The sequence below is a fragment of the Desmodus rotundus genome, chromosome 1 (assembly GCF_022682495.2).
Source record: "Desmodus rotundus isolate HL8 chromosome 1, HLdesRot8A.1, whole genome shotgun sequence".
In the NCBI taxonomy this organism is placed as follows: domain Eukaryota; kingdom Metazoa; phylum Chordata; class Mammalia; order Chiroptera; family Phyllostomidae; genus Desmodus; species Desmodus rotundus.
The window spans coordinates 28,285,107-28,344,401 of record NC_071387.1 but is presented as its reverse complement, the minus strand read 5'-3'; the positions used below and the strand labels follow the sequence as shown (position 1 = coordinate 28,344,401).

The window sequence follows — 59,295 nt, the reverse complement described above, 5'->3', positions numbered from 1 at the left end:
CAGGGACTGGGGAGGTTAGTTTTATATAGGGAATTACGAAAAGGCTTCATTGGGCAGGTGACTCAGACCGTGAGGGACAAGTTAGAAGTTTTAAGGGAAGATGTGCAGAAAATATGCCCTTCCTCATCTAAGGACAGAGTGGTTGCTGTGAGGCCACTACCTGAACAAAGACTACATCTTCCAGTGTCCTTTGTACCCAGGGATGGCCACGTGACTACTGGTGAATGCGAGCAGGAGCTGATGGGATGTGAGCATTCAGGAGCAAGGCAGTAAGAAAAGGCTGTGCCTTCTTCACCATCCTTGTCCCCTTCTGCCAGCCAGAAGCAAAGACTCTGAAGCCCCTGGGAATGGCAGAGCCACAGATGAGAGGAGCTGGGCCCCTGAATCAATGTAAGAAACCACGTGCCAAGCAAGCAGCAGCCATACTGGACTTTATGTGAGATTAAGTGTCTAGTGTATTGGAGTTTGTTACAGCCACGAGCATCACCAACTACTGCAGCAGAGAAGGGAAGATGGGTGTTCCAGGCAGAGGGAACAACGTGGCTAAGGCACAGCGGTGTGACAGAGCGCGGTGTGTCTCAGGGAACGGCGAAGAGCTGAGGGTGGCTGGCGCGCTGGCCGCGCGGAGGCAGTACCGAGATTCAGAAAGCTTACGCTGGTGACCACAGGAAGGAGGATCATGTACAGGGATTATTTCCAGGGGCCCTGGTGTTGCTGGCACTGCTCTCAAAGGAAGAATGGAAGTTGTGAATGGTTTCCTGTAAAATTTGTCTCTCGCGTCCCTGTGGAGGAAATTGAAAACAGACACAGAAAGCCCTGTTAAATCTTTTAACCATTAATTCAATTGACACAGTGTTGTTAATGCTCAACTCACACTTGAAAAACCCATGGGCGTCTTGGGGGAAATGAATTACCTAATTGACAGAGTACCACATTTAATAAAAACACTCTGAGTCAGATTCTTCCCCAGCACCCACAATCCCAGCATGCCGAAGACTGGAGAGGGCCTGAGATACAGGAGGCCAATCCCTACGACGAGGGTGGACAGCAGAGCCCAGGAAGCAGGACTGACTTGCCCCAGGTCACACGGCACGGAAGGGAGGTCTCCTCCCCTGCTCTGCTCTGTGCCTCCTTCCAGCCCTCGGATTTCCAGGGATTTCAGTGGGAGCCAAACTTCTTGCTGCTACAGTGTGAGAGCTTGAACAGCTTTACGTGCCCTTGCCCAGAAGATGTCAGGTTCCTCTTCACAGTGATTCACTTCTCACCCCATCCCTGCAAGATCTCCCCCTCCTGTCCCCTTGCACACACACTTTGAGATAGAACAAGAGGGGGGATGTGAATGTTTCTTTAATCCCAGAGAACATCTGCACTGAATAACTGCCCAAGAGGCAGCAATACACAGAGGTTAAGACTAGAGACTGGAATCAAACAGCCTGAGTTCAAATCCTGTGTCTCCATTTACAAGCTGTGTGACCTTGAGCAAAGTGCTTTGTCTCTCTGGGCCTTGGTTTCTTCATTTATAAAATGGGGATAATAATAGTACCTCAAACAGTTGTTGCTGACATAGGACCCTGTGTTAGCAGCAGAAGGCCTACAGTCTCTGTCCTCAGAAGGCAGCAGTGTGGCTTAAACATGTATTTTTACAATTAACAAATAAATGTGACCAAAATGTGAAGTGCATTAAAAATGAATAATCTGGCAGATTGTTCTCTGCTAAGAATAAAAAGGAAAAAACGTCCATTGAATTGGACTTCAAACTCTCCCTTCTTTCATTTCATGAACTCCCCACATGCTGAGGGACCCCTCTGCAGGCTCCCAGGGCTGAAGTGGCCTCCCAGGCACCTGAGGGGGCAGCGAGAGTCCCCCTTCAGTTGGTTCTGGGGAAACGGCGTCAGGGTTCCATCAACACGAACCATGCGCTGCAGGGCAGAGGACAGAGAAGCGACTGTGGGGTCAGAGGACCGTGAGTCCCCATTCCACCACTCACTAGCGGGGGCATCCTAGGCATGACCCCCTGCTGCCGAGTATCCGTACCTGAAGATGGGAAAATGTCACATGCTGGGGCTGTGATGAGGTTCACCCCGAGATAATGAATGGGGTGACACTGTGCAAACTGCAGAGGGCAAAAACATAACCAGGAGGGGTGATAGCATTGTCGTTATTAAACACTACCTTGGCCTTAATTGCCTGAGAAATGAGGTCAGGGCAAGACAGGCTTCCAGCGGTCTCTGCCTCCTAACCTTAGGAGGGAGCCATGGATGATGAAAACCATAATCGCTCCTGCATCCACACTGACTCAAGACGATAATGATAATTGCCCTTTAAACACCCCTGAGCTTCAAAGGACCTGCCTGATAATTCTCAAAAGGAAAAGGCAAATGGCCATTAAAAGTGGAAAAAAGTGTTTAGTTTAATCTAGTAGTTAAAGAAATGCAAAATAAAACAAGGCACCTTTTTTTGGCCTATCAAATTAATTTAAAAATTTTTTTAAAAACAACATACCAAACTCTCATCCCCACAGCTGGTGGGGATGTTCATTGGCTCTTTCTGGAAAGTAATTCATGAAAAGGTAACGTGCAGCCTGACTAGACTCTTTGACCCTGCAGCCCCGCTTTTACACACCTATTCTGAGCAGGTGACAGAAGGCCTTATGCACAAAGTTGCCCACGGCAGTACTATTTAGAGAAGGTTTGGATGTCTACATATCCAGTAAGTAGGAATTAAAAATATAATTTCAGTATATCCGTACAAATGTATTATATTAAAAAGAGCTCTTAACGACATGGGTAAGTACATATATTTAATATCAAATGAAGAAAGTAGGATGTAAAATTATAGATCCAAATGAATCTCAGCCACGTAAAGAAAAACATGTGGCCCCAGCCCATGGGATTCAGTGGGTTAGAGCATTGTCCAGTAAACGGAAAGGTCGTGGGTTTGATTCCCAGTCAGGGCACACACCTAGGTTGCGGGTTTGGTCCCCAGCCAGGGTGCATATGAAAAGCAACCAGCTGACGTTTCTTACATGGATTTTGTCGCTTCTCTCTCTCCCTTCCCCTGTCTCTAAAATCAATAAGTATGTCCTTGGGAGAGGATTAAAGAGAAAAAACATTTAGCCCAAAACACTGCAAAATGATGTTCCCAAATGTGAACAGTATTGGCCTCTGGGTGGATGGACTGTGATTTCTTTAAAAAACACCTTTTTGTACAGTGCAAATTTAATAAAATGAAGATGCATGCTTTGATAATCACAAAATGTGGGAATGAAAAAGTAACCAATGTCTTAGGACCAACTGGAGGTGGAACCCAGGTCTTCGTTTCTGGGTACCACTCTCCAACACAAACGGTCCGAAACGAACACGCTAATCAGCAGACTCACGTACGTATCCCAACTTGAACACTAGAGGGGTTTGCCCAGAGTCGCATGGCTTGCGGCTGAGGGTCCACAGTGCTCTGATTTTTTGTTAAGGCTGGGCCAGTTTTTAGTTAATACTCATTTTTTTAAAATTTAGGCTAACAGGTTTAAAGTTTTTTTGACTGCGTAAGAAATATATTTTATATCACAACCCCATTACATGTAAATATATACAACTGAAACAAATTTTACCCTTCCTACCCACAAAGCATGTTGATAACGTCTACTCTAGTCTGTTCTTTAAAATGCCGCTTAGGAACCACTAAATTGGTTCCACAAGGCTCTGGCGTGCCATGGGCCGCAGCTGGAAAGAGACTGGTGGTCAAGAAGAGCTGGGCCTCCCTTCTCACATGTCCTGGTCTGGGTTGACAAATGTACACAGGACACCTGGGCCACAATGGGTACTCTCTCAGCCAAGGCTGGGTTGCAGAGGAACAAGTATGGGTGTTGGAAGGGGAAGCTCATGCCTTGTAGCAATCAAGAAATAGGCAGGAGCCCCTAAAGTTGGGATCAGGCAGGTCCAGCCGAGAAGAGCTGAGACCCAGGGCATCTGAGGGCTCCTGGGAGCCCCCCTTGGCCTGATGACCTCTTAGCTCTTTCTAAGAACCAGGATAGAGCTGCAATGGTAACCTGGGAGGGTGATGACAAACTTGCCTTTGGAATATTAAACTTCTCCCAATCACACCTTGGCACTATGATATATAGTCCTCATTTCCACAACTTTGTCTGGTTCTATTTGCCCTAGAATAAGAGGGCCTTTCTTTCTCCAACAATTAGTTCAGATCCACTCCTTCCCTGCACACCTGCCTCGGTGCAGAATCACTTGACTTTGCAGGGTGGGTGCTGCCTGTAGGAAGGATGTGGGTGGGATTCAGTGGTTCCCACGGCCTGGCTCGTCAGAAGTGCCTGGCTCTCTGTGCTGGAAGCTGGTCAACGGGGGCCCCCAAGGAAGACCACTGTTACGGACTGAATGTTTGGGCCCTCCCCAAAAATCCGCATGCAGAAACCCCACCTAGACGGGATGGTGTCTGGGAAGTAATTATGCTTCAATGAGGCCATGAGGGGCGGGCCCCCGAGACGGGATCCATGCCGCTATAGGAAGAGACAGGGGAGAGCGTGCTCTTCTCTGGTCTCTACCACGTTGAGGATACCCAACAAGGCAGCAGTCTGCAGCCAGCAGGGGAACCCACGCCAGAACTCGCCCTGCTGGCACCCTGATCTTGGACCTCCAGCCTCCACACTCAGAAATGGATTTCTGTTGTTTGCAAGCCACCAGTCTGTGGTGCTTTGTTAGGGAGCCCAAAGTGACTGAGATGACCACTAACAGCTGTCATTTCTGCATCTCTAGATGGACTCCTGTTTAGTATAGGATTCAGACTGTTACAGAAATAGAGCAGGGGGCTGATGAATTTGAGAGAAAGTGAATGAAAGGCTCCAGTCCACACAGACTTCAAGGAAGAGTGGACTTACAATGTCACATTGTCACTCTGATGGTGCCGGTGAAGCTCCTAAGATTTTCAAACCAGCCCTGTCTGTCCTCCTTATGTGACCATAGGCCAAGGAAGGCACGGCCCTGAGGGCAGAGGGCAGGTCTGGAAGCATCGGAGGTTACCATCCACCACGCCCAGGTCAGGCTCTGGGGGCACCCAGCTCCTCCCCTTCCTCCCAAGGCGCTTCCACCATCCTCATTGGCTCTACATCTGGAACTTTTTCTGTCCTTCTTCCTCCACTGGCTTAAGCGTGGCTTCCCCCACCCCCCACCCTCCCCTTGGCTCACATATCTGGCCTCTGAAGACCAGAGGAGGAGGGTCCTTAAACCCCTGGGCCACAGGGTGCCTGAGCCAAATGTATGCAAAGTGGCTTATGAATGATAAAGTGCTACCTGAATATTTATTTGCTGTTGGTGCTAGAAGTCTGTCCAGTAGTTCTGTGCGTACCTGGCACTATGTGGAAAGAACCAGTCATGCTCTCTGACGTAATGTCGTGCTGTGGAACAGAGCCTGAGGAATACAACCACAGAAGAGAAAGGAAAGAGGCAGAGATGTCCACGACAGTGGTATTTACAACGGCAAAATCCCAGGCGAGGTGGTATAGTTCAACAAATGGGGAGCTGTTAGGCCAAGTGGGAAAGAGCCCCAGATAGGCAGGTAGTACACATTGTTGTTGGAGGGAGGGACAGTAAACCCCGCCCTCACTGGGCGAGGAGCAGAGGGCAAAGGAGTGTGAGTAGCCCGATGTCCCTGAAACGTGACTCGACACCTGTTCGCAAAGTGGATGTGATGCTTTTCGCGTTTTTTTTGTTTGTTTGTTTGCTTGTTTGTGTTTTGCACATGTGTGGGAGGCATTGCTAATCTTTAGCTTTAAAGCTGATAAAATAGAAATTTAACATTAGACAAAAAGGCAGGATGCCAATAATACCAATGCTGACTGACGGGTCTCTGTGTGCCAGGGGATGTGCTTAGCGTTTTGTTCTGGAGGCAGTGCCATCGTCCCCACCCTCTAGATGGGAAAGCCCGGCTCAGGGAGGTGCCTGACCTGCCCGGGGAAACACAGGGAGCAGTGGGGGTGCTGCAAGTCAACCTGCCGGCCCACGTGACCCCAGGGCACACCTTTCCAGTGCCTCTGCTTCCCCTGTGCTCTGGAGGGCAACCCCAGCCCTGCGGGTGGGAACTACCGGAGGGAATCTTTTAGCTGAATCTAACCTTATGGGAAGAGAGATTTGGAAGAGGAACAGGCCACACTGGGAGGCAGCGAGAAGCATGCATGTGGGGCCAGCCTCTGCCAGATATGCCAGAGATAAAATTAGACCCCCGAAGGTCCTTTAAGCTCTGAGCTGTGTGAAACAGGGGGGGAAAAAAAAGAGAGAGATTGAGAACAATACCTTGCCTGCGTTCAGTTCAGAAATTGCTGCCAGAATCTGCTGCCTGGACCCATCTGTCTTAATACCCAGCTCCTTTAGGTCGCCGTCGGTGAGGGTGAGGAATGCCTCCATATCCACCTGGGGAGGAAGAAGGGGGATTCGCTACCATCTGCCTGGTGCCACATCTCTCCTTCCAGCTACAGCAGAAATATCATGATGATGAGCTATTAGTACTTATTAGCAGTGAAATTAGTTACAACCTACTCTTTCCAATTCCTGACTGAATGCTGAAAGTTTAGTTGAAAACATCAGTAAGAACTAACTCTCCTGAGCTCTAGCCGTGGGATTTTTCCAGGAGAGTGTACTGTGGAAAGAACCTGAAAAAGAAACAAGTGGGAAAAAAAAAGCCCCCGAGGCAGTGATCTGGGTAGCTACGGTCCAGTTCTGCAGGACTTGTAACAATGCTGGCTACTACACAGACGATGGAGGTGTTCGAGATACTCACCACGGTTCCCCCCCGGGGACGAGAGAGATGCAGACTGTGGAAAGACAGAGTGAGAAAATAAACAAGCAGAAGCAATGAGGAAAGAAGTGCTGCGGAGAACAAAGGTGGAGAAGAGCTCAGAATAAGGGCGTCCCAAAGCCATACAACCTCTGGTTTCCACCGGAGAAACCCTAACATTTCTGTCACCCCTGCCCGTGCCTCAGCTCCAGGAGATACAGCTTCCACCCCATCTTTCCTTCTCTTTTTTAACAGTCACTTTACTTTCCTGGGTTAAAAAAAATCTTGACCCAGCTTTGCGTCACTGAGACAGGGTCTGCTGTCTCAGCCAGTCCCAAGCTCTCTGTGCGATGCAGGCCTCTCCCTCCTCTCTGACAACCAGCTCCTCTGGGACTTGACCGCTCGCAAGGCGCTGAGCGGCTGAGCAAGAGAGTGGTGTGGTTTGGGCTGAAACCAGCTGGTCCCTGGCCCTGCAGGACACTCCCCTTCCTCACCATCCCAGACCTGTGGCGGGGAACCCACATCCTGTCCCCACAGCCAGCTCTTCGGAAGGCACGGAATACATCAAACAAAAGTAGACAGCCATCTGCAAACAGGAAAGGTTTTCTTGATGACGAGGAAATCACCGCTCCAATTTAAAACTCCAGAGAGGCAGGGTGGACAGACGGGTTAGGGCAGAAAAGCAAACCGAGGGAGAAAGCCACAGCACCCCAGTGTGTTTCCTGAAGCAAAACACAAACTCCTCAACTGCATCTCAAGCTTGTTGGGGGCAATGACTGGGTCTCGTGATTGCTACTGCACGCGCCACAGTTTCATGCAGTACTAAACCGGGCACCAGAATGTTCTAAACCGGGGACTACACCCTGGTGGCTCGTGGGCCGCAGAACGGGAAAACTTTTAACGGTGCACTGAGGTATCATTTGCCTACCACACAATTCTCCCATTTAAAGTGTGCAACTCAAAGACTTTTGGTGTGTAGCTGTGTAACTATCTCCACGCTCAATTTCAGAGCATTTTCATCCCTGTTAGAAATCCCTCCCTTCTCTCCCCCCACCCTGTATTCCCTGGCCACCCCTAATCTTCCCGTCTGTACTGTCTGCCTGTCCTGGACATTTCATGTAAACGGAACCATACAACACATAGCCTTTTGTGACCGGCTCCTTTCACTTGTCATCACGCTTTCAAGGTCCGTTCGTGTCGTGGCACGTGGCTGAGCTTCATTCCTTTTTGAGGACCGCGTTATATTCCATCGGATAGAGACAGCACATTCTATTTACCCACTCATCAACTAATGGGCATTTGGGTTGCTTCCACTTTTTGGCCACGATGAATAGACGCTGCTGTGGACACTCGTGTACAAGTTTTGTGTGGACCTACGTTTTCCTCTCTCGTGGGTGTAGACCTAGGGGTGGGCCTCCTGGGTTATACAGTAACTCTTATGTTTAATGTTTTGAGAAACTGCTAAACTGCAGAACAGCACTATTTCAAATCTGCGATTGTGACAGCTTTTAAGTAAATAGGAATTCTCTCAGATTAACACAGACTCTCCTCCAGACACTTAACTCAGCTTCACTGGGACCTGCACACCGGAGATCCCGTCGGTCGGTCCCCATGCACACGTGTGTGCAGGACAGACACACGCTCTGAGAGAGAGCAGTGCTCCATGTTACAAAATTCTGTTCAACGCAACAAGCCATAAGGGCCCCCGAATTTCACTGTCACGGGCTGAACTAAAGGTGCTGAACAGGAATTCTAGTCCCTCAGGGGTCACAGTGAAAACGACCAGTCTAGGCTGGCAGAATGAAAACAAGCAGAAGCCATAAGGAAAGACAACATTCAGACAATTTTTTAACCAACAAGGTTTAAATTGAAATTCAAAAAGAACATCCTTACCTCTTGCTCCTCAAAAATGGGCTGATATTTCTCAAGTGACAATTTCTTAAGGATTCCAGTCAGTTCATCTTCAAGAGGGAAAGATGTAAAAAAAAAAAAACAACAACACAACACCACTTTAGAATTTGATAAAATGTATAAAAAGAGTGATCTTCAAACTTTCATAAAGCACAGAAAGCAGATGTAAGCTGCACTCTTGGGTGTGGAGCTGGAGGCCTCATCGCCCTGCTTAGGGCAGGCCGTGGGCATCAGCCAAAGTGGGGCTGTGACGGGAGAAGACGGGGGTGTTCACGGCCAGGCCGAGTCTCCAACAGCTGCAACCACCAAGGTCTCGGAGTTCCAGCTGCTGGGACTGAAACTCTGCCCTCTGTCCGAGAACCGTTTGTAATTATGATGTATTGGCTGCTGGTCTCTGCACCTGGAGTCAATGCTAATGCCAGCGAATCCTCAGCTGGCCAGAGAAAGAACTTAGAACAGGCAGGTGGGCTTGAGCCCAGGCTCGGAGTTTGGATCACGTGTGCAGAGGCTGTGGGCTTCCAGAAGGAAGGTTGCATCTCAGTGGGGCAGAGGGGCAGGTGCCAGAGGAAAACGGAGTATTCTGGGTACCAAGATATTGGAGTAGGAAGAGTGAAGAAAGGAAGCAAGACCAGCATCTGAGGGTTTAGAAAAATATTTATTCACACATTCAGTAAGTATCTACCAGATTGGGCCTTAGGGACTCAATAGAGACCAAAATAGATGTTAGCAGGCTGACAGAGGAAGAACGGAGCCGCACGGGGGAGGTGACATGGGGCAGGAGGGTGCTTAACAGTGGCCACCAATGTGCCCACGATACGCTGGGAATGCCAGCTTGGAAAGGTTCCTGCAGGGAGGAGCTCAGTGCGGTGGGGAAGACACAACAAAGAGGTGACAGCCGATACACATGGCTCACCATCAGGCACCTATACGTGGATGACCACTTTGCTCTCTACAGCAGCCCCCAGAGGCAGACCTTATTACTGACCCGATTTACAGATGAGAAATTGAGGCACAGAAAGACTGGGTGCCGTATCTTGTGTGGGTCATACTGCTAGCCTACAGCACAGCAGGGATACAAACCCAAGGTGTAGCTACCAGGCCTGCACTCCACACCCCACTCGGCCACTTCTCCCACTGGTGATGAGTGAAGGGCACAAACGGGAACCTGGGACAGAGACCCAGGCAGAGGGACCAGAGAGGTCTTTGGAGAAGAGCTGCTACTGAGCGAGGATGTGTGAGATGAACTAAGTCCCAGCCCAGACATACCCCAGCACAGTTTCACGATGCCAAACCTTTGCTCGTGCTGCTTCCCCCGACACGCAGTCTCTCCCCACAGCGGTGTGCTGGTAAATGGTTAACAACGGCGTTTGGGGGGAGTGTACTCATGTATGCAGGTACTTAAGTTTACCACAGAGTTTACTGATACAAAGAATGTGTAGCACGCAATTTGCACGTAGTACCAAACCATACAAAACTCTTCATTTTAAATCCATACAGCGAATGTCTCCATTGCATCTCAGGCATCCCACGGAATTCTGTCACAGATTTTTGCCCTACTCTTGTACCGATGGCCAAGGAGGGTAGTTCCAACGCGAAGGCTGGCTGTTCCTTTTATGTGAACGTGGAAGATGAAATGAAACAATGAACGCGTATGTTCTAACTTCACGTGAGCAACTTCGCTGAATTAGATAATGGTTTTCAAATCCTGGGAGAACATTTTCTCAACTGTCTGTGCTGTTCACAATGTAACGGCATGGACATGACACTTTTAAGTTGAACCTGCATGATTAACTTTGTCTCTACCACTGTCCAGACTGCATCTAGATGATCCATAAAACAATAAACCAAGTCCTGACCGGTGGCATTTGCTGATTTCCACGGTGTAAAATACCCCATCACAGCGGACCAGTGTAATGCTCCTGAACGCAGAAGTGGACACAGACGCACAGGAGTGACCATGGTCATGTAATGTTTCCACCACACACACGAGACATGCAAATAATCTCAAGAGCATAGATATTGGTAAGTGCACTAAAAAAACAGCAAATAATTGTGTTTTAAATACCTCACACCTTTATACTTAATATAATTATACATTCACATAATTTGTTTTTGTTTTTCCTTTTTTGTGTTCTTTTATATACATTTTGTTGTTGTAATTTTATTTTCAAAGCTGTGTTTAATCACCAGCTCATACATTTAACGCACAGCTCCGGCCCACCACGGCCTCATCTCTTCCCAGCCTGGGGCCTGGCCCGAAGGCCTGCTCCCGGGAGGCCCGACACGGCACTCCGCGCTCTGCTGGCCACATCTTGTGTTAGTCATGTCATGTGATTCCTTTGAATGCATCTGGTGCCCCAGCCTGACCACGAGCTTTCCTACCACCCAGCACAGGTCATAGGAACCAGTGGCTGCCCCAGAAGCCTTCCTGTTACGAATGTGAGGCTGAGAAGGCAACTTCGTCACAGGCCTCACTGCTTCCAACAGGAACCCAGAGAGAGGGACGCAGGTGGAAAGACGGGCAGGGCATCGTGACTGGGGCCACACGTTTCCCACAAAAACAGAAAGAATATCTGCTCGAGGTTGGAGCGCAGCTGCTCTCCTGCGACAATCTAATGCCCTACAGGTCCTCCTCGCTTTTCATCCCACCTGGGGCTCTGCAAACCTTTTAAATAATGAATGAAAAGAGTAGGCATGGGCCATGCACACAGATATCCACCGTCTCAACTCTTTTCTGGAAAAAGATGAGGTACAAATACCTAAGTGAACCTTTAGGGGTTTCAACTCCTGAAAGCCCCGAGGTGGGAGAATTCACGAGAGGGGAACTTAAAAACTCCACAGGGAAAGCACAGCCAGGGAGGGATGGGGTTGCTAGTGAATCTCTGAAGCTCTCATAAATGATTGCACTGGGTATCACAAAGCAATAAAGCAGCCCCCAAATAAAGCCACTGCCAATGGCAGCACGCATTTATCAACTCAGGATTCCAACTTCTCCCACGCTGGGCAGAGCCTGCTCGGCGCTCCCTCCCAGCAGCTGCAGTGAGGTGCCCGCAAATGCACCAGAGAAGGCCACACGCACAGTGACATTCCCCTCCCCTCTCTGATTTATACTCCTAGACTTGCACCTGCCTGGGCCCCATCTCTCATGAAAGCTCCGCCCCCTCCTTCCCCCATCCCCACTCCCAGGGGCCACCAGAGGACAGTCTTAAAACGTGACCTTCTTCTTTTCATCTCCCTTCATCTTTCCTGGGGCCTCACTGCGAGGCCTCCGCTCCCACCCTGCCGTACTCGCCATCTCCCTTTCCTCAGCATCCCCTGGGAGAGGCTTGTCACTCACACACGCAGGTTCCAAAGTTCTCCAGGGGGGCAGCAGACATCTACAGCTTTTCTTGCCCCACATCCACCCTCCTCTTCCTCCTCTCTGGAAGAAGCACTTCAATTTCCCTCTGAGAAGCCACTTCCTCTCACTTCCAATCCATACCATGTGGGCAGGGCACACCCCAACCCTGGCTCCAAAGACAGACATGTGACCTGGGCCTGGCCAATCAGCACATTCCACCCCCATGGACACAGAGAGCGTCCAGGATGGGCAAACGACAGAAGTTGTTATAAATCAGCCATGGCAGGCCAATGACCTCTACCCCTGGGATTTTGCTGGACCTACTGAGCATTCAGCTCTCCTTCTGCTGGGGTTGCTAAGTTAGTAGGAAGAAGAAGTAAGCCTAACGTTGCTGGGGCACATGCCTGCCACCCCCCCGAGAAAGCCCACCTGAGATATGGACAGAAACACTCCCAAAGCACCTGGACAGACATGCCTGAAGCACAGCCTGGACATGTCCATTATATGAACCAACAAATGATCTTCCTTTTGCTTTTGTTTAAACCAGTTTCACTTCCGGCCAAGGAGGAGGCATAGGTAGATACACTTTGCTCCCTCACACAACCAAAAGCAGGAAAACAACAAATTTTAAGACAAAGAATAACTACAACTGCCAGAAAATCAAACTGTATGGAAGTCCAACAATCAAGGAGTTAGAGAAGAAACATTCATCCAGAGTGGTAGAAGGGGTAGAGACGGGCAGTTGGGGCAGAGAGGACTCTCGGCAAGGTGGCGGCTGGGGGACTGGGGCAGGCGGGGCAGTGGCTGGTGGAGCTGGCGGTCCCACATTTGTGTGCAGATAAATCGGGAGGAAAAACTGGGGAGTGAGACAGATGGCACAACCCAAGGTTCCAATGTGGGGAAATAAAGCCTCAAAATATCTAACTGGAAAAACCTGTGGGGGTAGCGACACCAGCAGGAGGAACTCCCAGCCTCACAGGAGTGTTTATTGGAGAGACCCACAGGGTCCTAGAACGTACACAAACCCACTCACCTGGGAATCAGCACCAAAAGGGCCCAATTTGCTTGTGGGTAGCTGGGGAAGTGACTGAAAACCGGCAGAGAGCGGAGCAAGTGTGTTCCCCCTTGGACCCCTCCCCCCACATACAGCATCACAATGCAGCGACATGGGTTGCCCAACCCTGGCAAATACCTAAGGCTCTGCCCCTTACAACCTAACAGGTGTGCCAAGACAAAGAAATATGGCCCAAATCTTTGAAAGAACAGATCAAAGCTCCAAAAATAGAACTAAGCAATGAAGAGATACCCAACCTATCAGATGCACAGTTCAAAACACTGGTAATCAGGATGCTCAGAGAAATGGTTGAGTATGGTCACAAAATAGAGGCAAAAGTGTAGGTTACGAAAAGTGAAATAAAGGAAAATATACAGGGAACCAACAATGACAGCAAGGAAACTGGGACTCAAATCAACAATTTGGAGCAGAAAGGAGAACTAAACATTCAACTAGAACAGAACGAAGAAACAAGAATTAAAAAAAAATGAGGAAAGGCTTAGGTACCTCCGAGACAACTTCAAATGTTCCAACGTACAAATTACAGGGCTGTCAGAAGGAGAAGAGGAAGAGCAAGAAATTGAAAACTTATTTGAACAAATAATGAAGGAGAAGTTCCCCAATCTGGCAAAGGAAATAGACTTCTAGGAAGTCCAGGAAGCTCAGAAAGTCCCAAAGAAGTTGGACCCAAGGAAGCACACACCAAGACACATCATAATTACATTACCCAAGATTAAAGATAAGGAGATAATCTTAAAACCACCAGCAAGAGAAAAGGAGACAGCTACCTACAAAGGAGTTCCCATAAGACTGTCAGCTGATTTCTCAAAAGAAACCTTGCAGGCAAGAAGGGGCTGGAAAGAAGTATTCCAAGTAATGAAAGGCAAGGACCTACATCCAAGATGACTCTATCCAGCAAAGTTATCATTTAGAATGGAAGGGCAGATCAAGTGCTTCCCAGATAAGGTCAAGTTAAAGGAGTTCATCATCACCAAGCCCTTATTATATGAAATGTTAAAGGGACTTATATAAGAAAAAGATGATCACCAAAACTATGAACAGTAAAATAACAACAAACTCACAACTATCAACAGCTGAACCTAAAAAAAAACAAAAACAAAAGCAAACTAAGCAAACAACTAGAACAGAAATGGAGATCGCATGGAGGGCTATATCAGTGGGGAGAGGGAACGGGGAGAACGGGGGAAAAGGCACAGGGAATAAGAAGCATAAATGGTCGGTACAAAATAGACGGGGGCAGGTAAAGAATAGTATGGGAAATGGAGAAGCCAAAGAACTTATACGTAGGACTCGTGGCCATGACCTAAGGTGGGGGAATGCTGGTGGGATAGGGGGGTACAGGGCAGAGGGGAATAAAGGGGAGAAAAAAATGGGACAACTGTAATAGCATAATCAATAAAATATATTTAAAAAAATAAACAAGTTTGAGTGGAGATTCCATCACTTGCAACCGAATGAATCCTGATTTACACAAGGTTCAGGAAAAGGCACCTAACTGCTGTTGGGGAAACATTTCCGCAGGTGTGTGTCTGTGGATATAAATGAAATTGGCCTACGTACGACAGCTTACCATATCTTAATCATAGTGAAGACAACCATACAAGGTCGCATCAGGGAAGCGGAGGGGCCGGTGCTGCTGTTTGATTGTAACAAATAAACCAGACCTAGGGTGGTTATAGCGATTAAAGGCACCTGCCAGGTGACCGTGGTGAAGAGGAAAGGGTGGGGTTTCACGACCTCAGGGGACTCACCCTCATCAGTGATGGTGCCACTGCTGGAGCCCCCACTGCTCTTGGACTGCCGGTGGGAGGAGGAAGAGGACACCGAGGACTCCGCTGCATGGCCTTTGGGTGAAGGGGAGGGCGTGAGGGTGGGGGACGTGCTTTTGGAGGTAGTGGAAGTTCCAGAGGGAGGCCTTTTGCTTGTCTCCAGTTTCTGCACAAAAGAATAAGACAAATACACAGCTAGCAGCTGGAAGATAGAAGTGATTAAAGCAGACGCCCCCAATAGGGAACCCTCAACAAGACATCTAACCAGGAGTATGAAATCTGTTTTAAAAACACACAAGCACACACATCCAAAGCAGAAACAGCTTTATCAGAACAGTTACAAGAGAATCCTCCCCTGGAGCCGAGCAGGGGGTGGGATGGAAAAAACAGCCCATGAAGTCAGGGAATGCAGGGACTAGTCCTGCCCCCACTAGCACTGCATCCTTGGCCAAGTCCCCTTACCTCTCGGTTAACCTGGCGTGGAGATGGAAGTGGGGATTACACACCAAGTCCCTTTCTGCTCTTGATGTTCCTTCACCCAAACCAGCTGCTTCCAACCTCTCACCCAAGGACATATTTCCCCTTGGTTTGTGTGTGTGTATGTGTCATTTAGTTAAAATTTTTTTTTATTTGGAAATACTCTGAGATTTACGGAAGAATGAAAAAGAACAGAGAGTGCCGGTAGCTTCCCCTGATGTTAGCATCTTACAGAACCAGAGTACAATTACCGAAACCAAGAGATTAGCATTGGGACATCCTGTTAGCTAAACTTCAGAGTGGACTCAGAACTCGCTGTGTGTTCCACGAACACCCTTGTTCCGATTCAGGATGCAGTCCAGGTTCCCACGTGGCCCCGACTGGTCGGTCCGACTCTCCTCCAATCTGAGACAGCTCCACAGCTCTGCCTTGTTTTTCATGCCCTTAACGTTTTTGTTGTGAAGAGTCCTGGTCAGGCGTTTGTAGACTGTCCCTCAAATTGGGCTTCTCTTATGTTTTCTCATAGTTCAATTTGCTTATGGGTCTTGGGGTCAGCGACCACAGAGGTGAGGTGTGGTTTTCTGCCCATCATCCCAGGAGGCACGAAGTGTCGGTGTCTTGTTACCGATGATGTCAGCCTTCATCACATAGTTAAGGTGGTGTCTGTTGGGTGAGGGTACTGTTTTTCCCTTTATAATAAAGAAATATTTGGGGGAAGATAGTTTGAACTAAATATCTTGTATTTCCTTAAAGTTTAACCCACTAATGTTTTGGGTGGCTGTGGTATGGAACAATTACTAATGAGGTGTTCCAATGACGATTTGCTATTTCCCTTATTCTTTCCACATTTACTATTTGGAATTTTTCTGTAAGGAAGAGTGGTTCCTTCTGCCTCATTTATTTAGCTACTTATTCATATCAGTAAGGGCTCATGGATATTTATTCTGATCTTGGATCACAATCCAATACTATTGTTATTTATAGTTGCTCAACATTTTCCGGCTTTGGCCACTGAGACCTTTCAGGCTGGCTCCTGTGTCCTTTAAACATGCCCATCTTTTTCTTTTTAAAAGCATTTCCTTACTTTCTGACTCCACAAAATGCTTCAGGCTCCCCCTGTATTTTTCACTGACCCACTACTGGAATAAACCACTTCTCCGAGGCCCTGGTCCTTTTTGTTGGAGAATGGAATTTAGAAAACAAAATCTGGGAACTAGATTGCTCATCGCTGCTGGGATGTCACTGCTTCTAGATCCTGTCAGTAGACAGAGCAAGGAAACATATGAAACACACTGGCCTGCGCATACACACATAGCCATGTTTCTTTATCCACCTGTGTGTATGTACGCATGTGTACTTATGTGTGTAAGCATGTGTTCATAATGATTCCACACTGAAACTTCTGACTTCAGTCCAATATCCACAGGGTTTGTTCTAGCATTTCCCCTTTAACTCAGTCTCTGACAGTTAAAACCTGGGCTTATTATGTTTACTTTGTTCAACCTTATGTTCATGTAAAGTACATAGATATGCAAAAAGTATATATATGCAAAGCGATTTTGGAATTTAAGCTACATGCCCGTAAGAAACAAACTTTTCACGTAGAATACAGTGCTTACGTATGGTTTTTGTCTTTGCCTTGGCCTCACCAAATCCACTTGACATGTGGCTTTTCTTCCCCGCCTCCTACAGTGCGGTTTGTCGTTCATTCGTAATACAGTTAGATCTGCTGTCACCGTCCGAATTTCATCTTTGGTTCCCGGTGGATTTTTTTTTAATTTGCATACCGTAGAAATGACTCTGTTGTGTACAACTCTACAGGTTTTTACAAGTGCACAGAGTTGCGTACCCATCAACAGTACCATACTGAACAGTTCCATCCCCCCCACCCCGAAGTCCCCTTGCTGTCCCTGATTAGTCAATCCTTCCCCACAACCCAATCCACAAAAATAACTCATCTATTTTCCATCCCTACAGTTTTGTCTTTTCCAGAATGTCATATGAATGGAGTGATACAATGTGTAGACTTCTGGGTCCAGATCAATATAATGCCTTTTCAAACTCACTTGAGTCGCTGCATGCTATCAGTAGTGCGTTCCTTCCTGTGGCTGAGAAGTACTCTGTGCACGGGTGTACCACAGGCAGTTTATCTGTGTGTCTGATGATGATATGCTCCCATTTGGGGTGATTATGAAAAAACTCATATAAACATTCAACAACAGATTTTTATACAAACAGAAGTTTTTTAAAAATTCACTTGGGTAAATGCCTAGGAGTGAGATAGCCAGCTCACATGCTAAGTATATGTTTAGTTTTATACGAAACTGCCAAACTTTTCCAAGCTGGCTGTACCATTTTGCACTCCTACCAGCAATGAATGAAAGTCTCAGTAGCTCCACATTCTCATCAACACTTGCATCTTTAATTTTTTGTTTAATTTTAGCCATTCTCATAGGTGTATAGTTCTGCCTCCCTGAGATTTTAATTTGTATTTCCCTAACACCTAATGATGTTCAACATTTTCTCATGTTTATTGCCATGTGCATGCCTTTGAGGAAGTACCCATTCAGATACTTGGCCCATTTTTTAAATTTGTTGTTAATTTCTTATTGCTGAGTTTTGAGAGTTGTTTATTTTGTAGTTTACATGGTATGAATAGGTGTATTCATTTTGACATTTGTGCTGTTTAGTGTTTTCTGAACTTCCTAGATCTGTGGTTTGGCATCTATATCATCAATTTGGGGAACTTCTCAGCCATTACTTAAAAAAACACTCCTTCTGCCCCACCGTTCTCTCTCCCCCTTTTCCTTCAGGGATGCCAAGCATCCATGTGTGAGAGCGTTTGCTGTGATCCCACCACTTTTGGATGCTCTGTTGTTGTTGTTGTTGTTCTTGATTTTGCTTTAACTTCTCTTTGTGTTTCAATTTGGGTAATTTCTATTGCCCAGTCTTCAAGTTCACTGACTCTTTCTTTGACTCTGCCAAGTCCACCTAGGAGCCCATCAAAGGCATTTCCTCATCTCTGTTACATTTCATTGACGTCCAGCATTTCCACTTGATTCTTTCTTGTAGTTTTCATCTCTCTGCTGAAATAGTTACTCATATAATTTTGCATGTGGTTCAAATTTTCCATGGGAGCCTTTAACACATGAATGGTAGTTTTTTGACTCCCTGTCAGATAATTCCAACACCTGAGTCATATCTAAGTGAGAGTCTTCTGATGATTGCTTTGTTTCTTGGGAGTGCAGTTTTTCTTGCTTTTTCATATGTCTTACAATTTTTGCTAAAAATCGAACACCTTAGAGGTACGATAGGCCCTGACTGGTGTGGCAGTTGGTTGGGGGAGAAAGTGCAGGAGGCAACCAATTGATGTTTCTCTCACACACTGATGTTTTCTCCCTCTCTTTCTCCCTCCCTCCCCTTCTCTCTCTCTCTAAAAAGAAAAAGAAAAAAGAAAAAAAGGTATGATAGTAGAAACTAAGAGCTTATGCCTGGAAACGGGCACACCTCTCCTGTGTAAGCCCCTCTTTCTAACTAACTAAATTACAGAGTGGAAAAAGAAGTCCCTTTCTTAGGTTTTAAAAGACGGTGTCAATTAGCTGCCTATATTATTAATAAATTTCCCTCTTCTTTTCCTATAGAGACATTCAATAATAAAGGTTCTGATTAAGCAGGAAATAGTTAGTATATCCCTATAAAACAGATGTACCCCAACCAAAAAGCAAAGAAACATGATACTCTGAACCTGTGGGCAGCATTATTGGGAAGGGGCAGGTGAATATAAGATTTGGGGTGTTCTGAAATATCCAACCTATTCTCCATGTCCTCAGTGAAGGGGACTGATTGCATTAGCAGCCTCATCTCCACTCCCCCCTGGACTCACACCCTTTGCTACGTGCCTCTCTGTGCTCTGACACTGGGTGCATTTATTTGCTTACACAACTTGAGGGTTTTTCAACACATGGCTTTAGCCATTCCCACGAGAACACGTCCAAGCTTGTGGGCACACATGGCCCAGTTATCCTGGTCACTACAGCCACGAGCCAGACATGCAAGTGATCCCCCCAAACCAGAGGAACTGGTTAAGTCCAGAGTACATGGCTGGCCCACCGATTCATGAGCTGAAGAAATGCTTTTTGTTTTCCACCACCGAGCTTTGGGGGTGGGAACAGGAAACTGATAGACTCCTTTAGGCTTCCAGAGGTCTGGGAAGTGTGGAAAAATGCTCTGACCACCCCACCATTCTGTGCCTCCCAAGGCTCACTTCACGCTGATTCACAAACATGCTGGAAGTCACGCCTTGTGAACATGCCACTATCACAGTACAGCTTGTTTTAAGCAAAGTACAAAAACCAGATTTAGGAGGCTCATATTTTGAATACTAATTTCTAACTCTTCCTAAGGGAATCTTTGGAAAGCACTTCGTGTCTCCATTTTCTGGAGCCATTGACAGAAAGCCCACTCCTGATGTCCTCTGAGTAAGGCAGTGGTTTCTGAAAGCCCTGAGCTGGGCGGGCTGCAGCATTCTCGGGGGAAAAGCAGGCTCCGCAGACCCTGCCTTGAGAGTTTCATGCAGTTATCCTGCGTGGAGCCCAGAAACCAGAGGGTGACAGCCTATCATTACGTTAAGGGTGTTAGTAGATCATTGAACTGGATCGTTTCCCCAGTTTATTGTTTCCTAAATGCATCTTTTGACACAGTTTCCTTTTATCAGAATATATTCTTTCTAGATTATATGTGACAGGTGAATTCAAGTGAGACAATAATTAACATAACTTATAACTTAGATTTCTACCTATGTCCAACACCAATTAAAGGAAGCTAGTAATCTCTAACACATCTAAGAAGATCATCAAAATAGAAACAGAAAATTTTAGGCAATAGAGGACAACTATATTAAAGCCCAGACTAGCAAATTTACTTTAACGAGTAGCTCTGAGTTTCCTAGCAGCAAAGGCAAAAAGAAAAATACAGTAATTATATAAATATTACTATTTGAGGGAAAGAAAATGCATCCAAGTATCAGTAGAGACACTTTTTCTAGAGCCAAATTCTAAAAGGAACTTAATTGCACAGATCCAGACCGTTTTACACAAGTAATTTGCAATATAGTGGAAAATATGCTAATGCACACAGAGAGAGAGAGACACTTTCTCTGCAGCTATACTGTAAAAGGAACCTAATTACATAGGACCAATGGCAAAAGGGACTTTGAACAACAAAAAGTTGGTAACCAAGGTGGCTGGGCAGAAAATAAAGACTATTTCTCACTCATCATTAAAACATCAATCTCTGGAGGCACGCCTGGGCCAAGGTCCAAGAGTGAGGCTCTCAGGTGACCTAACCGCTCTCAGGGAAAGAGCTTAAGATCTAGAAAATATGATAAAGAATGGGGTTGTGCCTGGGCATGGGGTCCTCTCAGAGGAGGCAATGAGCTTCCCGGTGCCACTGAGGGGCGGGGCACACGGAGGGCCACCTGGGGAGGAGCCAGTTCACACCCACACGCTGCGGGCTCCCTCCAGTGATGAGCTGAGGAGGTAGGAGGGGCACTGTAAAGACAGGAAAAGACTTCTCACTCCAGGGAGGCATTCAGGGCTTCCTGTCCCTCACAAACTCCACAGACACCAACAGTGTGCTGACAGCCTTTGGGCTGCACTACTGGAGGAATGGAGTCACACCAGGGAGCTGAGGCCCCGGCTCTGTCCTGCCTACCGACCTTCCTTCCTCCCGCTCCTCCCTTCTGCCACACCCTGGCCTCTGGAGGGCTGTGAATGTGGTCCCTTTACCCTGGAAGAGCCTCATACCCTGCTCCTTCCATCTGGCTCCTCCTCCTTCAGCTCCCCATTTAGATGTCACTGGTGCCCTAAAGCATGGCAGGGCATCCTCCCTTTTCCACGACAACCCCTGCCACACTAAGGTGAGACTGTCTGTGCCATAGGACACCCTGGGAGTGGTCACAAAACCTCAATTCACCGCAGGATCCCCACTGCTGGCAGGGCCAGGCTCAGAGCAGAAGCTCCAGGGGGTGTGCACCATGAAGGAACAAGGTAGTGCTAGTAACGTCGGCACAGCTGGCACTCACACAGGCTCCCCAGGGGCCAGGACCCCCTCCTAAATGCTAAAGTGTGCGGCTGAGTGTTGAACCCTGTCAGCCTGCCCCTGAACCTACACCCTGAACCCTTTCGCCCTAATCAGTAAACAAATTATGTGCAACGTGAGGCTGGATGAGGCACCTGCTGGTGCCCTGAGATCAGGCGGGAGGTGACCATGTGTGCTGGGGGCCATGTGATTTCGGCAACTGCCTGTATCACCCAGCCCTTCTCAGGAAACCCAGGAGCAGCTGCTGAAAGGGGCCTGTTCCACGACTGTGGCACCGCCCCCGTGCCCAGCTGTCAGGATGGAAGCTGTGAGTGGAACAGGAGGAGACAGACAGAGAACGAGCACCTTGCCGCTGGGACCACCACCACCTGCAGGGGAGACCGGATGCTCAGAAGGACTGGACCCGGGTGCTGGCCCAACAGGACTTGACCGATGGCTGGGCTTCTGCTCAGACAGTCCAGCTGCTTTCTTCCTCTGGGCGGCAATCTGGGACAGGACACTGTCTATGCTGCCACCTGGGGAAAGAGGAACGGGAGTGGCAGCCACTGGCCCAGAGGACTGCAGCATGGGTGCGACAGGCTTCCTGTGCTGACCTCAATGTGCCACAACCACTCTGCCCATGACCCCTCCCCATGGGATTGTGGGTCATGGCCGGCCACGAGAGGACTCTGCACGAGAACTAGAATGTGGCCGGGACACAGTGGCCGTCACATGATGAAGGCATCATGGTATGAGGTGGTGAAAGGTGCAGAGCCGGCAAGGTCAGCTTGTCCTCGCTTTTCCTGGCACCACGGCCAGCTCAGCCAGCCTCCAGCCAGCGCAGATGCCAGCCTGCCCTGCCCTGAATTCCTGCCGCGGCCCCCTGGGCAGCACCTTCCACCTGTGCGGCCACACCAGGGCTCCTCCCTCGACCTCCGTCTCCACCTCCACCATTACATCCCCAGCTCCTCCCACAGGTGTGTCAATAACTTCCTCACTCCGTAACACTCAGAGATGCCAGCTTCTCTGACTTGAGCCCTGACTGGCACATTCCCTCTCCCCGTTTCCCCAAATCTCCTGGCAGCCTTGAATTATTCCAAAAGAAAAGGGCGAGAACACTGGTAACTAACACTTCCAGGGCATTCACCAGGTGCCGGGCACTGCAGTGAGATTTCACATGGATGAACAGAGCCATTCTAGAGGGCAAAATCTATCAAAAGCCTTAAAAACAGGCAAACCCACTGACCTCACCACCCTGATTTGAGGGAACTCATGTTAAGCAAATCTCTGACTGCCCATGCAGATGACAGAGGTGTGAAGGCGTTCCTTAGTGCGGTTAGCATCTATGAGAGCAAAAATCTAGGAAAGCCTCAGTGTCCGGGAAGAGGGAACTAGTTATATCAAAGTGGGACTCCTCCCATGAACGGGCTGCTCTCGGGTTACTAAAAAGATGCTGTAGACACAGGGGTATGGAGGTGAAAAGGCGTTCCCAACATGGTGATGTGCACAAAGAGGAAAAAGGCTGCAAAGCAGTCCGTACTCATAAGTCAGCTTGCTGACTGGGTCCTGGCTCTCTACCTCACCGCTGTGTGACCTTGACCGAGTTATTTAACTTTCCTGAGCCCCAGTGCCCTCATCTGTAAAATGGAGAATATACCCTTGCAGGCTGCTGGGGCCTGAAGGAGACAATCCATGTAATGGGTCTGATACCAGGCCTGGCACGTACTAGTTCTATAAATTATTCCACCTTAATAATGTAATATGAATGAAAGAACTTTGTAAAGACATATACCAAACTGTTAATTATGATCTCTAGCCGGGGAGATTATACCTTATTAGTATTGCTACTATTATCGTCTTTTGGTTCATCTGGTCTTAGGGCTTTTCTACAAGACACAGGCAGTCCGTAGGCAATGGGACAGAGCAGGGGCGCAAAGAGCTGGCTTTGGTTAATCCTGCGTGTCCTTGGAGAGGACGGAGAAGTTTGCTGTAGGTCAAAATAACTGGCTTGGGTCCTAGTTATCACCTCCTTGCTATATGTCCCTGGGCGGGTCTCTTGCCCACTCTGAGCTTCAGTTTCCTCACCTGCTCAATGAAAAGGCGGGATGAGAGGCTAAGGTTTTACCTCCAAGGATTTTATACACCATGAAAACACCATGAAAATTCCTCCTAATTTCCTGTAACGTTTTCCAAGAAAATAAAGCATCATAGACTTTAATTCTTCTGTCTTTACTCCTGCCCCTCAAAAAAGGCAGAGGAGAAATTCAGAATTGTGAATTCACTGAAAAATCCTTTGGCCACATCAAGACGACAAGGTATGTGTGGTTGTTTCTGGGACTTTCTGCACAGTGGGCACAGGGCCGGTTCACACGCTCAATGCCAAGGGGTCTTCCCACCTCCCCTAAGTGGCTGTGCCCGGGTACCCACCTGAGCGGTTGTGCAGCTCCCCGCCGTGCCTACTCACGCCCCCTACCCCACTGGAGCCACCTGAGGAATGAGGCGAGTGGTTGAAGTTTCCCGAATTGGCTGGAGAGACTGGACTTCTGGAGAGAGATGGAAATTTAACCGGCCTGACAGCAGTCTGCAAGAATAAGGCAGGTGTCATGGCAATGGTCTGCGGGAAGGGACCTGGAGTTCCACAGGCCCACCACAGCCAACGCCTGTATTCGCCCTACACACCCTTGCTGACCAGTGCTCAGCCTGCTAGGAACCCCCTAAGGGATGGGAGCTCACTTCCAGCTGCTGACAACCTGACCATTAGCTCAGCCTGAGCCCCCGTGACGTCAATTCCCACAGGTCACCCTGCTGCCAGGATCACTCAACTCCTCCCAGATGGCTGGCTGAAGGCCAACCAGCCCTGCCCATTCTGAGCACCTCCAGGGGCCAGGATCTTGACCTCCCTGTAGAGATTCGATACTGTGATGGCCCAGGGAGGCAGCAGCAAGCGCGGGGGTCAGCCCCACTATATCTCAAGAGATGGAAGTGCTGAGCTTCTCTAATCACTGAGCGCACGGCGGCAGGTCACATCCAAATTCCTCGTCTTTGGCTTTCCCATTTACGGTTTCCAGGACATAGGCAGTCCACACACGTGGAGATAACTTCCTGCCTCAAGAAGGATGCCTCTGAACGTTACAGAGACACCAAGGGCCACAAAGACAAAAACCACAGTGGTCCGAAGGACAGAAGTCACACGCCTTCTGGGTTCAAGAAAACACCAGTAGCATACCTAGTTGCCCCCTACTGTTTGCTCTCAGTCATGGACCTAAGCAATCATGTAGTGTGGAACTTGACTAAAAACCAAGAATCTGGTGTTTGGTCTCAGGCCTGCCCCACCCAGGCAATCTTCAGTGAATCACTTCCCCTCTCTGGGCCCCGGGTCCTCATCTACTGAAGGGAAGGCTGAATTAGCACCAGCCTTCAAATGCTTCCTTGGAGCTCCAGGGTTCCAGAGAGAGCACAGAGAAGAGAGCGATCCTGCCTTCATTCCCTTCACACTGACACTGTAATCTGTTTACAGATCAAGTTCCTTATCAGATTTCATTAGACAAAAGGTATCACTCATTAGACAAAAATAAAAAAGCTTTAACCCTTCTGCACCAGTGGGTCCGAGGACCTTCTGGCTGTGACACATCACGATTTCAGTGAGCAGTGAATGGCGCATCTGACTGTCAGCTGGCTGACTTACAGTGTCTGTGCCCCCGCTACCCATGGGGTGGCTCCTGCTGGCTCTCTGGGGCAGCACAGTCTTCATGGGGTCTGCTTTCCCATTGTGACAAGTCCGGGACCGGTCGGAGCTCCACAGCTCGAAGCTGGAGGGGGGTAGGAAAGGGGGTATGACGGCCTTCAGCTTGTCACTTGGAAGTCTGGTGAAGGGGGCTCCGTTTCGAAGCTGAAAAAGACAGGCTGTGGGTTAGTCAAAGGCCTTGGAGAGGCCCCAGCTCTGAGAGAAAGACTCCAGGTTTTTTCTGCTTCTCCGAGAATGGCACTATCCACCCCTCCCTGAAGCCGGAAACCCACATGGACCCTCAGCTCCCCTCTCAGCAAGCAAGCACTGCCCACATCTGCTCTGGGCCAGCTCCTGGCTTCCCCTGGACCCATCCACAGCAGCAAGATCAGAACAGGGCCAGGGTGGTGGAGAGCCCAGGTGAAGCCAAGTGATGTCAGGGGGGCAGCGAGGGGGGCAGGGGAGCCAGAAGAGCACAGGGGAGGCTCTTCCTGCTGCAGGTGAAGAGAGCAGCAAGGAGGAAGGGCACCTGAGCTGAGCCTGATGGCCTGAGCCTGAGCCTGAGCCTGAGCTGGCCTGGTGAGGATGGGGAAAAGGATACTGCAGGTGGAGGGAACAGAATGTGGAAAGGCCTGGAGAAAAGCAGGACACACGTGCAGAACTGCAAGGGGACTTGTGTGACCATAGCTGGGTGTTTCGGGGGGAAGGAGCAGGGGGTGAGGGATGGGGAGGCTCAGGCCAGCTCTGCGTGAGCCCAGCCAACACTCCCTTCTCCATCCCCCAACACTCATCCTACCCGCCAGCCACACCTCCCACTGCTGACATTTTTAACTGTCACTGAATTTTAAACTTTGAAAATGTGATTTGGGGTCAGTAGAAAATCCGCAGGATGAGGACTGGTGGACTGCCCAGGAAAAGCAGTCACACGGTCCACACTAACTTTAATTAAGAAAAGACGCTGAACTTAGCGCCAGATGGTACTTTGCAGGGAAGGGCATCCCACAGCTAAACCTGCCTCGGAGCTGGGCATCTCCGCAAGGATGGCTGCAAACGCCCACTCAGCAGGTCTCCCTGGCCAGCTTCCATCTGCCCAGGGGCAGGCGGGCACACTGCTGCCCTCTACAGGGCATGAGGAGGCAGGACAGTAGAGCTCCAAGGCAGAGAGAGGGTGGGCATCCTGGGATCCCACCACCGCTGCTCTGGGCTTTTCTGAGAGTCTGTGAACTCGTGCTGCCCCTCTGGACCTCAGCCATTGCATCCAGCAGCGCGGGCTTGTCCTGGAAGATGACTAACGACACTCGCAGCTCAAACCCACCACAGACGGGCATTTTGACTCCTTCAAGTGAGCTTCTGAACTGTCGCACACTTTCTGGAGGGCAGTGACCTTCCCGCGCTTTGACCCAGGAATGCCTAGACAGTTATCCTGAGGGAACAGTCAGGCCGCCCGGCAGGGGAGGGCGGGGGCTGCGGCATCAGCACGTTCATCGGACATGGGAACTGTCAAAAAAACAAAACCAGGAGCCCCAGAGTCCAGAGGAGACCTGTCACAGCCGCTAGACGGGACGTGGGCAGAGAGTGTTCAGCAATGTACACAAGATGGTCGTGAAACACTGTTCATGAATGGGGCTCACCACAACCCGGGGACGACAACAGTGCCCACTCTGCACGGCTGTCGGAGAGGTTAAGTGGGTGGGTGTGTAAGTGCACGAACAGTGGCCAGTACTTGGTAAGTGCTGCGTTAAGTATTGGCTGTTATTACACAGAGCATTGTATTGTAGTCCCAGATGCTAAAAATGACAGGGAAAATGCTCGAACAATATACAACACAGAATGTCAATCAGGAGTACACGTGTAATCAAGGGCAATTTTATTTTTCTTCTTTATGTTTTACTGCACCTCCCAAAATTTCAATAACAGCCTTTCTGTCACCCTACTGACAGTTCTTATTACTATTTAATATTGTCAAATATCAGGTGCTACAAGCTCCCATGGTCACCGTGTGGAGACAGCAATTTACACCTTGTGCACCACGGGGAGGAGCAGGCCTATCAGGTCAGGATCCGCCCCCGCTGGGCGTGGCCTGGGGCGACTCAGGCTTTCTAAGGGAGCTTCTCTGCTCCCTTCTCCTTTCCAATACTGCCCTCTCCTGGCCAGCCTCCAGACTAGGGTCTCAGAGTTAGGTGGACTTGAGTCCCACCCCAACCAGGAGGCTCTCATTTCAGAGCAGAGGCACCTGAGGCCCAGAGAGGTGAGGGAACACAGACGAGGCCCCACGGCAGATAACGGAGCTCACTGTGAGGCAGGCACTGAGCTCAGATCTTCCCGTGGGTGACTGCATTTAAAAACCACCACCATGAGACGCAGCATCCCTAAGCCCGAGACTGCTGGCTGTCCCCCAGGATCCGTCCTCCACATCCTCCTTAGATACCCCTATGTAACTGCGCACCCAACCCCCTGGAGCAAAGACTTCGTTTCCCAACCCCCTTGTGCAGTGTGATGTGGCCATGTGACTCAATTCTGGCCAATGTGATATAAACATATGTGTGTGTTTCCAGGAAAATTCTTGAAAGACACCTGGCATGTACCCACCCGTGGCCACTTCTTCTTTCCTGCTGGCTGAAACGAGGCAGCCTTGCCCAGGGGTCTGGAAGCCACCTCGGACCCAGAAGTGACCTTGGTAATAGAAGCCATGCCTAGGAGACCAGCAGGTAGAGGAGCCTCGGTCTCTAACTCCATGGAACAACGTACCAGCCCTGAACTTCACTCACTTAAGAGAAATACGCTGCTACCTTACTTATGCCACTGTTGTCTGCACACTTTTTATTACGTACAGCTGAACTTATCCTGATTCGTCCCTAGGTAAGGAAACTGAGGCCTCTCTCCCTGGCGCTCCGTAACCAAGTGTCCAACGTCGCCCATCAACTGCTACCCCTTCAGTGCCCTGTCCTCAGGGCTGCCTCCCTGAGAACGTGACCAGGGCTTACGCAGGGCCACCAAGCACTGGCACAGCCTCACCCACGGTTCCGAGCTGGCATCTGTTCCGGCCCCTGTGTCAGAGCTGTATCCACTGTTACACACTTTCTACAAGATTTTATTTGTTCATTTTTAGAGAGGGGAGAAGGGAAGGAAAGAGAGGGATAGAAATATTGCTGTGAGAAAGAACATCGACTGGTTGCTTCTTATACTCACCCCAACTGGGGGCCAAACCTGCAACCCAGGCATGTGCCCTGACGGGGAATCGAACCGGAAACCTTTCGCTTTGTGGGCCAGTGCCCAGCCCACTGAGCCACACCAGTCAGGGCCCCATTGTTACGCATTTTGACAGCAGCCCCATCTGCGACACCTCAAAGAAAGACCAATGCCCACGTGGCTCTTTGTACATCAATAAACTAATGATTGGTAGAGACCTGAAGTGCTTTCAGAAAAGCCCCACACTCACCATGGTTGTCAATAATGCGTCTTCCTTTTCTCCTCTTGCACTCCCAGGACCTGAGGGACAAACAGAAGTTTCCTGAAATGACCCCCCACCCCACGAGTTCGTGGCTTGAGGATGAGTGACCAGGTTGGCCTTCATCCTGCTAAGCCAATGCTCCTGGGAGATTAAATATTTCATAATAATTGGTGTTCAATATTTGAATAGAAGGAAAGCACTACAAATGTATCTCAGAGCGTGTTTTCAGCTTTCCCATAAACCACGACGGTGCTGGGTCAGACAGTGGGGCATCCAGCTCAATAGTCTGTCTCAGCAACGGTGCCAGAGGGGCGGGGCCGGGCGTGGGGGGGTCTGTCAGAGGGATGTGACCTAACCAACTTCCCTATCAGTGGGGGAGTCTCCTTCAGCACCCAGTAAAGTTGCTCAGTCTCTTGAATACCTCCAGTGTGGGGGAGCTCAGCTCCCTTCCTCTCCCCAGGTAACGTTCTATTTCAAAACACTTTCAGTGCCAGAGACCCATCGCATTTGATAGGTGGGGAAAACCGCCTATCGATGGCTTCGGGTCCCTCAGCAGGGTGTGTGTGCGGGACAGGAACTCAGGACTCTTGCCACTAGCTTCCCCGTCCTACCACGCCAGCAGCATCTGTGTCCCTGTCTCAGTCTCTTCTTTGCAGAGCAGCCACTCTGCTCCACTGTCACATTCCAACATCGTCTCACCTTTGACATCAGCCTAGGAGGGCGGACAGAGGGCAGAGGACTTGGGTCTGACCACTGGAAATCCCACACCTGCAGCCTTTTCTTACCGCTGTCTTTCACTGTGGGGGCCACGTCAGGGAGCCCAGAGCGGCTTAGCTTGTCCTGGGGGACTGCCCGCATGGTGGAGTCCAGCACTGGCTCTGGCTCATCATAGAAAGGCAACGGCTGGTTGCTGGACAGCCCACGGGGCAGGGTCTGCATCAGTTTGAGCTTCCGAAACCGATTGGACATCCGGCTCCACCAGGACTGCCGAGGGAATGCAGAACAGAGGTCATGCCCCGGGAACATCCTGCCCAGGGACGGGGACTGTACTTCACACTTGCTTCCCCTCCCCTCTCGGGGGCCGTGGTAGGCATCGCCAATCAGCCACGCGGCACCCTTCCCCAGCACGCCCTGGTTCTCTAAATCCTCCCTGACCCTGTCCTTAGGAGCATTTGCAATAGGCTGGTGGTGTCCGTGAACCCTAACTGCCACCCTTCGTCTAATCAGTCTCCTCCCGGCACAGACTGAGGAGACATGGAGGCCCAGACAAGGCCAACCCCAAACCCCTTAACACTTATCACCGCGTGGCTTCTCCCCCAGCCCAGTGACAGTGTGGGCGGTGCCAGGTGTCCACACAAGCCTGGCATCTGCTCCAGTAGCTGATGCCTCCCCACCTAGAAAGAGGACAGTTGCCACCTCTTAGGGTGTCCTCATAATCCTCGGACAGCTCGGAGGTCACTGGCACAGCCCAAAGGAAGGCTGTGAGGGCCTGACCTATGGAGGGAGTTGGCAGTGAGGACAGGGACAGAGGGACCTCTGCAAGCAGCACTGTGCAGAAGATCTGGGACCTCAAGGGAGCCACCAACACGAAAGGACCGCAGAGTCCGTGGACCTGCCGACTCGCTAGCACCTCCCACAGGATGGGAGGATGGATGTTTGATTTTAAACAAGTAGAGCAGATGGGGCTGGTGAGAAATTCAAAGAAAAATACGAGGCTTGCAGTTAGAAATAAGCAACTGGAGCATGTTTTGGAGTTTCCAGGAAGAAGCTGGTGGGGGCCTGTGGACCGCAGGGTGATCCCAGAATGGCACAATCAGCAAATACACTACACACTAAAGCAGAAGCTGCTGACAGATGGCCTGGGTGGGAGCAGAGGTGTTCAGTTTGTCCAGCTCAGTACTACATCGTGCAGAAACTTTAAGTATTTCCTACATTTATAAACTGAGTTTCCACATCAAAATCTGGATTTCTAGTTTCTTCAAAAAAAAAGGGAAGATCTGATAACATGGACCCACATTTTTACAAAGCAGCCACGGATGCCACTAAGTGGTTACAACCACTCCACTTTTCCCCAGGCCCTGCCATTCCCTGCTGCTCACCCCCATCTCACTCCCCGCCCCTGCCTGCCCACACCCCCTCACCCCCACCTAAACCAGCCCTGGGTTAACAGGAAGTGGCAGGCATCCCCCAGCCCATGGACCCAGCTCTCTGAAGCGCTGTGAGACAGGAAAAGGCAAACCTTAAGCCCGCCTTTGTCATCCGGCAGCACTGGGACACTCCAGGGCTGTCGCACCTTCGAGCAGGGCAGGGGGGGCGGGTGGCTGGGCCGGCCTTTGTCTTTATTCACCTGCATGCAGACAGATGCCAGCAGTCGAACAAGTTCCGTGTCTATGGGCACAAAAGGCAGCGTTTTACCTGCAAAGACGTCTGGTGGGCTATGGGGAGTGGCCCCAAGCCGAGCCCCGTCAGCCTCGGAATCCCAGGCGCAAGGTGCCAGAAGGTGGCAAAAAGGCCGGCAGCACTGAACCCACCACCCGGAAAGGAGAAACAGCTCTCTTCCCACAGGACGGCCGGGGTGCACCGTGTGTAACCCGTGCAGGCTCTGCAGCCAGATGGCAGAGGTTCAAATTCGTCCTCTGTCCCTCTCTGGCTGTGTGACTGCAGGTGAGTGAGGGGAGGTCTCTGAGCCTGTGTAAAAGGGGGGACTATGGTACCCCCCCCATAAAGGTGTCTGAAGGATCAGAGGGAATTCCTGACCTATGGTAAGTATGTAAGGAAAGTTAAGTATTACTAGTTATTATTAACTCAAGTAGGTTTTAAAAAGCAACAAACAAGAGGGAAAATAAACTACTCCCAACTATTAACATTGCTTTTCTCTTGACTGTTTCTTCTTTTCTCTCCAAGTATTCAATAATAAGTATGCATTTCTTCAAAAATTTCAGGCAAAGACTTCATTGAAAAACCCACTAGGAAAAAACAATCCACTAGGGATAGACTGGGTGGGGAGCGAGGGAGGAGACAGGGTGAGAGGCGAGTGTGTCCGAGAGCCTGCGTCTCCTGGCCCGGGGTGGCAGAGACTGGCTCTGAATGACTGGACTTGGGCAGCAGGCCCCTCCTCTCCAGCTGGCCCGGTCATTTCCCAGGGTCTCCCTCACTGCTGCTCACAAGACGTGAAGCTCTGCTTCCCTCACACCCCAGGGGGAGGAAATGGAACCAAGCACCTGTGTGGTGTATGGGGAGGGGTGGGGAGGGTGGCAATGCTGGCGATCAGGAAGGACACTCCGCCTGCCTCCCTGTAGCCAAGACGGCAGCAAGAGTAACCCCACTTGGGACTGCGGAGGTCCAAGTCTTCTCCCCAGTCCTCTCCCCACGGCCAGCACGTTGGGATATGGCTCCAGGCTCAAAGCCTACGGGTTAGGAGAGCCTCTTAGCCTCTCTCTCTCTGGGCTGGAACTCCTGGATCATAAAGAGAGGCCCTGCCCCTTGAGCTGCCTAATTGGAAGCCCCAGGACACAGAGGAGGGCCTGTCACACTTCAGGGGGTGGGGCAAGGAGAGCAGTGGTACCAGCTGGAGACCAGCAGAGGCGGGGCCAGTAACCGGAACACCTCCAGCATGATGCCTCCAGCTATACACTGTTCCATCTCTGATTCTGTGCATCAGAGGGCCCTTTTATTTACTCCTAAGTCACTTGGAATGTCTGCCTACGAAGCACAGATACTATCCTAGGATTTGTGTGGTCTGCCAAGGCAGGCACAGGCCTTGCAGGCCTTTCCTGCTCGGAGTCCCAGAGGGAGGCCTCGGGGACTACCTGGCCCTAGCCCAGCCCTCTCAGGGAGGGGAGCGACTTGCCTAGGGCTATGTGGTGAGCCCCTGGGGCTGGAGGCTGGCCTCCCCCAAAAAGCAAGTGCTCCAAACCCAGGTGCTTATCTGATTCCCAGCCAGAGCAAGGCCACGCAGGTGCACAGCCCTTTCCCTGCAACAACCCACCAGGATCACTCAGCAGCATCACTAGGTCAAAGGCCGTGTACCCGTTTTTTGCTCGAAGAGTGACATCAGCCCCCTGGTTTAGCAGATATTTGACAATTTCCTTATTCCTGGGGAGGAAAGAAAGAGCCAGGTTAGACCCACTGAAGGCGAACGCAGGGCTTTGCTCACAAGCAACAAGACACGATATTAATTACAGTGCCCCAGCTGAGTGTGTAAGAAGGGCGTGGAAAGCAGCAAATCATCTCACACACCCTGCTGCCTACCCCTTGGGCAGGTCAGACATGAGTGTCACGGCAAGCGAAGCCTAAGTGCTCCTTCCATTAACAGAATGGACACTGAAGGCTCTGTCCCAAAACCTCTTGCCCCCTCCCCCCACCACACAAGGCCCTTCACATCATGTCTGAGAGTCTGAGGCTCAGCAAGGTAGAAAAAAACCACTTGCAGAGAGGATGCAGGAAAATGCTACAATCACCTGAAACAGGGCAAGGAAGGAGCCCCTAATCTGGAATCAGACCCCTAGCAGCTGCAAGACTATGTGCGGACCCCTGCCTCTCTGTCAGCCCCCCACCCACCCCCCACCCCCAGAAGCAGGCCTCCCACAGGGCAATAGGATGCCAATGAGAAGGGATTCCCAAGCACCAGGCAACACTGGCATCTGTTCAAAGGAGAAAGTCAGAACCAGTGTCAGCTCCGAAGTCTCTGAGACGCCCACGGTGTGAGCGGCCCGTGTGCATCCCCACTAGGGGCAGCTAAGGAGGCCACTGCACATCAACTGTGAAAACGCCTAACAAACCAATCACCCTGTTCCACCGAAAACAACCTGCAGAAACTTATCTTTCTGCACAAAACGTTTCTGCTGCCTGGTTTCTTGTGGCCACTGTGATGAGGTCACAGGAAATCCGGATACAGATGGGCAGGAAAAAATGAGCCTGTACTTCTGTAATCTTTCTTTCTTTCTTTCTTTCTTTTCTTTTCTTTTTTTTTTTGCATGCCTCAGCATCTTCACAGCCCCGGGGTTTATCTGTAGGTCTCAGGACCAGAAAGCCCCATCCCGAACCCTATCTCAGCCTGAGCATCCGACCAGCCCTGCCGCTGCGGGAGTGGGGCTGGCACTGACCCGTGGTAGGTGGCCTGCATGAGCGCCGTCCAGCCGTGCACGCTGTCCTGCTTGTCCACTTCGGCATGCCTCTCCACCAGCAGCTGCACCAGGGGCAGCTGCCCCATGACGGCCGCCAGCATCAGGGGGGTGGCCCCGTCCCCATTGACCAGGTTCACGTGGCTGGGGTCTTCGTCAGCAATCTCTTTGACCAGCTGGAAGTTCCCTGCGAGCAGAAGCAGGAGCGCTGATGATCTGTGGGCCTGCGCCGCACGCGTGTGTACCCAGGGGGCTCACTTAACAAGCATTTGCTGAGCCTGCCTCTGCACTGGGCTATGGGGTGCCACAGGGGCTCCAGAGGGGAGTCAGAGGCGGCCCCCACTCCAAACCCCTCGGTCTGTGCAGGGCAGAGATGACCACACAAAGAGCTTCGCTAGCAGAGACAAGTGTCGGTGCCCTAAGAGTGCAGAGGAAGGAAACAGAGGGAGGACGATGCCTGTGCAGAGGCGAGTTCATGCCTGGCTAGGGGCTGAGGGCCAGAAAGGGCTTCCTGGAGCCGGGGTCTGCATCAGAAGAGGAGATTTTAGGCTAAGTAGTCCTTCATCACAAAGAGGCTGGAGTGGGGAGGTGGGCAGCCAGGTAATTCAGAGGCAGGGAAGAGCCAGGACCTAATCACAAGGCTTGTCTGCAGAGCGGAGGGGCCTGGGAGGACAGGCTGCAACCTGCTTGTACAGCGCGGTAATAACTACCAGGCCCCGGAGTCGGAGCCTCCCTGGGTGAAACTACAGAGTCGAGAAACAACAAAATGACGGATTTTTTCTCAAGTGCTCTGGGTGAACTTGAAGAGGACTACAAGTATTAGGTTGGAAGAATGTGGCACTGAACACTTAGATATCGACAAAGATTTTCTAAAGCACTTACCCATTTTCAATGCTTGGAAAATATCAGGTCGCCTTTTCTCCTCATCTAGGTAAACAAAGAGTTTGGCAGTTAAGCACTGAAAGGTTTCACATAACAGAAAAGTCACAAGGGGGTAACAACACAGCCTAGCTTTTAAAATTATCGCCTTTTCAAAAGCAATCTAATTGGAAACCTAAGTAACAGGTGAATCCAGCAGCCCTTCTGGAAGGGTTACTGTCGGAGTGTCCGAAATGCCTCAGAGACAGGCACTGGGAGGTCATCTGGCCCAAATCCCACGAACGAGCAGTGGACTACCTCCTGATCCCACACTCATAAAGTTCTTAAGCAATTCAAACTTTGGGATGTCCTGTTTTAGATATGGCAGGAAAGCACAGTCTCGGACACATCTGAATTCCTATGAAAACTTTAGAAAGAACCAATGAGCCCCGGCCAGGTGGCTCCCTTGGTTGGAGCATCGTCTCCTAGCCAACAGGTCTGCAGGTCTGCTCCCCGGGAGACAACTGCCGATGTTTCCCTCTCACATCAATGCTAATGTTTCTCTCCCTCTCTCCCCCTCCCTCCCAGCTCCCCCTTCCCTAAAACCAATAAAGATATCCTCTGGTGAGAATTAAAAGAAAAGAAAGGACGATTCTATTCTCCTACAAACAAAATGGACAACCAGGAGATAATGCCGAAGTAGAGGCCCTGAGAGGCTACCACGCCCAGAGGAGCCCAAGGTCGTAAAAGTGGCCTCCAGAAGAGCCAGTTAATTTTTGCTTTCCTTCCCAACGTGCAGCAGCCTGCACGTGACTCTGAGAGTCATCCCTGCCCCAGGCCTGCAGACACAGCTCCCTGCCCACCTGAGGGGCTCACATGCTGGTCCCCGCAGCCCTGCCACTCGGCTGGTGCTGGTGTCCAACCTGAAGACGGCTACTTGACCTCCAGCCTGCATCACCCCCACTCTGCCACACCCCACACCCTCTGCCATGGCTGGTGTACCCCCACCTACCCCCAAATCCAGGCCTTGCTGCACCCACCCAGTGCCAGCCCCTCCCTCATCTGCTCACCCATCGCCCTCCCCCAGGCCTGACTAGTGTAGACCCTGCTCCTGTCAGAAAGCAGGCATCATCAGGGCCGTCCCCACTGGTGATAAAAGGCAGGACTTCCTGCCGCCTTTGACTAGCTCCAGGTATGGAATGGTCAAACCTGGGGCTCTGGACTAAACCTCTGGTCCAGACCAGCGCCCCGCCAGCTGTCCCCAGGAGAGCTGGGAGGAAGCTGCGGCCGACACAGGGAGCACTGGGCCTACAGTCAGCGTATCGGAATGAGTGTATGTTTCTAGAGCTCTGTCTCCTCACCACTAAAATGGGGACAACATGCGAGTGTGGGGGCCACAGGGGGTGCGCAGGGGTCAATAAAACAGACAGGAAAGGCATCAGAAATGGCTAGGTCCTATTCAAAGAGCAATTCCTGTTATCTTTACTGGTCACCAGCCCCCAGGCCAGCAGGGTAACTGTTAACTCCAGCGCTGTTAAAGGAAGTACAGACACAGAACCACGTGTCGGATTTCGCCTGTAAAACATAATTATGAAACAACTCTGCATCTTAGTTCTAATAAATATGTTATGTTTCCTTAAGTGTTTCAGGCGAATTTGCTATGGGCTGGCGCCCTCTCGTGCCAAGACCCTTTGACAGAAAAGAGCAGTGTCACCTGGCTTTAGTGTTGGTTGCTAAGCAACGGTCTGGCACAAATGAATCACTGACAGTCTAGCCTGACCCCAGGATGCTGGGTCAGCTGGGCCCCTGCCGTCAAGTGACCCTGGGCTGGTCCCTTCCTCACTCCAGGCTCCAGGTTTTGCACTGATGTCAGTGGGTCTGGGGACCCAGCCCAAGAAACCACCACAATGGGGGTGGAGAGGGTGTCCCAAGGATAGTTGTGGCCTCCAAGGCAGCCTGCCACAGCCAATTCAAGGGGGAGGTCCAGGGGTCCCTAAGTCCCCCGTGGGGTGAATTTCCTGGCATCTAGCAAAAAGAACTGAGGTCTGTTATTATTTACTTAATGACCTGCCATTATTAGTAACGTTGTGTGGCCCTTGCTGACCTCCTACAAGAAGAGGGCCCCCTGACCTCCAGGCTGCACCCCCGCTCTGCCACACTCCGCACCCTCCACCTTGCCCCCCACAGCACCCGCCGCCTACCGTGCTATGTAACTCACTTTACTTAATAAGCTGATTCCTGTCTATTGCCAAGGTTCTCCAGGGCAGGGGCTGGGTCTGATTTGCCGGCTGACGGGTCCCATGTCCTGAGAGAAGTGCCTGGCACACTGTAGGCACTCACTAAATATTTGTAGAATAAATGGATGAATGGTCAGTAAAACCCATTATAAGAGCTGCCACTTACCGAGGGCTAGCCATGTGCCAGGCGCTGGATACACATTTTCCAGGCACTCTCTGACTGCGGCTCCCAGAACCTCACAAGGCAAGTGCATTTAATATGATGGCTTTATGGAAGAGGACACTGAAGCCCTGAAGGGACAACGAGCATGCCCGAGGCCACCCAGCCACAAAGTGCAGAACTAGCCTCAACCCAGGGTCTGCTCCACAGGGAGGTCTGTACTCATAGCCTGGTCCTGACAAATTACAGTAACAGGAGTAAGGGCAGCTGCCAGTACATCTCGGGCACGCCCTCCGGGCCAGGGTGACCTCCCTTAGTCCTTATGGGAGCCCCATGAGGCAGCGTTACGCCTGTCCCCGTTTATGGACAACAAAACAGGAGCTTGGCGAACTCAGGCCACCCACCGTCAAGGGCCCTCAACTGGCCTTTCCCCCAGATTTTCCCCTTTCAGTCCTAGATGCTCATACACTGTCACTCAATTATTTTTTAAAGAGCATAATTCTTTTCTTTTCTTTTTTTTGCAATCCTTACCCAAGGATATGTTTATTTATTTTAGAGAGAGCAAAGAGAGGAAGGGAGAGGGGGAGAGAGAGAGAGAAACACCTATCGGCTGCTTCCTACATGCACCCCCGACCAGGGATCGAACCCGCAACCTTTTGGTGTACGGAACAACGCTCCAACCAACTGAGCCACCCGGCCAGGGCTGCAGCCCATCTTCGCAGCTCAAGCTGCGCGTCACTCAAGGCAGACCCATCACAGAAACAGGGTACTGGGCTGGGTGCGGCATTGCGTTTTCAGGGTTCTACTGCACGTGATGAACTAGAAGACTTGAAACGCAACGCGTCCTGTGGCAGATCTGCTAAGGTTTAGACAGCCCTTCAAATGCTGGAAAGATGGCAAAACAGGACACCTCACTAGGTGCTGAAGAACTTCGAAAGTGAGGTTAACTTTATGTGAACCAGCCCTTGGGGACTGACCACAGATGAGGTCAAGCACACTGTTCCAGAGCAGGGTCGGCAAACTACCGGCCATGGGCCAGACCTGACCCGTGCCTGTTTCGGTAATTACGGTTGTATTGGGACAGAGCCACACCCACTCATTTACATATCACGATGGCTGCTTTCACCCTAGTAGAATTGAGTGGAAAGAATGACAGGGACTATATGGCCCACAAGGTCTAAAATATTTATCATCTGGACCTTTACTAGAAAAAGTTTGCTGACCCTGTTCTTAAAGGTTCCCAGAACCACCTGCATCAGAATTGCCTGGTTAGGGAGCAGGGACCTTGCTATGCAGGTTTCCAGGCTCTTCCCAGGGCTACCAAATCTCTCTCTGGAGGGTGGGCCGGAAAGGTTGCAAGTCACAGGCACTCCCAACTGAATTTTACACACAGCACATACTAAGTGCCACTGCTCTGTGGGCTGGACGCTGAGCTCTGCATGCCCTTCGGCGATCCTCAGTTTGAGCCATTTAAACACAATTTGGGGTCCTCTGTGAAGCCATGGGGGGTTAGGGGTGAGGAGAAGCAGCCTGACCTGTCTTGGGCCTGACGGTGGTCAATGGGTCCAGGTAATCTGCAAGGTCCCTGTGCTTGCGGTCAAGTGCGACCTCGAAGGCAGTCTTCTCCAGCGCGCTGAGGTGGTCGGGGTTGGCCCCCTTCTCTACCAGCTGCTGGGCCATGCCAAGCCTCCCAATGAGCGCTGCCAGCATCAGCGGACTCCAGCCCACAGTTCGTGCCGCGTGGTTGGGGTCAGCACCCCACTCCAGCAGCAGACGCACCACAGCCTCATGCCCGTGCTGGATGGCCGCCATCAGGGCTGTGATGTCCAGCAGCTCATCCCTGCTGTCCCCTGTCCCCGGCTGCTCGCCCGAGGGGTTGTGATGGTCCACGAAGGCACCAGCTTCAAGGAGCAGCTTCACCACACCCAGGTGGCCACCCCGAGAAGCCACAGTGAGCACACTGGCCCCCAGCCGGTTCTGGGCATTAACATCAGCCCCGTGATCCAAAAGCAGGTGTGCCACGCTCACGTGCCCAAATCTGCCGGGAAGATGGAGAATCAGTGACACTAAACATGGAGCCAGAGGAGGAAACACTTATTTAATGCTCATCTGCCACTCAGTCATAGAGCTGCTTATAATAAAAGGCCATCTTGCGGTGCCAGGCACTTCTGGTGCTACCCTGTGTCTGCACCACCACGGAGGGGAGCAACTGCCCTGCCTAAGTTTGCACCCAGTTCTGCCATTCACTAACTGCACGACCCTGGGAAAGAACTTCAACTTCTTCGTGCCTTCATTTCCTCATCTGTAAAGTGGGATATAATTGCATTGCCTTCAAGGGAATGTTAAGGACTGAGTTAATATACCTAAATATATGATAAATATGTAATTACTGAGTCACCTAGAACAGTGTTTGGCCAAAGGAAGCCCCGCATCAATGTTAGCTATTACCACTGCTATCAGTTTACATTCTGCAACATGCCAAGGCCACCCAGCTGGTGAGGGCTGCGTCAGGGCCAGAACCCAGGTCCGACTGAATCCTGCTGCCCTCCCTCTTCCCCCTGCACCACACCGCCTCCCACATCTTGGAAAGGTCATTTTATGCTGTTTTGTAGCCCAGTACTCTCTCTCGCTGCCCACGCTGATCTCCCCATGGGAAGGGCCCACCTATGAGTCATGTCTACCCTTCCCCTCCCTAAATGCAGACACAGAGAAGGTCCTTCTAGACGAGAGGCATGGGACCCCATGCCAAGAGGTGTGGCAAGGCTGTGGTCAGAAGTAGGCTCTAAGGTATCGCCAGAGGCCTGCTGCCACCTGCTGGCAGGAATGTCCACTGCCGGAGGCTTAGATTTGGGCCTTGGGCCAGACCCCCCTCAGTGAAGCTTGAGCCAAGGCCCTGCTGGGACACTGGGGAGACACCCAAGTGCCCACCAACTCTGTAACACCAGGAAGAGGAAAACAGATGGCTCTGCCTAGCAAAATCCCTCCCTTCTTTTGCCGCCAGAGGGCGCAAAACTTCTGTTTTATAGCGCTTTTGGTTGGCACACTTTCTGGGCTCCGAGCTGTGTGTCAGAGCTGAGAGAGGCCTGGACCCAGAAGGAAAGAATGACAAGAAGAGAGGGCCAGCTTTGCCAGCTCTTACAAGACCATAAAGCCTGCGTAATGTCTGCCTCAGCAAGGCAGCTTTCTGAATCTCTTGCTGTGCGCTCCTACTTTCCGAAAGCGGGCTTGGTAGCTCAGCTAAATCCGGGAACTCCCTCCTCCCTGTGGGGGCACAGCTGAGGCTGAGCTCTGGTCTGAACTCACAAATACCTTCTGGGACATGAACCTTAACAGCACCAGGTCACTGCAGCCTACAGAGCGCTGCCCACGGAGGGGGAGTTCAGTGAGCTGGCCCCTCCAGCTACTGGGGGACCGAGCCGGTCCGCCTCTTCTCCCAGAGCCGAGAGGGGGCAAGTCAGGCTGAAATACACTCAAAGGCAGAAGGCTGCAACCCCAACCTGTCTCTCTGCTTCCCGCGGTGTTCCTTCCTGCCCATCCTCCACAACATTCCCAAGGCCTAAAACAATATTCCCACACCCTAAATCTGATGGCCACTTCGCACTGCCCAAAGGCCTGCGGACTCTCTCAATCTCACCTCCTCCCAATCCCCACGGGGCACCCTCTGGCCAGGCTCGTCTGTGCTCACCAACGGCTGGGCTAGCCCGGAAGTTCATTTCATTTTTTCTGTACGATGGCTCTAGTAAGTGCTTAGTTGTCTTTAACATCATTCAAAACAGTTTTTGTTAGATTGTACTGTGACAGCTGTCATATCAGTGTGCATTAAAAAAAAAGTATCAAAATTGGTGGATTTGTGTGCAGCCGCTTTAATATTGAAAATGGAAGAAAATAGGCAACAATTTTCAGGATATTATGCCTTATTTTTCAAGAAAGGTAAAAACGCAACGGAAACACACAAAAAAATCTGTGTAGTATATGGAGCAGGGGCTGTGACTGACCGAATGCATCAAAAGTGGTTTGCAAAGTTTCTTGGTACTATTGACATTTTGGCCAAATAACTCTTTGCCGTGGGGCTGTCTTATGCGTTGAAAGATGTTTAGCAGCACGCTTGGCCTCTACCCACTAGAAGCCAATAGCGGGAGAGAGCCGACATACTAAAAATATACAAATCAGTAAACTTACTGGGGAAAATGAAAAGTGCACCTTTTATTTTATGGAAAAAACCAAATGGACGTTACGGCCAACCCAGCACTAGACTCTCTAAAGACAGGCCTGGGTGGCTGACCCCGGTGTGTGGAGCTCAGTAAAGTCTGTCGCACCAATGAGTGAGTGACTGAATGACCCCTAACTGCGCAGGGTGGGTCCAGAGACGGCAGTGGGGACGGCTGAAGAGCTGGCCTGTCCTCCACTGCAGCAGAGAATTTAAAAGGTTGCTCTAGGTATTTACCCAGCATGAGATAAAATCTAGCGTAATTCCTAACAGCGGATTACAAGGTACTATCACATTTTTATCTCATTTGATCTTAACAAACCCTGAGATAAACTGCCCATTTCACAGATAAGGAAACCAAGATTAGAACAGAGAGCAATAATCCGGAAATTTGAAAAGCGTCAAAACTTGAACATAGGCCCTAAAATCCCAAACCTGCTGATCTGGTATAACACATGCTCACAGGGGAAGATGAGGGCTGAATTTCAGTGGAAATGCTGGCATCTGAAATGCTTTCTGAACTCGTGGGGTCGCCCAAGAGGGCATTCAATGAGGCTGCAAAGAGAAGAGGGTTCAACAAAGGCTGAGACAGTTTTGTGTGTGCTGAATTTCTAATAGGTAATTACTGAAGGTAGGGAAGCTGGGGCTTTCTAAACAGATGTTATGATTGCCAGTTAATTTCTGCAATTAACACCTGTGTTTAAAGACCTGGCACATACGCCCATCACTCAATGCATGGGGCGGAGAGTCCAGCTCTGCCACACTGGCAGGGGGAGAAATGAAGGCCAGGAGAAGGAAAGGAAAGAGGCCAACCTGTCTTTTTAGCATCAGGTAAACGTGGCGAGTAGCTTCCTGTGGCCAACACCAGGAAGAAAATGGTCAGTTACAGGATTCACGGCTGGGAGCAGAGGCCGGGAACACCTGCCTGGGGGTGTGCATCTGACCCCGCCACTGACTAGCTGTGTTGTCTTGGGCAAGTCACTTACCTTCTCTGAGCCTCAATTCCTCATCTGTGAAATGGGAAAGACAATAATATCTACTTCCTAAGGTTTTATGTGGATTGAGTTAATTCATTGAAAGCACTTAGCACATTTCCTAACACGATGTAAGTGCTCAATAAAGGTTATCATTTTAAGAATAGGGAAAAAAACATGAATGTAACCATTTCAGATACCAAAGCATCTACAAGAGGCCAAACTGCAGCCCAGATGCAGAGCCTCCAATAGGCTGGCCTGATCCAGTGATGAGTGTGGAAGATAACGAGCTGGGAGGATACAGGTGCTCCCTTCCACTGAGGTGGCAGCTGCCAGGAGCACTGTCTCAGGGCACTCTGAGGGGTAGCTAGATCCAGGGAGGAAGAGCACAGACTGGAACACGTTGGCAGGTGGCCACGCACCTGCTCGTCCTGATCCGAGGGACAGACAGATTATATATCCTCCAAAAAGGCTCCCATACAGGTTATTCCCCAGCAACAGTGTAGGCAGCAGAAAGCTAGAGCGCAACCCAACTTGGACAGAGGTGACAACTGAGTACAGATGGTCAGCATCACCAGCTGAGGGACAGTACATTGCAAAGTACCCAGGCCCTGTCTAGGTCAATTCTAACCCTCTCACAGGACTGTCATATTCTACCACATTCTCTTAGGAGTAAGAGACTAAGAGAGTATGTCATATCTGCTGCCCCCAAAGCAGCACCAGTAAGGCGAATGAAGGAGCAAAGAATATAATTAATTCAGAGCCTCCGGATTTGCAAGTGACAAAATCAGGACACTTATACCACAACTGCCAGCCAACCGTGCCATGTTGCAGAGAAGAAGGAAAGTTCTCTCCAAATGTTAAATTATTAGTTAACAGAGTTTAGATTATTTCTTCTGAGTCTCCTGCTCCATCAAGATTAATGTAAATTAATCAGATGAAATTAATCAGATGACTTCGGAGCTGGCAGCACTTGGTTTATAGCGAAAACTGGTGACCTGGGGTCTTTGAGACACCCTGCAATCACAGACCGTGCTCAGCAAGGCACCCCGGGGCTCACCAAGGGCCCCGCTGCGCCGGCTGGGGGTGCAGAGCTGAGGCATACATCAGTGGCTCCCGAACCTGCCATGTGACAGAATTGCTAGGGAGCCTCTTCTCACACAGAGTCCCTGTCCTTCCCCACTCCTTCAGGTCTCCTGAATCACAGTCCCAGTCCTGACGGAACTCAGGAATCTGATTTGGAAAAGCTTCCCGGCAATTCTGATGGGTGGCAGGTTTGGGTGTCCCTGAGGAAGGGGACCAGCTATAGCACAGGGTGGTGGGCACCACTGCAGGGCCCTCCTGGTGCTGAGAGACCCGACAATAAGAGGGCTATCAAGGCAGGCTTCCCAGAAGAAGCCAGGCTGGGAGGAGGAGGGGGCTCCATTGAGGGCAGAAGGGGCCTCCTGTGTGTGGTATGGTGAGAGGTCTGTAGTCAGATTTCCCAAATCTGCTGACTAGCTGTGTGCTCGTGAGCAAATCTGTGACCTCAGATTCTCCCCTTTAAAGTAGAGATAATATTCTTGGCACAGAATAAATGCTCAAATGTTAAACCCCATCCCCCGCCAAAAAAATAAATAAATAAAACAAAACACAGAGAGACACAGAAAAAATATGGATGAAATCATCTTGGCCTGATTTTAGGTTTAATTTAGGAAGTTTAGTTTAGATCCTAAACCAAGTTTAGTTTAGGAAGCCAGAGGGAAAGCAGAAGAGAGGGTTTGGGGAGGGGTCTGAAGGTGAGAGTCTCAAATGCGGTGATGCTGAGGGCTCTCACTCGGGGAGAGGCACAGCCAAGCATTCAGTTCAGAAAGACCTGGAAGCTCTGTGGAGGAGGGATGGAGGAAGGGAAGGCAGGAGAAGGCCACTACGAGGTGTGGCCTGGGTGAAGGCAGAGGGGAAGGAGAGAGGGTGTGGATTCCAGAGAGGGTAATGGCAGAGACAGATGCACGGGCTTGGCCACGGCACAGATGGGTACCAAGGCCTAGGACTTACCTGACACTTTAAAGCCTGGAAGAGTGGGGGGCACTGAGAGAGACAGGGAATGCAGAAGAAAGATGGATAGCCCCAAAGGCTTTAAGATCTCCCCAGGTGGCTCTGGGTAAGAAATCGGGTGTCTTAAGACAAAGGGTCCCAACAATGCAGGTAAGAGCATGGAACGCTGACTTGTCCATGCGGACAGGCATGCGCTCCCTAACCGCGATATGTCCCCAAAGTGTGTTTATAGACTGATTAGAATAAATGCCCAGAGGCTGGGGAATGGTTAAGCAAATCACAGTACTGTGCCATCAATAGAATTTTACACAGCCGTTGAAAATGACACCTTTGAAAATAATGCAGGATACAAATTTTCCAGCAATACAAATTAATTCAAACAACTGTGTAACACTTGGAAAATAACTCAAAGAAATATCATCGGCATCGTGGCTAAGAATGTGTTTTCAATTTTCAATGCCTTTGAGAAAAAAATAAATGGCTCATACATATGGAAAGATGCTTTACGTCACTCAATTTAACGAATGCAAATCACAGCTACACTAACATTGATTTTTCACCCATCAAACACAAAAATCCAAAAGTTTGCTAACACACTGGCGGGCAGGCTGCAGACAAACAAGCCCTTATGGCCACGTCCTCACCCCCGGAACCTGCGTCAGGTTCACAGCAGAGACGAAATTAAGGTTGCGGATACAATTACTAATCTCCGAGGTTGCTAATCCGCTGATCTCCAGATGGGGAGCATTCCAGGTCAGGGGTGTCAAACTCATTTTCACCGGGGCCCACATCAGCCTCGTGGTTGCCTTCAAAGGGCCGAAATAATTTTAGGACTGTATAAATGGAACTTCTCCTTAACTGTTAAGGAGTTGAAATTCTGCCCTTTGAAGGCAACGGCGAGCCTGATGTGGGCCCCTATCTAGGTGGGCCCAATGGAACCACCAGGGCCCTTTCAATGTGGAAGAGGGGCAGAAGAGTCAGAGTCAGAAGATGTGAGGACAGAAGATGCTGACTTCGTGGAAAGCCGTTACAGCAGCCCTAGGAAACGAACGCACCTGTACGGGAAGCAATGTGGCAATCTCCATCACGATTACTAGTGACCTGTGTTCCTTTCTTGGGAAACTTCTTCAAGAAACTGAGGAGTGGTGGGCCCTAAGTAGATGGCTGACAGGGGTCAGAGCTCTCACTGTAAACCCCAGTTTCTTTATCCTGTATTTGCTTAACCATTCCCCAGCGTTTCAAGTCCTGTTCATCCTGCTTCCTGAGCACATCTCACACTCATTGTCGGCTCTCCTGAAGATGTCTTGCTCTGCTCCAGGCCAACATCACCTCTTCCTAGACCACTGAAATGTTTTCCTAACCAGCCTTTATGGCTCTAGCCCACCCCTCCGATCCATCCCCACACTGCTGTGAAAGCGACTTTCCAAGACAATCTGATTCTGCCATTCCAACCTTCCATTACTCCCTAGTGCCCCTAGGATAATTACCCTTTCTCATACCTGCCGCATGGCATCTGCCACCTTCTCTCCCGCCAACCCCAACCCCCTCCCAGCCATAACATCTTTCTAACACTCCTACCATCGCTTTATGTTCACTTTTGCTTCCAAACTTTTGCATGAGTCTCCTATCACCCGGTTCCCACCTCCCACTTCTTCCATCCTGGTGAATTCCTAGGCATCCTCAGGTCTCCACTTGAATATATGCATCATCCTTACCACAAACCTTCTCCCACTTCCCTAAACTGGGTCTGCTACTCCCAGAGCTCCTTGAACTTTCCCTGTCAAGCCTGTTCCCTTGTCTGGCCTACTCTGGCATATGGGCTGCTCCCAGTGGGGACTTTACCTGGGTCCCGCAGTATCCCCATCACCAAGCTAGGGTGGGTAGATAGGTCCTTGGAAACCCTTGTTGCAAGAAGGAATGAATGACCACCACTAAGACTGAGTTTCTAAGATTCCATTTGCAGTGTAAAGATTATAGTTTGAAAGGCCAATATTTCTAGCTTCCACTTCCCAGAGTTGAATCCCAAAGCTGCTCGAAGTTTACCATTCCAACTCTGTCGCACGAGTCCTTGACTCTTTACCTCCCGGGGCGTCTGCGGGGGTTCCGCGGACAGGTTTGGCCGCCTGACCCCGGGGACCGCTGGACATCTCCCCCCCACCCTCATCCCCCCGTTCCCTCGACCCCTCACCTGGCCGCCTGCATGAGCGCGCTCCAGCCGTAGTGGTTGCGGCTGTTGACCGAGGCGCCGCGGCGCAGCAGGAAACGCACCAGCTGCTCGTGGCCCCCGGCCGCGGCGAACTGCAGCGCCGTGTTGCCCGCCTCGTCCGAGCAGTCCACGGGCACCGGCGCTCCGGCCGCCGCCGCCGCCGCCGCCCCGGGCCCGGCCGCCTCGGCCCCCGCTGGCTCCGCGCCTGCCTCGGGCTCCGCGCCGCGCTCCGCAGGTTCCGCCGCCCCCGGCTCCAGCAGCCGCCGCGCCGTCTCCGTGTCGCCTTGGTCGCAGGCGCGCAGCAGCAGCTGGAAGGCCGGGGGCAGCCCGCCTTCGCCCATCGCGGCCCGCGGCCCGCTGCCCGCGCCCTTCTGCCCCGCCGGCCGCTCCGGCTCCGCCCCCGGATACCGCGCGCTGGCGCCCCCTTCCGCCCGCCTGCGCGCCTACTGTGTGCGCGACTCGCGCGCCAGGGGCGAGGTCGCGTCTCCACCGCCTCCGCGGGTGGACCCCGGGTTCCGGGAAGCCCCGAGCGGCGTCCGAGGCCTTGGCTCGCAGGTCCGCCTTTGCCTTCGCCTTCTCCGCGCGGCTCCGCAGACTTCCTGCCCCGCGCGGGGTCGGGGCGGCTGTCCAGCCCTCCTGACGCTGCGAGCGCCGGGCCGCTGGGCCCCGGTCTGAGTCGAGCTCCACGATGGCCTGGCCCGCGGCGCTTCCAAAATAGTTGTTGACTAAATTAGAGAACGGATGGGTCCAGTCTCTCCCCACAGAATGCCCTGCGGACCCTTAGTGCCAATCCTTATCTGGGCCGGGTCTTTAGGGCTACAAGTGCCTTCCTTCTGTACCTTTCTCTTAATCAGTGTCTCTGGAATCAGCAACATTGGGGACATTTTACAAATGCAAACTTTCTGACCTCACCCCAGACCTACTGAACTAAAAGCTGAGTGTGGAACCCCCTTCCCCGCCGTGGTTTAACAAGCCCTCTAGGTACTTTTGATGCCTGCTGAAGTCTGACACCCTGTACGACCTGGTTCTGTACACGTTAGATCGTCGTAGTGGTCCTGTCAGCCACCAGAAGGTCACCCTCCGTTTACAGAGGAGGCAGCTGAGGCTTACAGAGGTTGTACCTTGCTAAAGGCCCCCTGACTCTCCTGTGGGAGAGCTGTGACTAGAACCCAGGTCTTCTGATATCTAGTCCAATTCTCTTTCTATTCTCAACAAATATTACTCGAGTACCTATTACATGTCAGGTACTGTTCCAGGTGCTGGAAAAACTGTGGGAAACACAATAAACTCCCTTCCTTCCTGGACCTGACAGTGGAGGGAGGCTGTAAATACACGAACAAGTAAGGAATGGGTATGAGCGATGAGTGCTATTCAAACAATACATAGAACATAACAAATCCAAGTGAGTAGAGCAGAGGATGGGATGTTATTTTATAACAGGGTGGGTAGAGAAAGGTGACATTTGCACAGAGATCTGAAGGAATTGAGAAGCTGAGCCATGTTGACATTTGGGGAGAGTGTGATCCAGGCAGAGGGAGAGAAAGATTCTAACAAGAGCAGCCTGCCTGCAAATTGCTGATGCCGTCTGCTCATCGTGATAACGGTAACATTCAGCGAGGGGGTGGGTGGTTTCCACAGATTGTGAGCTGGGGCCCCAAAGCCTAGCAAAAGGCCAGGCATACAGTAGGTGCTCAGAACATGATCGTTGAATGACTAAGTCTCATATATGTAGAGTTATAACACAGAACAAAACTTGGTGAGGGTGTGAGGAGGGAATAAGGGTCATGGCCTTGGCAGACCAACGAAGATGGTAATGCCCTTAGGGTCTGGGCCAGTAGGGCTGGAAGAAAAGGTCTAGGCAAAGTGTGAAGATAGTGAAAATCCTCAAAAGTACATGAGAGTCAGATTGCAAAACGTTTCAGTGCCAGGATAAAGACAGTGGGATTTATTCAGTGAGTAATGAGGAGCCATGGAAAGTGTTTGAGCGGGTGAGTTACAGGATAGAGCAAATCACTTAGGCCCCATGTTGGAGGTGATACACTATTACTCATTTCCAGGTTTGGATCCGTTTGCCACTATAGAGGTGAAGATGACTTCCTTTTGAAGGTTTAATGAATGGGTTCATACTCTGTGTGCTGTTCTGGGTTTTGTTTTGTTTTGTTTTCATTTAACAAAATGGTTTGAGCATCTTTCCATGTAAGTGAATATAGATCTACTACTTCCTTTTTAATGGTTGCATGTAACACCATTAAGCAGCTATGCCATAATTTCATCATTTTTAATGATGCACAATTAGGTTTTTTCCAGTTTCCTGCTATTATAAAAAATCCTGCATTGAACAATGTTTGTAGCAGTCAAGGTCCCAGCAGGAGACAGATGGCACACTTGGCTGAGGAAATGAGGAACATTTACTGAAGGACTAATTCCAGAAGAGTGGGCCAGGTTTACTAAGAGCTACAAGGGCTGGTGCCGCACTCCAAGGCTCGTAACAGTAGGGAGCTGCTGTCACCCCAGGCCAAAAGCAGGGAAGGGAGAGAGCAGTTACTGGAATTCTGCAAGAGAGAAAACTGGAGAGCTCTCTCTGATAGGAGCGATGACCTTTGGTAGAGGTTCACAGCCAACCCACTGCAACCCAGTTGGGGGCAATTCCCAGAGGAATAAAAACCTCTGACCTCACCCTCCTCCCACCCTCTGATCTCTTCCCTGGGTTCCTCGTTGGCCAAACCCAGCTTTTAAACAGAGGTTCGGAGCCTGCTGATTGAGTCCTCACAGTGGGCCTCCCAGGGTTCAGAGCAGGGGGGAGAGAGATGTTTTAGGCAAATACCAGCATCTCGCTGCTCCAAGTGGTGTTCTTCACCAGCAACACTGGTAGCACCAGGGACCTTCTTAGAAAGACAGCGTCTGGGGTCCACCCCAGACCTACTGAACCAGAATCTGCATTCCAACACAATCCCAGGGTCATCCACGTGCACAGAGTTTAAAGCATGAATCCAGCACATCTTTGTACCTAAATTATTTATGAACGATCTTTCAGTCTCTTTTTTTAAAGATGCTATTTATTTATTTTAAGAGAGAGGGGAAGGGAGGGAGAAAGGGAGGGAGAGAAACAGCAATGTGTGGTTGCCTCTTACACGCCCCCTACTGGGGACCTGGCCTACAGCCCAGGCATGTACCCTGACTGGGAACCAAACTGGTGACCCTTTGGTTCGCAGGCTGGCCCTCAATCCACTGAGCCACACCGGCCAGGACTATCTTTTATATTTTCCATTGATTCCTATGTTGGTCTGGATGCTCTGAGAATCAAAAAAGATGGTGTTTTTCTGGGAGAAATGCTTGTGTAGGATAAAGGGGGGAAGGAGGAAAAGGGAAGGTCAGACTATGATGCAGGTCTGACCACTGGGAAAGGAGAGTGGGAAGGGAGGAGCCTTGGGCAGGAAGAACTTTAGACTGCCATGCAGACTCGCCCAATGGGGTGACACCAAGCAGAGGTAGCCTGCTAAAGACACATTGTATCAGGCAGAAATGGCCAGGTTCTGGTATCCCCACCACACTCAGTCACTGACTGGGAGAAACCAGGAGAAGCAGGGCCTCAGCGAGAAGTCCAGGGAGGATCTGAAGGCATAGACGCTGGCGCCTCTCAGTCAGCCGTACTCCCGGGCAGGTTCTCTTGCACAGCGATCCGAGCAATGCACCTCCTCGAGAACACAATCCCCATTCAACCAGCGTTTATTGTCTCCTGGGGTCAGGCATTATATGTGCTGGATGACAGCGTCACAGCCCCTGGTTCCTACCCTGGTTCCTAGGGAATCACAGTAGCAGGACAGGGTGGTCTGTGCACTTTCATTGTCAATTAATTCAAAGGAATGTCCCACAGGTTGGTGGGGGGTGGGACTGATCGCTCACCGCTTCATGGGAGAGCTTGGCCACAGGTTGGTCCCAAAGAGTGGGTGAGGTCTGGGTAGTTACAGGAAAAGGCAGGAAACAGATTAGACAGTGAGAGCAGGGGGACAGAGAGATCAGAGACTGGTGCAGTGGATTAGAAAGCAGGAATGGAGGGCTGGCCAGAAAGTAAAATAATCTATTTATATGTAATTGTCTATTTTTCCTAGCGAGATAATCATGCCTGTTGTAAAGAACCCCAGTGTTGCGAAAATACAGAATGCTAGCTCCTTGAGAGGCTTTGGGTGTCTACCCCCATGTCCCCAGAGTCTAGCACACTGCCTGCCAAGTGGTGGATGATCAAGAAATATTGATTGAAAAAGTGAATAAACTGAATGAACGTGAAAGGATCACCAAATCTCACTCGTCAGAAGTTCGCATTAAACAGTTGAAAGTTTGGTGAACATTCCTTTAGAGTTTTTTCTTTTGCATATGTTAAACATGTTTTACCAAAATAGAATCGTACTATCCACACAGCTCTACAACTTGCTTTTCCTAACTTAACAATGCACCCTAAGCACGCTTGTATGTTAAACACCCATAGTTGGTGTGATCTCGTCAGTAACACTGTGGTATAGTAGTGTATAGACGTGCAACACTTTATTTTATAATCTATTAATGGATAGTGGGGTTGTTTCCAACTTTTTGCTTTTTAAAAATAATACTCAGTAAGCTTCCTATATGTTCATATTTTGAACACTTGTGAACCTATTTCGGTTGGATAAATTCCTAGATATCGGATTGCAGGATCAAAAGGATGTGAATATTGACATTTCTAATAAGTGTTACCTAATTGCTTTCCAAAAGGTTATGCCAGTTTGCATTCCTTCCAACAGTGAGCGAGCGTGTCTGTTTATTCACATCCTTGCCAACTCTGGAATTAATAACCTTTTTCATCTTTGCCAATCTGAAAGGTAAAACGCTGTTTCAGAGAAAGTTTAATTTGTGTGCATTTTAAATAGAGATTTTATTATCTCTGTTGTGGGGGGTGGCTCTCTATTCAAATCCTCTGGCCATTTTTATTTCTGTTTGTTCTTTTTATTTCCCTGTTAATTCACATAATGGGTAAATCATCTGAAAATATCTCTTTCTGATTTGTCTTTTGTTTTTTGAGTTTACATTATTTTGGGTCATATAAATTTGACTACTATAAATTTTTTTTTAAATTTTAGTCAAATTTATACATCTTTTCCATAATGGTCTTTGGGTTTTTTTTTTTAAATCTAGTACTTTAATTGTTGGGTTTTTTTTTTTTTTTACTTTGATATTTTTTGACCATTTCGAATTTATTTTGGTGGGAGGTTGGGATTTAACTTTATTTTCTCCAAATGGTTATCAAGTTACCCCACTCATTGACTGAATCATCCATCTTTTCCCCACTAATGTTTGAAATACCACATCTAAAAGAGATGTAATGACCCCCATGAAGGGAGCTAATACAGCAACTCAGAAGTGCCCTCTAGAGAAATCTATTTGTTCATCAAGCAGCCGATGAGATGAGATGGGACGATGTGGTCAAAGAACAAATACACCACCCCCCAAACTAATAACAAGCCCACGGAAAGGACGAGGCACTCAATTTGAGGAGAGGTCTGAAAAGAACTAAGGACCCAGTTAGATTTGCCCTCTGTGGATGCCCACTTATCACCAAGGACATTTATATAGTGCTCTCCCTGGGCAGGGACCATTCTCAGTGTTTGGCCTTCATTAACAAGCTGTTGTATTTCTGATAGCCCACAGGTGGTACCAGTGCAGTTGGTCCAAGGACCACACTTCGAGCAGCAGACTGCTGGGCATCTTCCACCCTGCCTTGTGCCCAGAGAAGCTGCCTGTTTGGACCACATCACTCAAACCTCCCAAGAACCCTACTCAGGAGATGCTATTATTGTCGTCACCATTTTACAGATGAGTAAACTGAGTCCAGAGAAGTTAAGTGACTTACCTAAGACCTCACAGCAGTCTGTGATGGGGCTGGGGTGTGAGCTCAAGCAGGTGGGCCCCAAGGCTGTGTGCCCACCCACCAAGCTAAGCAGTCGTTTGGGGTCACAGCAGCCTGCCAGAAATGTGTGTGGTGGGAAATCCTGAACTAGCATACCTGGACTCAAATTCTTGGTCTGCTGCTCGCATGTTGCGTGACCTTGAAGAAGTCACTTCACTCTCTGAGCCTGTTTTCTCATCTGTCTGCCCTGCAAGGGTGTCATGAAACACAATGGCATGGGAAAGATAAAGTCTAGCAGTTTCCGGCAGGTATAGGTTCTCAATAAATGACAACTTTTGCCCATTACCTGGGACTTGAACCCATGTCTTGTAAGGCCTAATTCCATCACTCTTTTCTCTGCAGCTAAGCTTCTATCGGGAAGCATTTCAGTTTGGTAAGCTGATCCAAGACACCGTAAATTGTAATCCGTATTTGTTTTCTAATCTGACCGCAGATCTTAAATGTGTTGGGTGTCTGGACAGAGGCCAAAACGCACAGCTCCAGGCCTTCCCTATCACTCCTGTCTTCTAGCACCAATTAGCAGACTGTGTTCTGTGGGTGGAGTCACTCCTACTAGTCTGGTAGCTGCAACAGGTTGTCCTAAGTTGGAGCTGCTTTGCCTGGTTCACCCCAATCCTCCCTCCCTCTTGGAACCTGGGGGAGATCTCACTGAAGTCCCCTTTCCTCCAGAGGGCTCAGTAACCAGAGGCTGTGAGTTGATGCGGACGGCAAGTTGGATCCTAATTCCACCTGAGCCACCACCTTATTTGAGACTCTGCCTGCTCCGGGGCTTAGGCAGGCATTCCCATCTGTAAACGAGAGAATGAGACCGAATTTGTGCTTCTTAACTTTTTTGACTTTGGTCCCTATGAGCATAGAGAATATTGGATAAAAATTGAATATTGAAATAAAACACAAAAACAAAAAAAAATCCCAGTTTACATGCTCTATGCCACAGTAGATATAAAGCCAGTTACCACCCTTCCATCACCCCCAGCACAGGGCACCAGTAGGAGTTCCAGATTAATCTAAAACGTGATTTCAAATCTGATACCACTTTAGCATTCATATGTCGTGTAAACATTACTTCCTCAGAGAAGCCTTCCTATACCCCTAACTGGACCAAGTGCTATTATCATAAGCGCCTTTGTCTTTTTAATGTCTGCCTTTTCCATTATACTCTAGGCACTGTGATGTCAAAAACACCTGTCTTTTGACCAAGATTCTCTCCTTGACCAAACTCTAGCCAGGCTCCTCTGAGTTGTCTTCTCAACTTGGCTTCAATCTTGGTGTATAAAAACTACAGACTCTCAACACAAATGATTCTGTCCACCCACCTCTGCTCACTTTAAAAGACTTAAACACTGGCACAGATTCCCATAGTTCAAGGCTGCGTCTCCAGCGTGACCCTAACCCCCCTCATGTGCTGGTTTGAGAAAGGTGGAAGCTCCCCAAAGAATTCACAGTTCTAGCTGACACCTGACCGTAGGCCCCTCACCACCCTCTCTCACAGCACTTACTGAAAAGGACTTGCAATTGTGAACCCTTTCTCTGTCCCTCTGAGGTGTGTGTGTTTCTCCTACAACTCAGGACCTGAGAGCCATTCCCTTAAAATACAGTCATCAGGAAGGAAGGCCCTCTGTCCCCCAGTCTCTGCGGGAGGGTCGGAGCCTAACTGTGGTTACTGCCAGCTGACAGACACAGCTGGCCTGACCAGTATTTACACTGTCCAACCCTTTGTAATTTTTCACTTCCCTAACTACATAAAACTCCCAGTCACCCTGTAAAAATCAAAAGTTGTCGGGGGGCTTTAACGCAGCACCCCCAGGTTCCGCCACGGCCAAAGAAAAAGACTACCAAGACATGATCTGCTTGGGGAGGAAAGGTGGCCGTTTCTCTCAGGGGGAGAAGGGCCCCGAGCCTCTCTCTCCCAGGGCTTTTATTAGGTTCATTCGCATAGGAATACGATAAAGCTCATCAATCATTGTCAGTCAGTAAGGGTTAAACAATACAAGATTTACAGAGAACTCTGAGGGCTTATTCTGAGTTACAGCCAATTAGTTAGAGGGCCATAAAACTTTAGGTGCCAGACTCATCTCAGGTCTGGACCCTTATCTCTTAAACTGAGGGTACAAATTAAGTAGGTTTCACAGGAATGTATGTATTTTTGTTAGGCCTGATTCCCCAGGGAATCCGCCCCTCCCAGCACAGGACTGCACTGCCCTCTGTTATTGCTTCAGGCTTAAATATTAAGTCAGGCAAGGGAAGCAAGGCAGCCAAGAGATTAGGAGACTTCTTGCAGACAGAATGAGGACTCAGGCTATTTCAAAGCCGAGGGGTGAGGGTCCATCACCTCCTTTTTCCACAGCCCCCCGAGTCCTTCCCTGCAGGCCTCTTTCGTGACCAGAACCTGTCTTAGGTTGATCCTCCCTTGAGGATTCTTACCTGTCATTGGCTAACTGGCCAAGCTCAGGGCCAAGCAGGGTGAAGTGGGCAGAAGTGGCACTTCTGCCAGGGAGACAAGCTTTGTCTCCTTAGTGGCTTATGGTCCCAACTCTGACTCAGCCTTAACCATGAGGGGTTACAGCCTCTGAAACCAGGCAGGGCGGTTTCCAACAAAAAGTGAATCAGTTCATGCCAGAACCTCTTTCTTGTTGCAATTGTATATTCCTGATTAAAATCTATCCTCGCCACTTTAACTAGTGTCCAAATTTATCTTTGACACTTGCTCATTAGAGTGTGTCTAAACCCTGGCATAGGGCCTGGCACGTAGTAAGTGCCCAATAAGTATTTCCTGTTGAAATATGTTGATCAAAATCATCCATGTGTTGTAGTTTTCAACTGTTGCATAACAGACTATCCCAAAGCTTCATGGTGTAAAACAACAATCATCTTAATATGTTCATGGATTCTTGGGGCAGGAACTTGGAAAGGGCACCTTTCTTCTCTGTCTCATGATATCTGAGCCACCACTGAGATGACTGGAGTGGCTGGGGTGACCCAAATGGCTAGGGAGGGGCCACTTCCAAGATGGCTTTTTCACTAACTTGTCCAATGCCTGGGCTGGCTGGGCTGGCAGAAGCTTGGGCTCAGCTGGCACTCGTTGAGGGGGTGTCTACCTGTGGTCTCTCCAGCAGGATGGTCCCAGGAGAGTCGAATTTCTTCCCTAGCAGCTCCAAGAACAGTGATGCCATGAACAAGCTTCTGGCCTTTTACATCTGGCCTGAGAGGTCACAGAGCCTCGTTTCTTCCACATTCTCCTGGTTGAGGCGGTTAAAAATCCACTGTGATTCAAGAGGAGGGAGTATTAAGGAATTTGCAGACTTGTTTTCAAACCACCACATGATATGAATCAGATTTGGGGAGAATTCTCTTTGTATCAGTGAAGGTTAAATTCAGCTGCATAGGACAGAAAACCCTTAGAAACAGTGGCTTAAATGGGATGGAAGTTTCTCTCTCACACATAAATGAAGCCTAGAGACAGGATGTCAGGATTGGTTCAGTGTGCACAGTGTCAGGGAACTGGGCTCCACTTGCCATGTTGTTTCACCATCCTCTGTGCATGGCTTCTACCTCATGACATAAAGTGGTTGCTGGAGCTCCAGTCTTCACATCTAAATCCAGCCAGCAGGAAGAAGGAAGGATAAGGAAGTTTCTTTTAAGCATGTTACTCAGAAGCACCCTCTGACACCACCACTTATAGCCCATTGACAGTGTGCTTGGTCACATGGCCATCTATGTCTAGCTGCAGGGAAGGCTGGGAAATCCAGTCTTTATTTTGGAAGACCATGGGCCAGAGAAACAAACACATGACAGAAATCAAGGGTTCTACTGTTAAGAAAGAAAAGGAGAATGGATGCTGGCAGACGTCCCGCAGTTTCTGCCACAACTTTTTATTCCATTCTATTTCTTATTCTGTCGCTGACCAGCTGTGGGCCTGGACAACACACTTTCTTTGTTCTTGGTACCAGTTCCTCTGGCAATTAGGGAGGAGGGTGCTGCAATCTAAATAAGAAGTTCAAAGTGTTAAGCAGATAAACAGGTCAACACTCTGGTTTCAGAAAGAACTGGAGCCCCACCCAGTATGCCTCCTTTCCACTTTCCTGGGTGGTCCCCTGGAATTGCTGGGAGTAGACTTGGAAAACTCCCCGATTAGGTTATCACTGAGGCCCTTCCAGCATGGAGACCTGAGACATTCATGTTTGTTCCATGGGGGGAGTAACCTCTCTCTGCCTTTAACCAGATACCTGCCCACTGAGTTCAAGCAGATGCATCTAAAAGAGAGTGTGAGACGCAAAGTCTGCCATCAACTGACCACTCGCTGTGTGTCCCTTACATTTTTTTATTGTTGTGGTTGCAAGGCCAGGGTTGATTTCAACACAGTCCAATGCACCGAATGCTGTAACAAAGTATGCTGGTGTTATGGACTGACCTGTGCCCCCTGCACAGATATGTTGAAATCCTACTCTTTGGGACCCATGAATGTGACCTCATGCGGAAACAGGGTCTTTCCAGATGTAATGAAGATAAGGCTGTCAGGGTAGGCCCGAATTCAGCACGACTGTTCACTTGGAAGAAGGGTAGCAGGGGCACAGAAACAGGCACGCACCAGGAGAACGCCATGCAGGCAGAGACTGGGGGGCTCTACAAGCCAAGGGGCGCTAAGGATTGCCAGCAACCTCAGAAACTCAGAGAAAGGCGGTGGGGGAGGGAGGTGGGACTGGCTGGGGTGGGTGGAGGGAAGGGGAGAAAATGCAGACAACTGTAACTGAATAAAAATAAATAAATAAATTGTAAAAATAAAATAAAAATAAATAAATAAATAAAATAAAAAGGGGGGAAAAAAAAGAAACTCAGAGAAAGACATGGAACAGGTCCCACTGCCCCCCCCCCCCCAGGAGCCTTTGGAGAGAACATGGCCTTGCGGACAGGACTGATTAATTTTGGACTCCAGAACTGTGAAAGATCAAATTTCTGTTGTTTTTTGGCCACCCGGTGTGTGGTAGTTTGTTTCGACAGCCCTAGGAAACTAATGGGGGTGGTCAGTTTGATGTGTCAGCCTGCTAGGCTTTAATCCCCGGTCGTTCAAACACTAAGCTAGATGTTGCTGTAGAGCTATTTTGTGGATATGATGAATGTTTACAATCACTTGACTTTAAGTGAAGGTGGGCCTGATTTAATCAGTCAAAAGGCCTTAAGAGTGGAACTGAAGCTGTCCTAGAAAGTAAGAGATTCGGCCTGTGAACTATGACTTCAGCTCAGGCCAGAGGGTTTCAGCCTGCCCTTTCTGATGGCCTGCCTTAGATTTTGGATTTGCTTCACCAGCCCCCACCAATAATATAAACCAATTTCTTGCAGTAAATCTCTTAATCTATCTCCTACTGGTTCTATTTCTCCAGTGGAACCCTGACTAATACACAAAAGGCTGAGGCAACCTTGAAATACATTTGCCTGAAAGGCTGTGTTGTTGCTAAAGGCTTCCCAGAGGACGTAGCTTTTGGCAGGGCCTTCAAGGATGGGTAGGGGTTTGCCAGGTGGGGAAGAGCATTTCAAGCAGAGGGAACAGCATGTGCAAAGACCTGGAGTGGTGAAGCTCTGCATCTCCTCCTTGGATGGCTGGAGATAGGCTTTGCAGAATTTGGAGTCCCATTCTGTGGTCTTCTCCTGTCAAGGTAAGGACTTCAGCACTTTTCCTGGAGGCCAGGGGTTCTCCTTTTTTTTTTTTTTTTAAATTTTCTTCATTCTTTTTATTTTTCATTTTTAATTGAGATATAACTTTCATAAGTTCGTAGATTTTAAAGAGGAACTTGATGAATTTTTACATATGCAGGAGAGACCCCCCCAAAACACCCCTGGAATTACCTTCTGGAGGGCAGTCCCCTTGTGGTAAGGCTTCCCTCGCAGGTGTTCTAGGAGCCCATCTGTACCAGTGTACCAGCTGGCGTTATTGTGAGAGGCTGCATTTGACTTCAATGTCTTCACTTCAACATGTCTGCCCATTTCATGATTGGTGATTTATGAGCACACCTGCCCACACTGAGCTGAGTGTTCAGCAGTTTTTGACCAAAAATGACATGATCTCCTGTGCCCCACCCTCCCTATTCACCCCATCTCACCCTCACTGACTTTTTTTTTTGTTTCCCCGGAAGAAAAAAGTCCTCAAAGGGAAGTGTTTTGCTGATGTGGAAGAGGTGAAACAAAAAATGGCAGAAGCACTAAAAGGCATCAAAATTGACGAGTTCAAAAACTGTTCTGAGCAGTGGAAAAAACGCCTTGATAGGTGTATTGCATCAAATGGAGAGTACTTTGAAGGTGACTGAAGTTTAAACATGTGAGAATAAATACACAATTTTTATAAATAAATTCTGTTTTACTGGGGGTCCCCTGTCATATGTATCCATTTGATCCCCATCAAAATCAAGATACAGAAATCAGGGCTGGGATTGGGATGAGTGAGGTGAGTGAGGTGAACTGTCTAAGCACTGGGTCAGATTCTGCCTTTATTGAAAATTCTGATATTTTGTTCCATCATGGATTTTTGAATTCACTTTGATTTTTAAAATATTATTAATTTTGATAACTGAGGTTTTTTTTCAGCCCACTCTTAAATTTTGCACCTCAGAGAGATCCTCATGTCTCATTCTGGTCTTGACCAATTAAATATTCCCAGCACCCCCCTGGCTCCTTCAGCCCCTCAATACCCCCAAAGGAAACCTGGAGCGAAGGTGTGGGGTATTTAGCGTGAGTGAATGGCCTGGGTTGCGTGCGATAAGATTATGGGCGTTTACGTGTGTTTTTCTAAGGAAACAGGTCATTACTTTGATCAGCTTCTTGGAGGCATCTATAAGGCGAAGATAAGAAACACAAATATCCACCAGAAGGGCGTCAGAGGAGGGTTTGCTATTCAAGGGATCTAAACAGCGTGTCTTAGGTAGGGCCTGCAGCCTCAGTGGACACCTGGTGTTTTTTCTGCAAAA

The 59,295-nt window shown here is 49.7% G+C and overlaps 1 protein-coding gene across 1 annotated transcript; it reads right to left on the bottom strand.

The window, feature by feature from the left end:
* Positions 1-415: 415 nt before the first annotated feature.
* Positions 416-46,807, bottom strand: ANKS6 (ankyrin repeat and sterile alpha motif domain containing 6). The gene is made up of 15 exons (XM_024559965.3): positions 46,384-46,807; positions 38,516-39,018; positions 34,608-34,652; positions 33,708-33,912; positions 32,591-32,697; positions 30,842-30,990; positions 29,388-29,586; positions 28,591-28,640; positions 25,113-25,316; positions 23,855-24,008; positions 21,794-21,963; positions 14,855-15,038; positions 8,671-8,738; positions 6,297-6,413; positions 416-782 (listed from the first exon to the last, which is right to left on the bottom strand). The coding sequence occupies exons 1-15, from the start codon at positions 46,740-46,742 to the stop codon at positions 678-680; spliced, it is 2,619 nt and encodes an 872-aa protein (XP_024415733.2). The 5' UTR covers positions 46,743-46,807; the 3' UTR covers positions 416-677.
* Between the last annotated feature and the right edge of the window lie 12,488 nt (positions 46,808-59,295).

Bases quoted from the DNA above. Each gene is read 5' to 3' on its own strand.
- ANKS6 (XM_024559965.3), bottom strand. From the start codon at position 46,742: ATGGGCGAAGGCGGGCTGCCCCCGGCCTTCCAGCTGCTGCTGCGCGCC. The intron at 32,698-33,707 runs GTCAGTGCCAGC...TTTCCTCCCCAG, and splicing joins ATGCAGGCCACCTACCACGG to GAATAAGGAAATTGTCAAAT. The intron at 783-6,296 runs GTATTGTTCTCA...TTTCCTCCACAG, and splicing joins CTGAACTGAACGCAGGCAAG to GGACGCGAGAGACAAATTTT.